This window comes from Amblyomma mixtum, chromosome 4 (genome assembly GCF_055824585.1).
Source record: "Amblyomma mixtum isolate Tamu chromosome 4, ASM5582458v1, whole genome shotgun sequence".
NCBI lineage: Eukaryota > Metazoa > Arthropoda > Arachnida > Ixodida > Ixodidae > Amblyomma > Amblyomma mixtum.
Window position 1 is genome coordinate 22,734,867 of NC_143015.1, and position 71,795 is coordinate 22,806,661.

Sequence of the window (71,795 nt, forward strand, 5' to 3'; positions counted from 1 at the left end):
ATTCATAGTAAGCCTCCCTATTCCTCCACCTGAAATTCATAGAAAATATAGGGTGGGGAACAAGCATTTAAAAAAATAGCAAAAGCTAAAAAATATGTATTTTTCAACAAGGCGTGGTTTAAGAACCTTAACCACAGGATGTTATCTTGCTCATAAGCACCATAACGTAATGTTTTTTACTGGACACAAAATCCGCTGCATGCATCGCAGAAGTGCGGCACCAGAACAGCCTCATTCAAATCTGACTGCGATCAACCTGTGACCAAAAACGAACGCAGTACGACACACAAAAAAAAACCAATAAGCTGGGGATCCAAGGGATGGAGGTTCGATTCCCTGGTAGACAAGGTTTATTAATTTATTTTTTAAATATCGATTCAATATGGTGATTGGGCATCCGGTCTCGACCAATCAGAGCCGCCGCAAAAGCGGGACAGATTTTGTTCACAACGATGAGGCATTAAACCTTAAAAATAAAAAGTAACAGCAAAGCCGCGTGACAGAAAGGCATCCGAATTACAACTTACAAGCTAGGAAGGAACGTACACTGAAAAAAAAAAAAATCAGCGGGCAAATGCTGAAAGCAGATAAGTAGGGGAATTGTAAGCAAACAAAACTGGCGAGTTCGTCTTCAGCACGTGGTTTACGCTTTCTAGGTGTGGGCGATGACTCGGGATATTAGGTGTAAGTAGATGTTGCCGAAAACCTTTGAAATGTTTTGTTTTTTCAATAGCCGCCGGCATGCGACATTATACTGTGATTGTAGTGCAATGACTGATCTTGTGAACACTTCCTTTGTAGCACGAGATGAGAGCTTAGTCTGGAATGACGACTGCAGGCAAGCACAACTGCTTCTGCATTATTCCGGACTTTACCAGTATGCCTTGGCCGAGTTTTCTCGATGTTCCTGAGCTAACTTTAAATAGACCACTTCCGAATGCAAAGGGCCTTCATAGTTCGACGAGCGCGACTGATTCACCTCCTATCTTACGATGTGAATGTGATCAACGAGAAAACGTACTGATTTCGCGGTGCATGGATGGCGCAACAGAATACCGGCAACTTCGAGCAGCAGCACAAAAAGTCGTGCAACACAATGTGACACCTGCATTAAAAGGTTGTGGTGCATTAAACACAACCATACTAGTAAAATACAACCACGAATTCATGCCCGTCTGCTCTGCCGCTTCATCTGAAGCCTGGCAAACGATGACATCGTTGATTTTGGCAGCATATCGCCCCCACCCCAAATAGATGGCGTTAATATTTGCAGCACCTCTCTCATTGATCTCCATCTAACACACATCGAACGAATCAAGTTTGAATGCACTCACCTTTACTCATGATCAACGCCTATCAACACTGTAGCGGTGCGACCAGCTGGGGAAACTAATCCGAGGTAAGTGTCCAAGACCGTCCCTCGGCGTCGACAAGCCGCCGCACACACAAGCTACGGTTGCTACGGTACTCACCAACTTGCGCTCACCGTGCACGTGTTTTGTTTCTTTTCATGCATAGTTTCAAGCCATCAAGCCTCTAGCTGGATTGGATTGGCCACCGGCACTACATGTTGCCAACGCAGCTCCGATTTTTCGCCAAATCTTTCCCGTCTAATCGGGCATTTTGGCACAGCATGGCGCAATTTTAACAAATTTCACACTTTTGGCGCAGCTTGGCGCAGAAATATGCAGCTGTATCAAAATGGCGCAACTGTTGCACCCCTGCGACAACGAACAAGCTGGCTGGAGTTTGCAGTGCCGTCCGAAACAGGAACAAGGCTGAAGACAACCGTGTCAAGGGCAGTGGCACAGTGGTGCACAGAATAAAAAACAGTTTCACTGAATTCTATACTGGAGTGGTTTACGGTGTCCCCCTCTAGTGTGGAAAAAAGATACGTAGGCCAGACTGGCCGGCGTACAATTGAGCGGATGGCCGAGCATCGAAGATCATTAGAAGGTGCGGCTTCATCTAATCTCGCCTTACACTGCAAAAAATGTAAAGGCTGCTTTCCACATTTGAACAGGGCAGGCGTCTTATTCAAACACAAAGATCAGACATGCAGAGAGGTATAAAGGTATGCACCTTTATAAGAAGGAAGAGGGCACGTGCGTCGCATCACCATCTGGCGGCCTGCTCGATCGGGAGATAGAATTTTTGCGCAAATATTTCAGTGTGAGTCGGCAATATGGAGGGTTGGCTTGATTTTTTATCATCTGACCTTTCTGTTTTTTCTTTGGCGCTATAGTGCGATTATGATATGACAGTGGCTCCGTAGCATGTGAAAAAGAAGACTGCGATATTGGTTTCGTTTTTGTTCTGTTAGTATTTTGTTAAGGCACGGGCTATGAAATAGCATATATAGGCACCTTTCTGTGAATAAAAATCAGTTAGTCTGCGCCTGTGTCGTGTATTTTCTCCGCTGTGTCCTCGTTTCTTCATGCAGTTTAAACCATGAATCCCCACCAACTCACCTAGTTCTCCATCCTTATTAGTTTTAAATGCATTTATTTTTTTTTGTTTCAGATGACGTCCATGGAAACATACGCCTACAGCCAGTGCTGTCAGAAGATCCACTCGTTGGCTGCCCTTTTCCACCACCTTGCACACGGCATGGCACTGAGTGCAACTTTCAGGGTTATGTGAAGACATTAAGGCTGTGCAGTTCCTTCCGGAAACATGTCAGCCGGTGCCACCAGCATCTGTTGCAATCACATCCCCAAAAACGTGTTCTTTCGAGCAGATCTTGATGATTCCCAGGGTTTGTTGCCGCCTTGTCGAGAGGAACCCATGCCTTCCTCCTGCCAAGCAAGCCCTCACATGCAAAAGGATGTAAGTGCATCCAATGAACATGACGCACCTGATAACATCCCAGTCAGCAAAGCTCCGGTGCCGGTTCATCTGCTCGTGACCAGTCTGCAGTGCATTTGGCATCTCCTGCTCAAGTGGCAGGAGGGCAGGCAGCTACCTGAGAGTACCGTTGATGAGGTTGCAAGAGACATCGTCAATTTTATCACCGAATTCATTCCAGATTCGAATGCTTCAATTGACATGTCACAGGTTGAAAAATTCACCACGAAAACTGGCAGAGAAAACTATTGGAATAACTTGTTTCCTTTTAAGCCTTCCCGGTCTGTGTCCTTAACAGAGGGAGATTTAAGTGAGGAATATAAGAATGCTGCTCTTCTTGGCATCATCACAGCTGTAGGAAAGGTTCAGAAACTTTTTGAGGAAAAAAAAAGCAGACAACCCTCCTGCAAGATGTTTGAAGGCAGTTGCTACTAGAAACAGCACATTTAAAAACACCGAAAATGAAAAGACATTGGCTATACAGTGGTATTTCGATGAATTTGAAATTTGTAACCCTCTTGGAAGCAAACGTGGTGACACAAGCTCTTGGCTGGCTATTTAACCTTTTTCAATTTCTTACCAAACTCTCGCTCCGAGCTAAAGGACAACTGTCTTGTCGTGCTAGTGAAATCTGCAGCTGTTGCAAAGTTTGGCCTGCATGAGATAATGCAGCCAATGCTAGCAGATCTACATCTGGAAACGAGTGGTGTAGACATCATCTGAGATGTGGTGAAAGGCTCCCTTCTCTTTGTGAGCTCTGACAGCCTCTCTAGCCACCAAATGAGTGGTTTTCGCGAATGCTTCTCTTCAGGCCTTATGTGCCGGTCTAGCTAAGCAGACCCGTCGGTATTAAATCACGAATAGCATGAAGATTAATTCACTTTACGAACAAGAGATGCATGCCCAGCATGTACATCTAACAAAAACCGGCACAAGGCTGTCAAACGTCTGTAGAATCACCGGTGAAAGCTGTTTCACCACACTGCATTCATTTGAAGTCGCTAGAGGTTTCCCACCCGATGTCATGTATGACAGGTTCTGAAGCATGTCATCCAACAAATCATCTGCAGTCATTTGATACTCTTGACGAGTTGAACCGATGGCTTGAGTCATTCCCTTTGGACGGAGAAGACACAGCTTTCCCATCAAGCAATATTTGGCAGCGCATCAATAAAAGGTTCTGCTTGAGACAGCCTATGTTTCTTCCATATTTTTGCTTTCTTTGTTGGTAACTGAGTCCCCAAGGAAAATGCAGCATACAATTATTACCTTTTAAGGTCTTTGGAACACAGAACCTCTCCAGAACCAGAAGGGGCCCGTGAAAGCCACTTTTATCGAAACCTCCAGCCATGTTTCCGTGAACAGCAGCATCGTTCCTCACGTTATGCTCCTGTTTTGTTTTTTTCTTTAGGCACCCACTAAGTCAACCCTCATGTTACAACCGTGGTCGCGTTACATTTGAGCAAATGTGGTGTAAATGGAGCAGTTGTCCCAAACTTTTATTAACATTCTCATCATTTCTTTCAGTCTCAAAAGCCAAACTCTGAGAAGGAATGGCGCTCTACTCTGTGCTGGATGGTGTAAGAGAACAAACAGACGGATCTCTCAACTGCATCCATCTGCTGACAATGCAAGATTTGTACAACATAATGAGGGACTATAAGATCGGCCACCCAGAGCACCTTCATTCGGATGACTACACCAATGCTCGCCTGTGGTTGGACAATATGGAAAAGAAAGAAGACAACCCTGTCCTCTTTTTCATGCACCAGAATGTTGATGACGTCCCCGATGCCTTGGACTGGCAAGAAGCTGACCTACTTGATGCGTCTGATTTCATGATGGTGCTTATGACGGAGCCACAGCAGCAGTTCCTGAGAAACATTATACCAGACCCTATCTGCATAGAAGGAACACATGATAGAACCGGTAAGGACTAGAAATTCTTTGTAAGTATGAGTAGAGAGCAAGACACTGTCTACGTACGTACTTGGAACATGGGCTAAAAAGAGAAGGCCACGCGTAATATTCTACAGTGTTGCAAAATAAAAACAAATGCATAAAGATGGGCAGGTGGCCACTAAAACAAATGAAATGAAAATTATAAAGAGAGTGTTTGTCCAACAAATCAGAGTTCATTTTTTCAACGATGGGATTTGATATATATGTGAATTCAATGTATAATAACGAAAGAATTTTACGAGGGAATTCATAAAAACATTATGCTTCCACGCAAGAAGTTTGCCCAAAATTGTGTATTTCAGCAAGACAAGTGACCCGAGTACTCCTCTAGACTTGTTCGAATTGCAAACCTTACGAAGTTGCTGCCAGATGAGCTCAGTCCAATTGAAACTCTGTGACAGGAGTTGGTGAGCCCTCTAAAAAACAGCTTTGGCATTGTCAGCTAGTGGCTGAAACAAAGGACTCCCCTTCGAAATATTGATATTGACTGTATTAAGTTTTTGTGCAAAGCCAATCTTGTGATCACTGGCCTTGCTGGTCCACATATTTTCGATAATAGCTGCATGCTGCCATCATCCCGAGTCCAGATTAATGAATCTATATAGTGCAGTGGAGTTAGCACATGGCATGAGATAAAGCAACGTTTTGGGCCAGAGAAGGGTGGGAAATTAAATGCTGTGAGAGAAACGTTGCAACTGCTGTCTTTTTACACGTATTAACACAATATCGTTAAAATCCGTTTGGCTGAAAACCCGGCCTCGTCTTGACTGAAAAAGTCCTGATTGGTCAGGAGGGTAGCGAAGCAGAGAAAGCAGTTTCGCTGGAAAGAAATAAGGTGGTCAAGTGTTCGAACCACTGTGCACTAAGGAACGTTCATTCAAGGGGATAAACGAAAGCCTTCTATGACCATCTCACAACACAGTAGGTGAATTGCAGTACAGGAACACTTAATTAGGGTAACTAATTAGAGTAAATGACTAATATGAATGATCTGTAATAAAGCAATATGTGATGGGAACGAGTGCGTCGATGCTTGCAAAAAAATGCGCCATGCACCATAGGATACCAAGGCACCATAGGGACCTCTTAACGCTATTGTATCACGCTCTTAAGGGGTTCCACGTTCTCTGCAGCGCACCACAGAGGAAGAACTCAGTGAGAACAGGAAAACAATAAGAAAGCGCTTGTGCGAGCACAGATGTACTCATAGTGATAAACGAAAAGCGGCAACTTTCTTTTTGGGCACAATTTAGAACGTGACTATACTAGGTGGCATTCTGTCAGGGCCCTACAGTAGGTGCACAGTGCAATGTGTTCTATAAAACTACCTGTCAAATAATAATAGTATAACTATCATTACACCTGCTCTGAAAGGAAAACTGACTTCATCGTTACTCTATTCCACAGGCTCTTACTTCCAACTCGTCATGTGTATCAATGAATTCGGGGCAAGGTGTCTAGTCTATTTCTGCGCAACTAACCCCGTCGACCGAAAAGCGATGAAGAAAAGCTCACGTATTCATGAGGGACGACGCACCTGCCTTCTATAACACTTGGAGAGCTGCCTGCTATGTGCCTGGCACATTCATAAGAACTGGAGGGTAGCCGTCAAGAAGCACATCGAAAGGAAGTGAGCTGCAAGTGTTCATGTGCAAAATCAGACAAATAAGTAGGACAAGTGTCAAATGCAAACATTAGAAAATCTGACGCAAATCGCTGACAACAGTGTTAACTTAAATACAAAACGAGCACCTTGTGATTACAGAAATGACCTGTAACTGGCTCTCTATGAGCTAGCTGTGATATTATAAAAATAGGCAGCAGCCAGTGATATGTGCATCAGCTAAGGAAACCCTGGAACAGGCAAGAGAACGGCAGTTCTGCTAGTAGCCTGTCAGGGAATTTTGAATTCACAGACAGGAGGATTCAAGCTGCCCACTAGCAGAGCTACATAACGCAGCGGAATCCTTGCCATTGATCATATTCTATGTTCAGGTAACATATTCAGCCATATTACAGGCAACATGGTTAGGCATAGGTGTTGCACCATTTACCCTGCCAAAAGTCGCCGCTATGTTTTGGCACCATTGGCCAGAAACAATACTTTGTTGAGCAGATGAAAACGTCAAATATTAGGACTTCCACAATCTCCTCAGTCGTTCAGACATCACAGTGTCCTTACTATGTGTACAAAGAATGAAATTTCATGCTTGATATGTGTTGAAGGGCCATTTAAGGAGGTGAAAAACCCTATTCAACTTAAACGACACTTGGGCACAGTCTCTTGACATTCTATTCAAGCACGCACAAAGTTGCAAGAGTTTCTGTGCTGCTTCTTGGAAAACACTAGATGAAGCACTTTGCTTTTCCTTTTCCTTGCACCGGCAATTTCCAGGTACTACACACAAACAGTGATGCAAGCACCAACCGAAGAAGACTGAAAGGCTCCTGGATGCTTTCATGATGTGGTGCGACCAAGAAGCAGACACTACCAATGGCCTTGAAAGGTTTAATTTCAGGGGTCATTATGGAGAGTGTCCATAAGTCTGGACAGCATACTTCCCGACAACGGCTAGGACAAACACGAACATGAGGCTCAAGGCACTCCACAGTCCTCAATTGTGTCCGCCTTGATGGGAAGCAAAACAGCAGAATCGACAGTTTTGTTTCTGTTCTGTTTATACTACTCTAGGCAAAATTTTCAACCGCCTTTTAAAGTTTGCATGGAATAAGGAGAGCAAATTCGAAAAGGAAACACGACAGCAGGGCAAAATTGGGCAATTCATTCCCCCAATCCATCTGACAAACCACAAAACACAAACGTCTTAAAAACGCCTTTCAACAGTTTGAAACATCTACCAACGTCTTACGCTAGATTGATACATTTTAGGAACCCCTCAAACTAGAAGTTTGACAAGAAAAATTTTACACAAGTCTCTCACATGACGATTTTTCGGAGTTGCTTCAGAGACGTCCCTATAAAGATGTTTTGTTCAGAAATGTCAGTGAATACGTTTGAGTCAGAATAATGTGAAGGAAACACCTTTGCATGTCCAGTTAGGTACTTCAAAAAGCATTTTTGATTCACGTTCTATTCCGGTCATTCCGTTAAAGTATATACTGCCGCAGATTACAACACCGCTTCAGTGCGGAAACTCTAAATTGACTGCAATTCTTAACCGCCTGGGGTGCGATACATATTGAAATGATTGCGCGCGGCCGTTAGGGCAACAGAAATGTCCGTAAAACAGTCACTGGAGGTGTCCTTCTTCCAGGCCTGCTCCATCTCGCAATTACGTTCACAGTGAAGCGGAAGATGCGCGAGCGTCAGCGAGGAAACGACTTCTGCAAATCTCTCATTCTCACAAGCCAACATCACAAGTCTGAAAGCCGTCGCCTCGTGCTCACAGCTTTCACTCTGTGTACTAGTGTGATGAAGTACAGCATTCACTTATACAGACGGCGTGTCTTCCGGAGTCCAGACATCAATAGCCAAGGTAGCTGCAATGATGCATTAAGTTCGTTTACCTCCATTCATCACCAAACTAGCCGAACAGCAAGTGACAGCTATGTCCTGACTTGGCGGCATATGGGCTGCTTAATCTTAGCATTTGTTTACAGCTACAAATTCTCATTCAGACATTGTAAGTTAATATTCTTACTCCTAATGTGTTTAAAATTTCTAAAAAAAGAAGGATGTTTATTTTTGGTCAAGTTTGACCCCTTTTTTTTAAAAAAAATTTTGTCATTTGCCCGCAAGGCACTGCTGCCGTCGCGCTGTCAGTTTTTGGAGGTTTGGCTGGTTGACACAGAACCAGTGCATGGCGGAATCTGAAACCACCGGTATTTTGCCCGCCTTTGTTCTTTTTTATTCGAGATATTTACCATTAGGCATAATGTAAAAGGGAAAGAAAGTTATAAGAAGGAGCGTAAACAAGCCTCGCCTTTGTTTCTTTGTCCCCTGCAAAAATTTTTTTTTCATTGCTTGCCATCGTGGAACTGCGAAACTATGACAATGGAAAGGAAGAATAAAGCCCTCCAATGCTGGGACACTGCTAAAAACACCGCTTTAGACTGTGATAGTAAGTTGTGCTGTAGATTCGTACTTCCACTTTGGAACTGCGGAGAGCATGAAGGGCATCATGTGTAAATTTTGTAACAGAGCATTACAACCCCAGAACACTGAGCTAATGTTCTTTGTTGACGGCCGTCCATTTGTAAAAGGCTTCCAGAGTCAGTTGTGGCCGATTCTTGCAAGAGCGGACAACATCCTGGGCACTGATTTTTTTCTTGTTGGGTGCAGCTGTCACGGCTACGAAAAACCTGCACCTTTAAATTATGCCCTACTTGCACTTTTCAATGAGTAGTCAAAGTTGGCAAAACATTATTTTCAATAACTATTAAGAGATTTGTGTGTGATGCATCAGCCCATGCTTTCATTTTAGCCAAGCTTCACTCCGGGTATTACGGACGTGCAAAATGCAAGCAGAAACGGGAGTATGTAAATGGGAGTATGGTGTTCCCAGAGGCGCAGGCGCCATTGCGTACTGCCACTGACTCTGCCCAGAAATCCCAGGAAGAAAACACCATGTTACGGATACTACCCCTCTCTGTGCACTGCCAATTGGTGTGTGTTTGTGTTTGTGTTTTGTTTTGTTTTATGGCGCATAAGCGACTAAGGCTATCATGCGCCAAGCTCAGGGTATAAAATTGTTTTATATAGGATGTTGTACAAAAGTCTAAATGAACGGCGGTGTAAAGGGCCTAAAAAGTTAATTCCTGCAACCTAGTAAAAATATGAGAAAATTGTAGAAGTGACTGATGGTAAAAGCTTTAAATAGGGTCGGTAACCTCAGCAGCCATCCTTGGCTGGACAAGGATCTCGAGGTTCCCACCCGATGGAATAGGGACCTCAGCCATCTTCTCAGGAATGAGACAGTGGCTGAGGTGTTTCAAAAACAAGTAAGGCAAGATGAGGTATGTCAATAAATTGTAAAGCACGGGGTTAAATGCATGTTTCTAGAATTTATGTGTTAGAGTTGTTGTAACCTATAGTTTGTTTAGAATATTTGCTTCTTGTAAAAAGTTAAATGTGCAAGACAAGTCGACAAGTGCATTCTCTCCCAAAACCAGTGATGGATGAAAAGGGATTTGTTCATTGTAAAACCGTGTGAAATGTTTCTTCCTCAGTGTTTCGAGCTTTCGACATGAGTATAGCAAATGGTTCACGGTGAGGTCGTCTCCGCATGCATCACATATAGGTTTGTCTTGTTTTGTTAGTATGAAGTTGTGTGTGAGGTGTGTGTGTCCTATGCGAAGACGGCATAAAATGACTTCCTTAATGCGTTCCTGGTGAGTACATGTTTCCCATTCGCCCAACACAGGCTTAACCAAGTGGAGTTTATTATTTATTGTATTATTCCATGTTGCCTGCCATTTATCCCTTAGTTTAAAATGTACTAATTTCATGTAATCCTTAAACGGTAAATCTACTTTCTCGATTTGTTTGTTCCGGGCTTGAGCTGCGCATACGTCTGCTCTTTCATTTCCTTTTATACCGACGTGGCTAGGGACCCAACAGAATTTGACGTTTAGTCCGTGGGCAGTGGCTGTTATTATGTTATATATGATGTCGCCGAGTAGTGGCGTGACTGCATTTCTGATGTGAAGCGCTGTGAGTACACTGAGCGAATCTGTGAAAATAACGCTGTTGCTTATGTTCTCATTTACTATTTTCTCTACCGCAACCCAGATGGCATAACATTCAGCAGTGAAGATGGATGCATACTGCGGAAGTCTTATTATTTTTTCCCATCTTCCTTGTACTACGGCACTTCCAACACAATCGGCTGTTTTTGAACCGTCAGTATAAAAAGTTTCAAAGCCACTGTACCTTTCCTCGAGTGCGAGGAATTCTTGGATGATGTGTTGTGAGGGAGTTTGTGTTTTTCGGAACTGTGTAAGCGTGAGATCGCAGTCGGTGTGAAAATTATTCCATGGGGCAAGTGGGTCCCGTCTTTGAGCCATGTTAGGTAATGTGTCAGCTATGCCAAGATTCTGGCATATCTCTTCGAACCTTAAAAACAGAGGCCTGATAGCTTGTGGTTTGTTCCTGAATATTATTCTAGAAGGGCACTTTGTTACGATGGAATAACAGATGTGTTTTGGCAAGGATCTCACTTTGAAAACATATGTACATGTAAGGGCGTTTCTTCTGACTTCTAGTGGGGGTTCATTTGTCTCGACGTAGAGACTGGTTATGGGCGATGTTCTGTAAGCGCCGCATGAAAGGCGAAGGCCTGAGTTATGCGTAGGGTCTAGTTTCTTCAGATAAGATGGCCGTGCTGATCCGTACACTACGCATCCGTAGTCTAAGATGGAACGTGTCAAGGAGCGATAGATGTGTAGGAGGCATGCTCTATCAGACCCCCAGTGTTTTCGAGACAGTACTTTCATTATGTTAAGTGATTTAGTGGCTTTCTTTTTTAGGTTATTTATGTGGGGTAGGAATGTAAGTTTTCTGTCAAATGTTACGCCCAAAAATTTATGCTCCTTTTTAATAGGCAGCACTGTTTCATTTAAGTGGAGTGTGGGGTCGGTCTGTAAGCCTCTCTTCAGTGAAAAAAGAACGGCGACTGTTTTTTGAGGGGAAAACTTGAAACCATTTTTTTCAGCCCAAATTGCCAGTTTGTTTAACGTCAGCTGTATTTGTCGTTCACATGTTGAGAGGTTCGTGGAGGTGTACGCTATTTGGAGATCATCAACGTATGTAGAATACATAATAGACTTTGGCATTATTTTCGCAAGAGAATTCATTTTCACAATAAAGAGAGTTGTACTCAGAATACACCCCTGGGGCACTCCATTTTCTTGACTAAAATTTTTCGAGAGTGTTGAGCCAAGGCGGACTTGGAATGAACGGTCAGAGAGGAAATCCTTTATGCAGTTTAGCATCCTGCCGCAGATGCCTAGATCTGCAAGGTCACGAAGAATACCGAACCTCCATGTGGTGTCGTAAGCTTTTTCCATGTCGAAAAAAACTGCCAGGCAGTGTTGTCCGTGAATAAACGCCTCTCGTACTGTATTTTCAAGGCGGACTAGATGATCGGCCGTTGAGCACGCTTTCCTAAAACCGCATTGATGTATATCAAGCAGTGTACGGGATTCAAGGACGAACATTAACCGGATATTAAGAACACTTTCAAAAGTTTTGGCAAGACAACTTGTGAGCGCTATGGGTCTATAACTACCGGGGGAACTTGGTGGCTTTCCGGGTTTAAGGAAAGGTACAATTACTGCTTTCTTCCATTCCTCAGGTAGCTTCCCGGAGACCCATATTTTATTAAAAAACTTTAAAAGTGCTTCTACGGCAGGTTCTGAAAGATGGGCTAACATCTCATAATGGACTTTATCAGGCCCGGGTGCTGTTTGCTTTCCGGTGCAGAGTACTCTATTGATTTCTTCAAACGTTATTAAACTGTTGTATGTCTCATTCAACCTGCTATTCGTGGGAAGTCTTTGTTTTTCAGCAGTGTTTTTGTATTTTAGAAATGAGTCGGTATAGTGGAGGGAACTAGAAACTTGAGAGAAGTGCTCTCCCAAAATGTCTGCCTGTTCTTTGATGTTTGTTTGTCTGTCGGGGTCTGTCAGAAAAGGGATTGTGAAAGCGGAGAAGCACCCATTTAATCTACGCACTTGTTCCCACATTTTTTTCGACGTAATTGAGCTCTTTATTGATGACACAAACTTTTGCCATGATTCTTTTTCAGCTATGCGGCGTATATACCGGGCATTAGCTTTCGCTTTTTTAAAATTTATAAAGTTTTCCTGCGTTGGGTATCGTCGGAAAATCCCCCAGGCTTTATTTTGTTTCTTTTTTGCTTCTCTACATGTTTGTGTGTACCAGGGTTTATGGCCTGGTCGTACCGTTCCCGAAGTCTGAGGAATGGCTAACTGTGCTGCAGCAATAATACATGAGGTAAATATTTCGTTGAGTTCATCTATACTAGAATACTCTGTGGATATTTTATCGAGGCTGGCCTCAGCTCGGAAAAGTTCCCAGTCGGCTAAATGAAGCTTCCAGCGGCGTGGTTTTGTCAGGGTTACTGATGGTGGTGATGACATGTTAATGATAACTGGTAGGTGGTCGCTTCCATACGGATTGTCTAAAACATCCCAGTTAAAATCATTAAAAATAGAAGGCGAACTAAAAGACAGGTCTAAACAGCTCATTTTTCTAGTGCTGGGACTGCAATACGTTTGTTTCCCTGTATTTAGTAAGCAGACATTGTTGCATAGAATAAAATCTTCTAAAATACGGCCTCTAGTATCTGTTTGTTCGCTGCCCCAATAAGAGGAATGCGCATTAAAATCACCGACTACCAGATACGGCTCTGGTAGCTGTTGTAAAAGTGTTTCTAAGTCATGCAGTGTTACTGATAGATGCGGCTGTAGATATACCGAGCATATGGTGATGGTTTTAAAATGGAGGACGGTGACTGCAACAGCTTCATACTTGGTTTTTATCTTGATTTCACGGGTTGCAACTCCACTCTGCACAATAATAGCAACACCTCCTGAGAGCCTATCAGCTTGCTCTCGGTCGCACCGAAAGACTTGATACTTCTTTAGGATATTCTGGTGTTTGGGACCTAAGTTTGTCTCCTGTAGGCATAAAGCCATAGGGGAAAATGTGTTTAGAAGTTCTTTTATATCAGAATAGTTATTTAATGCTCCACGACAGTTCCAATGTATAAGGAACGCCATGTTGGATGATTTTTGGGAGTGTCGTAAGGAAGTTACAGTAGAGGATTTGGGGGTGCCATTACTGGGCTCTTGTCTTTTCTTTTTCGCTCAAGCGAGCTGCGCCGCCGCTGAAGCGGGGGCGAGTTTGGCGTTGTGTCCATCGCCTCGCTAGAGGCTCTGGAGGTCCGCGGAGAACCCACGGGTGTGCGGTTTGTAGGCCTCTCCCGACTGGGGGAAGCCTTGCGGGCTGCCAACCCGGAGGCCGGCGGGCCCTTCTTCGAAAGTGGCAGAGCAGCTTTCACTGCATCTGCCCGGGGCGCGGATGGCCCTGCCCCAGGCTCACTGCGTGTGGCCTGGACAGGTGCCGAAGCCTGGTGTGATGCCCCGCCCCGTCGCACCACATCGGCGAAATTTGTTCTTGCTGTGAAGAGGAATGTGCCTTGTGTTTGACTGAATCGTTGACGTGCTTCTTTGAAAGTTATGTGTTCTTTTGTTTTGATGGTTATTATTTCCTTTTCTTTTTTCCAGGTCGGACACGACCTCGAGTACGCGGGGTGATCCCCTTCACAGTTAGGGCACTGCGGTGCAGCATTGCAATTTTCAGACTCATGATCGTGTGATGAACATTTAGCACAAGTTTGGCGGCCACGACAACTCTGGGATCCATGGCCAAATCTCTGGCACTTGAAACACCGGCGAGGATTTGGGATGTATGGTCTGACTGCTATTTTCATATAACCTACCTCTATGGTTTCGGGGAGTTGGCTGGACGCAAAAGAGAGAACTAAGTGCTTTGTTGGAATTTCTTTGTCATCTTTTCGGATTTTTATGCGCTGGACATTTGTGACATTCTGGTCTTTGAGACCTTCCAGCATTTCTTCTTCAGTCAGGGTGAGAAAGTCTTGTTCTGAGATGACACCTTTGACAGTGTTGAGGGATCTGTGGGCACTGACGGAAACAGGTATTTCTCCAAAGGTTGCTATGTTTGAGAGCTTGGAAAACTGTGTTTTGTCTTTGATTTGCAGTAGTAGGTCCCCACTGGCTAGCTTCGACACCTTGTAGCCAAGGCCCAGTGATTCTGTCAGAGACTTGGAAACTATGAAAGGAGAGATGATTCTTGCTTGCTTTTCTGTTACCTCACTATGTACAACATGGTATCTGGGGAAGACTTCTTTTTTTTGCAGGAACTGCGCAGTGACATCGGTCCGCCCTCGTTTCTGAGGGCGATCATTTGTTTGAGGAAAGGAATCCATAAAAGAAAATTGTTATTCAGCTGTGGTGGCAGCCACCCACCATCGAGCCCAACACGGGGACGGGACAGGAACTTGCACGCAAGTCCTGCCCACGCCAGCTGTACACCTCAACTATAACCTAATATGACTCAACTCAGGGTAGTTGGTCACACACGGTTAACCCTCGCCGCCAGGAAAAAGAGGAAAAAACGAAGAAAACAGGAGGAGACAGGAGAGTTGTAAGAAAGAGATAGGAAAGTGAAAGATAGAGGGGAGGAAAGGAAAAGGCGACTGCCGATTTCCCCCGGTCGGGTCAGGCCGGAGGTGCCGTCTACAGGAAGCTGGGGCCAAAGTGGTGTGTTGCCTCCGCCGAGGGGCCTTAAAGGTCCAAACGCTCGGCATCGGCTCAACCACCAGGATCCCCTTTTCCCCGGACACGGCGATGCCACGCACGGCTAAGCGCGGATGCTCGGGTCCGTGGTGACACATGCTCACCATCATCCCCCTGCGGGGATGTCCCTGCGGATGCTCGGGTTAACCCCGTGGTGTCGCCACTCACCAACGTCTGCATGCTGCAGACGCCTCCCTGCGGGGATGCAGCGAAATGTTCCCCTAGTATGTCTGCCTGTTCCTCTATGCTTGTTTGTGTGCCGGGTGTTGTTAAAAAAGGAATTGTGAAGGGTGAAAAGTTTCCATTTAATTTGCGAACCTGCTCCCACATTTTTTTAGATGTCATCTGACTGTTAATGGATGAAACATAACTCTGCCATGATGCTTTCTCGGCACCCCGACGGACGTAGCGAGCTTTGGCTCTTGCCTTCTTAAAATTAACGAGATTTTCATGTGTCGGATACCGGCGAAATTTACTCCAAGCTCTGTTTTGTAGTTTTTTTGCTTCCTTGCACTCTTTTGTCCACCATATTTTATGATTTTGTTGCACCACTCCTGACGACTGTGGAATAGCTGTGAGTGCAGCAGTTATGATACAATTAGTGAACTTTTCATTTATCTGGTCGATGGAGAGATTATCTAAAAGTATATTTTCTAAATTTGCCTTTGCTCTAAAAAGTGACCAGTCGGCGAGGTGAAGCTTCCAGCGCCGTGGCCTTGTAGGGATTATTTCCGGTGGGGATGTTAAAGTGATTAGTACAGGGAGGTGATCGCTGCCATATGGGTTGTCAATGACATCCCATTTAAAATCATTAAAAACAGAAGGTGAGCTAAAAGACAAATCTAAAAAGGTCATTTTCCCCGAGGCAGGGGAGCAGTAGGTGGCTTTTCCTGTATTTAAAAGACATACATTGTTTGTGAGGATAAAATCTTCGATTATTTGACCCCTAGAGTCACAGCGCTCACTTCCCCAAAAAGGGGAGTGAGCGTTAAAATCTCCGACTACTTGATATGGTTCTGGAAGTTCATCAATGAGGCCTTGTAGATCGTGGACTGTTACTGTGAGATGTGGAGGAATATATACAGAGCAGATTGTAATTGTTTTGTAGCTGACAATGCTGACTGCAACTGCCTCAAGTTTTGTTTTCAGCCTGATCTCTTGAGCAGGGACGCCGCTTTGTATGACAACCGCGACGCCTCCCGAGAGTCTATTTGCCTGCTCACGATCGCGTCTAAAAGTTTTATAATGCTTCAGGATGTTCATATGTTGTGGACCTAGATTGGTTTCCTGGTGGGTGACACTGACCCTAAAATATTTTTTATGTCATCGTAATTTCTCAATATTCCTCGGCAGTTCCACTGAACTATAAAAGCCATGTTTATGTTTGGGGTATGAACGATTGGGGGTTTACTTATGTTCTGGGGCCGTTATGGTGGCCCTGCTTTTTTTCCGCTCAAGAGAGCTGTTCCGCCGCTGCAAAGCGGGCGGATCGGGAGTTACCTCCATCACCTCACTGGAGGTGCTGGAAGACCGCGGGGAAGCCGCGGATGTGTTGGTGTCAGGCCTCCCCCGACGGGGGGAAGTCCTGCGGGATGTCGACCCATGGGCCGGCACTCCCTGGCTTGGAGTTGGCAGAGCAGCTTTCGCTGTCCCTGCCTGGGGCGTGGGTGGCCCTGCTACAGGCGCAGTAGAACTGGCCGCGGCAGGTGCCGGAGTGCTGTGCGGTGCTACGCCCCTGCGCACCACATCAGCGAAGTTTGGTTTCGCTGTGAAGGAGAATGTGTTGTTAAGTGCAAAACGCCTTCTGGCTTCTTTGAATGAAATGTTTTCTTTGGTCTTAATGGTGATGATTTCTTTTTCCTTTTTCCAGGACGGACACGCCCTGGAGTACGCAGCGTGGTCTCCGTCACAATTAGCGCAGCGTAGAGCTGCGTCGCATTCCTCAGAATGGTGGTCCTTTGACGCGCATTTCGCGCAAGTTTTGCGGTCGCGGCAACTCTGTGATCCGTGGCCAAACCGTTGACAATTAAAGCACCTTCGGGGGTTAGGGATGTAGTGTCTTACATTTACTTTGAGGTATCCAACGTCGATGGTTTCGGGCAATGTGCATGTGTTAAAAGTCAGGACTAGGTGTTTGGTATCTATTTCTTTATTGTCCTTGCGGATTTTGATGCGGTATACATCTATGACATTTTGATCTGAGAGTCCTTCCAGCATTTCTTTCTCTGTGAGATGTAGAAAATCATTTTCTGAGATGACGCCACGGACAGTGTTGAGTGATCGGTGTGCAGTGATGGAGACAGGTGTGTCCCCAATAGACACTATGTTACAGAGTTTGGTGGTTTGGACATTTTCTCGGAGTTCCAGTAATAAATCGCCACTGGTCATTTTTGATACTTTGTAGCCGGGGCCCAAAGCTTCTGTTAAGCATTTCGATACCATGAATGGAGAAAGAATTCTGGCCTGTTTATCTTGAACTTCACTGTGGATGACATGGAATTTGGCAAATGTTGCTTTCTTTTTCGAAAAAAAGTTCTCTGCTTCGTTCCGCACTCTTTTTAGAGAGCGATCAAGTTTGGAAAGGGGGGGAGCCATAAAAAATTGATGTTTTTCGGTCATGGTGCCAGCCACCCACCATGGAGTCCAACAAGGGGACGCGACAGGAACTTGAAAGAAAGTCCTGCCCACGCCAGCTGTACACCTTAACTATAACCTAATATGACTCAACACAGGGTAGTTGGTCACACACGGTTAACCCTCGCCGCCAGGAAAAAGAGGAAAAAACCAAGAAGGGAGGAGGATACAGGAGAGTTGTAAGAAAGGAGATAGGAAAGTGAAAGATGGAGAGGAGAACAGGAAAAGGCGACTGCCGATTTCCCCCGGTCGGGTCAGGCCGGAGGTGCCGTCTACAGGAAGCTGGGGCCAAAGTGGCGTGTTGCCTCCGCCGAGGGGCCTTAAAGGTCCAAACGCTCGGCATCGGCTCAACCACCAGGATCCCCTTTTCCCCGGACACGGCGATGCCACGCACGGCTAAGCGCGGATGCTCGGGTCCGTGGTGACGCATTGTTCACCATCATCCCCCTGTGGGGATGTCCCTGCGGATGCTCGGGTTAACCCCGTGCTGTCGCCACTCACCAACGTCTGCATGCTGCAGACGCCTCCCTGCGGGGAAGAAGGCTTGGATGATTAAATTGAAAATGGGGAAGCAACCGTAAGTGTCGGCTCTTGTGTGCAGCAAGCATTTCAAAGAGGAAGACTTTGTGTACCTGGTTTACAAGGTACTAGGTGAGTCCTCTACCGAGCTTTTCCGGGCTGGTTGTCAGCGATTCTCTTTATAATTATCAGGTTACAAATACAGGAAGCTGGTGTCGGAAGCTATTCCATCCGTCAATCTTCCTGCGCGTCCAAGTGATGCAAGCCAATCGCACCTGGGATTGACAAGGCGGCAGCGTTAGTCATATCTTCTTCTAGCTGTCCTTCGCTCTATTTTTCGTCATTAAATGTTCAGGCGTTTATTTCAACCACGCGAAGTGGCAGAAATTGGCTTCTGCCGCTGCGGTGGCTCAGTGGTTATGGTGCTTGGCTGCTGACCCAAAAGACGCGGGTTCGATCCCGGCCGCGGCGGCTGGAATTTCTTTGGAGGAGAAATTCTAGAGGCCCGTGTACTGTGCGATGTCAGTGCATGTTAAAGAACCACAGGTGGTCGAAATTTCTGGAGCCCTTCACTATGGCGTCTCTCATAGCCTGAGTCGCTTTGGGACGTTAAACCCCATAAACCAAACCAACCAGAAATTGGCTTCTGCGGTAGCCAAACGACTGAGGTGGTTCAGCCGTGGCAATTCTTCTAGTCAAACTACTCACGAAAGAGCTGTTCTCGTGCTCGATCATGCAGGAAGATTTGATATAACATGCAAAGCGCCGTTTACGTGTCTGTAAACTACGCCAGTTCTACCAGGCACCGCATAGATAGATATTTCTCGGGGTGCGGCGTGCGAGTCTTGGGACGAGCCCCGTGGGGCCCTGCCTTGGCTGCGCACCCGATTTGTACTATGCTATGCTTTAAGAGTACCCTCGAATGTGCACCTGGTCAGCGCTATTTTCTTCTGAGAGAATGCCTGGAATGTGTTAACTAGACCTTAACTGTTGCAGCGGTGTTTATTTAGGCAATTGCCCGTACCACTTTGATTAAAATTCCAGGCGACAGAGGTGTTCCCGCAAGATCGTATCAGCTCTGCACACGCATTGACAACCCACGAAAACGGGACCAGCAGTGAAAGTTGGACCGCCGTTCCAATGGAATCTGTTGCACGATCAGACGAGGAGGTGGTACACATGGAGTGTGACAGTAAGTTTACAGTCGTGATCATCCACCCATGTGAAGATTTATGTTGCTATGGCTGAGCTTGCTGTAGGGCGTATACAATGTACAGGACGCTCCTTTTCATAAAAAAACTGCATTGTGCTTAGAGCTATCCATGAAACAGTACTGCACGAAAATACCTAGGCGCAAAGCCGCAAAGCATTATAAATGGTCAGCTTTAGCTCCTCATCATTGGTGTTGATCAAAGCAACGTGATGCTACCCTGAAGTAATCTTATACCCCTGTCAAGCGGGCAAGTTAAGTGCACTTACGGGGAGTGCGCTTTGGCATCCCGAGTGACACTTTGGGCTAGGCGGTGCTAAACGGGAAAGCAAATTGCACTCGTAGTAAAGGCGATAAAAGGTCACTTCGATATACTGTTGCGTGTACGGATGCCACAACAGTTACGCCAATACTGCAAGGAAGCTTCCAAGTGTGGAGTTTTATCCATTCCCGTGGAGGTCATATGAGGACGAACGGAGAGAATGCTGGATCAGAGCGGTGCAGCGTGCAAGGTAAACAACGCCTTTGTTTGTTTCAGAGGGTTGCGATTCTTTGCATTTGCGGTAAAAATTGCAAAGTAGTTGCATTTTTTTTTTGTCATCGACAGCCCCGATGGAGAATTGTGGCAACCGGTGCAGGGCCAAACATGCATCTGCAGTGCCCATTTCGGGGGAAATCGCAAAAGCACCATCGCCAATCACCCTGCTTACGTGCCAAGCATATTTCCGTCGTGCTACGGAAGGGGTGACAGCGCCTTACCAGAATCAAAACTGGACAGATTCGACAGGTGAGCACTGCATAAGGGCTAGTGATGTGCCGTTTAAGTTTTCATGCGGGACTAAGAGCTCTGTTCTCTGTTTTTGCACAACACTCGAGCGCATGTGTCGTTCTTGCTCCCCCTCTTGGTTGGCAATCGCGGTGAATAAAGAGTTGGAAGTTGGCCTGTCCCATCTCGCTTACTGTGTGTTGTCCTTTTTGGTGCTACAACTTTTTTCGGAGCTCTGTTTTTGTTGCCTAACGCTGCTAAGCTTGTTTTTCTGTTTTGGCTGGGTTGCGCACGGCTCACACAGTTTAGGTTCTGTTGTGCACCAACGTGCTTGCGCGCCCAAATTTTCTGGAGCTCAGCAAAGAAGCCAGTCACTTCCAGCGGAGGCAGTGGAAAGCAATTGTCACCCTCGGGCTCTCAGTGCAGTTGTGGAGATGAACCTCAGGCACCAATGGCATCCTGTAGTGCATCTGTGGTGAGCGAAATTTTATTACAACTCACTGTAGTGGTTTTATTAATGTAACTAGTTTTGCATGTTATTCATTAGTGATGCAAGAGAATGGTGTATTTTACTGTATCCAGAGAGAGAGCAAAGATAAACTTTTATATTGCTCCGTAATTTTGGTCGCACATGGCTCCAGACTTGCTGGACAGCGCTGCCTCCCATTGCTCTGATTTAGCGCTGTGTATTTTGGAAGGTAGCCTTATGTTTTGGCAACCTCATCTAGTATGATGCACAGTTGGTTTGTCCCCGCATCAGGGGCATTTGCTGTCATAATGTGTGGGATGAATTTTGTTTTAAATGTGGACGGCTTGTTTTGCTTACCTCTGGCGTGTTTTCATTGGTGCCTATTAGTCAATGCCCATTCTTGATTTATCACGCCACTAAGGGTGGCCTTCTACATCTTTCTTTCCAGGTGACTCAGACTGATGAAGACTTTTTTGGAGGCTTTCTGTCTCTGACGTCACAGGGCTCAGCTTCAACACAGGTCGCCCAAAGTGATGCCATCGACTGTGGTACACAATAAGACATGTTGACGGGCTAGTTGGTTTTTCATCTTGAAAGTTGGGAAAAACCCACCTAGGAGCAAATAATTTCACAGGGACACAAAAAAAACGAGAAGACAACGGACAGGCGCCATGGCGCCTGTCCGTTGTCTTCTCGTTTGTTTTTGTGTCCCTGTGAAATTATTTGCTTCACAAACGAGAAGACAACAACAACGAGAAGACAAAACAACAACAACGAGAAGACAACGGACAGGCGCCATGGCGCCTGTCCGTTGTCTGCTCGTTTTTTTTTATGTCCCTGTGAAATTATTTGCTCCTAGGTGGGTTTTTCCCAAGTTTCAAGATGTGGTACACAAGCTGACTCCTGCAAAAGGTCTTCCTCCACTGGGCCAGACGAGCAAACATGCACATTTCTTGGCCGCCACTCCCTTGTCGAAAAGCAGGGTGCCTTCAGAGAATTGTGCGGGGTGAACACCAATGTACTCGCTCTTTTAATGTCGGTGCTCTCACCTATTGCTGTGAGAGAAGTTGATGCGCCAGTTTTGCAAAAGCTGGCAAATTTCTTAATGAAAATGAAACTTGCAGTGTCTTGTGCCAGTATCGCAGTGCTTTTTGGGCTTCATCGTACTACAATAAACCGGATATTTTTTTGTTTTAAGTAACCAGCTAAGCACAATGCAGAGGCGGATACCCTGCCCATCACTCGAAACTGTTCAGGCAACAATGCCTGCTTGTTTTAGGCTCGACTACCCACGCTGCCAATACATCATTGACTGCACTGAGCGAAGAACGGAAGAGCCAGCCACTGTGGAGCAAAGGCGTGCTCTTTTTCCTCATTACAAAGGTGGCTATATTTTAAAATTTTTGATTGGTGTATTGCCAAATGGTACAGTTAGCTTTATATCGCAAGCCTATGGAGGCCATGCTTCAGATACTCACATTACTATAGATTCAGGCTTCCTGGACCGGATAGAGCCTGGAGATGTCTTAGCTGATAAAGGCTTTCCTGGCATAAAGGCACCGCTACATAGTCAAAGCGGTATTGTGGTTCTGCCTCCCCTTTCAAAGGGAAATGCACAGATTACCTTGAAGAGTGATCCAGAGAGTTAGGTTGTTCAATATTCTGAATTCAAGGGAGCCAACTGACCTGCTTGGTTGCACCTATTTTAATTCAGCATGTGGTGATTTTGCTTGCTTTGATACTGGCAATACAGAACACAAGTTCTTTATTGCACCAAAACTGGCTTTATAGCAGGATACAATGTAGTGACCACATTTGGAGATAACGCTAGAGCCCTTGTGCTATATGATGTCAGTGCACGGTAAAGAACTCCAGGCGGCTGAAATTATCTGGAGCCCTGCACTATGGCATCCCTCATAGCCCTAGTTGCTTTGGGATGTGAAACCCCATAGACCAAGCCAAGCCTTCAAAAACAAGAGTTGGTAATAATGGGCCATGATCCATTTGGTCCTTCATTACTGCACTGGCCAACCGCAGCAGCACACTAATTCAACCAAGCAGAAGGGATACAATTTCTTGAACTTAACCCTTTATTGACGAGTGTTGCCCACAGGCAACACACCAGAAAATATTTTTTCTTGTACAGTTTCGGTTTCAAAAGCTTCCTATTCACTCCAAGCTCTGCCCATGTTACTCCTACATGCATATGCGGTGCCATCTTATGTATAATAAGGAAACTGAGGAAGAAAAAAAAGAAGATTGGCGCGCAAATCTCTGCAGAGCAATCGACTGCACGACTTCAGTTTGTGAGTGCCAATTTCCTGGTAAGCACTCTTTTTCTTTGTGGCTTTTTGCAGTTGTTTAGAAGAATGCCTGTGTTTGCTCTTTGTTGAGTTGAGTTTGAGTGAGCTTAATATCCTCAGCAAGTTAACAATTCATACCTACTATTTCTTTACGAAACGTGCCCCCTATGTGCTCCGACTAGGGCTTTATTCATCACAAATTGGTTGCCGACTAGAAAGCTGACAGATGTGCCAAGTGTACTGTTCAGAAAAGCACGGTAGTACTTGCAGTGCATAAAGGGTGTGCTTAAAAAATTACAGGAGATGGTAATTGGCAGCACTAGCTAGCATCGAGTAAAATGGCATTAGCAGACATTAAAAATACCTCCAGGTTCCCTTCCATATCAGCTGCCAATTTACTTTAAATGCACGATAGGAAATGCAGTGCATATGTATACATCTGTCATGCAAAGCAACACACTGAGTGCATCTTGAATTAAAGAAACTGCTATAACAGTTTATCGTTACTTTCGTTTATAATAATTAAATTGCTTCAAATACCATATTTACCTTTGAAACCATGGGGTCAGTGGCGCCTCTCCCAGTCACATCATTGCTACTTAGTTCTTCCGTTTGTCTGACAAATGTGTTGAGGAAGAGAGTCATATCAGGATGCACCTGACCATACCACAAAGCGGACAGGAGCACATTTTTTTGCTGCATACGTGGTGGAAGCTCGTTTATGGTCAACTGTATTGGCCAGAAGGAGTATTTTGAAGATTTGAAGACTGAGCTGCCATCGGCATTGAAGGTAAGGCTCAGGTCATCTGAGGACAAGTTTCGCTTAAATTCCTTGTACACTGACCCGTCTGTAATATCAGACATCTCGTCTGTGTCTAGTTCGTGCCTCAGGTTGATCGTTTGGAGCCTATCGTGAAGTATGTTGGCAACTGAAGCATCCTTGAGGAGTGATGACAGCTGTTGTCGAACAGGCAAAGTTATAAAAAAATGTGCGTCGAGCGACACTCGCCTGCCACTGCAGTGGCGTCCGCACATGGAGCAGCTTTCCTGCACTGCACACAATTTCTCCCAGCAAGATCTCCTGGAACTTCTGCAACAAGCTTCATGCACGGCGAGCTGTAAAAATGGAACTTCGCCTTATCAATTCCAACTCCAACGCTTTTCTTAAAACGATACTTCATCGATGGAACATCATGTCTACCAAGAATATATAATATGTCTTTGAAGTGCTTTGATTGCTTTCCATGACAATCCATGCTCAATGGCAAAATTCGCAGTCAGTGTAAGTCCTCAACAGTTATATCGCTGCACTGCGTCTGAACTGACGTCTCACGGGCTTCGCAAAAATCACGCTACTGCTTGTGATCGCTTGACGATGTTGGAGTCTCCGCAGGACCTGGCCAATTGTAGCTGCCGTCAATAATCGTCCCCATCATGATGGGTGGCCTGTGGTGATGCCTGCACTGGCGATGGTGGCCGGGGAGATCCTCGCGCTGTTGACGTTGGGTGCGTATCTCTTGTACTGGCGACGACTGCCGCGTAGGCCCTTAAGCTGGAGACGGTGGGCGCACAGACATCCGTAGATAACTTCTGGTGGAACACGGAAGGCCAGCATCGCTGCTTGGGTCACGGGTACCACCGGTACCGCTTATTCCTGCGACCCATTTTCTCACCTCACTGTGACAATAATGCTACGGCCATCATCCAAACAGCACTTGAACGTCGACCAAAGATAATCCCTAGGCCTATTACCTAAAGAAAGGGATTGCTGTTGATGCTAGGATTTGGATATGTGGCTTTCCCTTTGTAATGGGCGGCCCTTACGAAAAAAAAAAAAAGAAAATTCCGCAAGTTTCCTAGCCTATTTTGCAGGAGGCCCTACAGTTACAGAAAATAATTCACTGCACTACAATCGCCTAGTTCGACAAGCCGGACTGATGATAATGCCGATGTGGCCATCCCTGAGCAACTCATGGTGCTGATTCAGGAGTAAATGAGCACAACCAGTTATTAAAACTTAATAAATAACTGTGCACAAATTGTTTTGTTGTCTAACAATTCTGCAAAACTTGCTCACTGGTCGACTTCCTTTTTTTGTCCGAAGTTGTTTGCATGGACTCCTGGAGATAGCAACATTGGGTACTTGTGTATGCTTTTTCTTCCTGCCTTTCTTCGGTTTGTGCTTGACTTGGATAAAAAATTGAACGTGATTCCTGCAAAGGACAGCACTAACTTCAACCCGGTACACAACACCGACTTCAGTACGGGGGCTGTGTATATAGCGTTTTGGCAAGACCCAGTGGACGGTAAGGACAGTGGTTTCTACAGCGCCCAAAAGACCTGATGCTAGGAGTTCGGCCATGCGAACTGGGTTAATTATTGTACTGGGTTAATGTACGATGCCTCGCTTTGATTTTACTTTGACAGTTTACTACTTCAGTGCTTTTCATTATTGTATTTTCAAAAATATGGAATTTATTTTAATGCAGTGGACACAAAACTAGATGGAACTAAGCAAGTGGATGGCAAGAGTGCAGCAGATTTGTTACATTTTCAGCCTACTTTAATGATTTATCAGTCAGCTTATCATGGCCTCATATAAGCCTTTTATGGAAATTGCGGCTAGCTTTACAAGGGCTTGGTTATGTTGGAAATCCACTGTTCTGTGTATTCCCTTTCCCTTCTGTCATCTCCTTTGCACTGTTGTTAACAGTATGTTTCCCCAACAAGCCCAAGATTTCATGCAAGTACTTGCTGCGAATTTTTTTGCATTGAGAAAACATGAAATGTTTTAATATATTCTGTCATTTCGAGGCTAAGCCTGCTCAATGTTTTTTTTCCAGAACTTCCTTGCAGTCCCACGTTTCCATCTTTAGAGCAGGCCACAGCTGTTTGTATACGTAAGTATGTACAGTCTTTGTCAAAAGTAACCAGGCTGCATGGTTTGCATCTCATTCGTATAGTAGATTCCTCACGTCTTCCCAACAGATAAAAAAAACTTCTTTGAAGGTGAGGGCAGGGGTTCTCCTCACCATACAGAGATTTAGATCTTGAGGGCTCGCATAATAGCTTTACTATAGGAATCAGAAGTAAACCGTGCAGCCTCGTTACTTTTGACAAAGACTGTACCTCATGCTTGCATGAGTCGGGAAAGCTAACGTTTCAAATACAGCAGGCTTATATTAACTGCAATCTGGTCCAACTGCAGAACCTACGGCCACCCCGAATCGTTTATGGGAACAAGAGAAGGCTGCATGCTGTATGTTTTCCATACGCTGCAATTTCCACCACAGAAAGCGACCTTTTATAATGACACAGTCCTATCGATTGCAGTGCCACGCTCAGCAGAATCTGTATAGCTGCCTCGTTTACGTAAGTTTACTGCTTCATATAGCACTTCATGGCTCAACACCTCAAAAAACAATGTTTCAAAAATCATTTTTAATTACAGCAGCACAGAAGAACTTCACATATTTGGACGAGGGATCTGTGAGTAGCAGTACTTTTTGTTTTGACTTCCACAGATCATGCCTAGTAGCGATAGCATCATTGCAAACGACATGAATAGGTTATCATAAAGCATGCATTTGCCTTTTCCTTTGTTGTTCTCTCTTCCTTTTGTTATAGTTTTTATGAGCACTCACTTTTTTTTACACACAAGTTGTGTACGGTGAACACTACAGTATGTGCACTTTTTATTTTCACCTGCATTGCATGTTGCATGGTGAAAGCTTGTTTGTCGTGTGGTTACTTTTGCCTTCATATTTTTGTGCTAAAGGCGCAATGTAAACTGTACAGCATGTTATGTTTCTTCTCAGTTTCACCTGTCAAAAGGTATTATCATAAGTGCAGCTTGAGCAGCAAACATCTTCCAGAATAAGAAAGGCACATTGGTGTGTAAAGATACCGCCCATGCCATATGGGGTCCTGACACACTAGCAGTCCGCAGCGTGATGGGAGTTCATAACCGGTTACATCAAGCAAATCAGTTCAATACCCAAACAAGCAAACCAGTCGAAGTGTGGCCAAAAAACTACCGCATTCTCAAAATGTGTAACTTTGCCATGAGCTCTTGTATCAGACTTTCAAGTAATGAAGCACACAAAGTTATTCAGGAACATTTGCAGTGTTTAGTTCTGTATTAAGTTTTCTGATTATATTCATTGAAAAAAAAAAGCATTTTCTATGGCCTTTTTTCTCTACAATTTGTAGGTCCATTATCTGTCTATTACCAGGAAACATCGGAGCACGAAAGCAGTGCCAACAAGGTCACAGAATGTACAAGGGAAGATGACACTGTTGCGGCCCTTCTTTCTGCTTGATGCCCAAGGCGTGGAGAGTGCTGCTGTCGAGAGACCCTCCAGCAGTTCAACCAGAGCCAGACTGCTTCTGTACACAAGGCTGCAGCAGGTTGATCCACGCATAGCACCTAGCACCAGTACCACTCTCATTGACATGTTTCATAGTGATACTTGCGTTAAAGCCTTCACAGGTGTAGAGAATATGAGGCTTCTGATGTGTATTGCTGATGCTGTGGCTGAAATTGACAAACTGAAAACAGAAAGAAGTGTACTAGAAAGGGTGACAATAGTGCTTGTTCGCTTGAAAACCTTTCTCTCTTTTAGGTGCTTAGCCACATTATTTGTAGTGTCAGAGGAGACAGTGCACCGGTATTTTTATGGCACCATCCGCTCCCTGGCAGCTGTCCTGGAAGCGGCTATCCCATGGCCAAGCAAGGCAGAAGTGCAACACAATCAGCCTCAATGCTTTGTGGCATACAAGGATGTCAGAATCGTGCTTGAGTGCACACAAGCTGAGGTGGAAAAATCCCACTCTGTGTCCTGCCGCATTCTGACATATTCACACTATAAAGTTGTTCACACAATGAAGGTTTTGATTGATGTATCACGAGGTGCACTCATCAGATTTTTGAGTGACTGTTTTGGAGGCTGTGCCTCTTATAAAGCGAGTGCAGAGGATACAAATATCTTGGACAGACTAGAGCATTTTAAGGATGATGTGACGGTGAACAAGTGGTTCAATGTCAACAGTAGACGTGCTGCCTTGAAAATTGGTGTTGTGCAGCCTCCATTTCTGCGGAAGAAGGCACAGTTTTCACCAGAAAAAGCAGCAAAAACTCTTCAAATTGCACGGGCTTGTCTACATGTTGAACGGGCGATTCAGCGCTTGAAGCTGTTTACATTGCTGAAAGGCCCATTGCCCTGAGAAATTGCGGCCATTGTTGATGAGGCAATGATCATCATAGTGGGAATTGTTAATTTGTTTGCACCTTTGCTCACAGACAAAAGATTTCAGGGGTTCTTGTTATTCAGATGAGCATGCAGGCAGTGACGTGTGGGGGTTTATGGCTCAATAATTTCAGCTAATTGCTCACGTCTGAACAATAAATGCATGGAATATTTTGTATATTTTTGTGTAAGTGACCACAAGTACATTGCGTATTACCTATCACAGTTTGGTATGCACACGCACAGAGTTATACCCCGGTCACACGGTATATGTAATGTCATTCGAAACGAATGACATTACGTGTTAATGGCGTTTTTTTTTTTGCTGCTACATGAGCATAGCAAATGACATTTACAGGTAATCCCATTCGCCCAGTGAATGTGCTGTCCAAACTCATTCACTGGCGATTTGCATACTTTTGACGCCAGCGGCTTGCCAATATTTCGCAAAAATCAGTAAGCAAGAACAATGTATAATTGAAGTAAACGTTGTAAACAATTGGTAAAATAATTATTTGATTATATTTTCACATAAAGCACGACATCTGAAGCAATTTACGCAACTATACTCTTCTTCCCAGTCGCCGACGGCTGCTGTCAGCCATGTGGCCACGTTTGTATGTCGTTGCCGTCGTCGGCGAAGCGTGGGTGGCGTAGCAGCGTGCTCTTGCATCATATCCTACCCTCCAGCAGTGTTTTTCGCCATGGAAGAAGGCTGTTCAGGTTCCGCTTCGACAGCACAGTGCGAAAAACAAGGCGCACTGCAGCGACGAAGAAACACACGCTCTTATCAAGGTTTGGGAGGATCACCTGAGTGATTTACGGCGGGCTAAGTGCAACATGCGCGTATACGTAGCGATCGAAGAGTGCTTTTATGCTCAAGGTATTGAAAAAACAGTGGAGGAGGTGAAGTCGAAGATCAAGAACCTCGGGGACAGGTACTGGTAAGTGAAAACTTTCATTTTGCTTTGCAAGGCGCCTCTCATTCACTGCATGCTGCCGGTCACCGCATTCAGCCACGAAGGTGCCCACCCGCAGCGTCACACGCTGTTTAGCGGAGTATATACTGGTAGACACATACGTCGATTGAATTTTTTTGCGCATGCCGATCCTCCTCGCGTACTGAGCAGCTCATGCGAGTACCACGCTTGACAACAGTACCGAAAACAATGGTCCTCCATTTTGCCGTGTGCCCGGCGCTAATTAGAAATAATGTGGCGTCAGTCTGTAAATGCCCTTAGTCGCAGTCAAACATACGCTGCTACATTGCAATGATATGTGCATGTACTATAGCTTAGATTGTAAATGCTGCTTGGTGCATTTGCGCGTAATTTTTATCACACGACCTCAGTGTTTATTTTGACTTCGTGCTGTCGGCACTACATAGCTCTTTTCGCAAGGAATCTTGCTTCTACCTTGCGTTTCTCATGTCAAACCATTCCCCATGGCCACTGCCTGGTGCATGAAACACGGGAAAATTTATTCCTTTTGTGCAAAAGCACAGAGTTTCCAAAGTGTTCGTTATAGCTTTGCTCCCCTTATTGAGTCGTACTATAAGCGGTGAAAGTAGGATAAATGCAATACATTGCTGGGCAGATATCACTGCCAGACTGAATTTCGACGAGTCGCTACTTTCCTAGTAGCGCTGACGTAGTGGAGATCTCGAAAGATTTAATGCCACTGCAACATTGGCATATGTTTCTTGCAGGATGCTCAGCCGAAAAACTACTGGGCAAGGTGCCATTACATGGTGCTTTTATAAAGACATAGCGAGGTTTCTTGGCAACCTGCCCGTCAATAATACCAGCCTCGTTGATGAGACGACTTGTGACTATGGTGCTACTGTTGCAATGGTAAGTGCATTTATATATAAAACAACACGCGATTCCTGTGAACCAAGAGCGAGAAATACTTTTTCCGTTTTCTATCACTTTTCAGGAAGGAGACGCATTGATTCTCTGTTGCATGACACATGGGGAGCATCGTATTTATTCATTTCCTACTATCGACAATATTAGTTTACACAGAGTAGAATCCCAGAAACAACCAGTAGATTCCATACATGCAAGAAGTCTCAGTCACTGATAGGTGTATTTACGGCTCTGTGGAGGAGGTTATGCGTTTTACTCTAGAGAACAATTGCAATTTTCATTTCACTGCACGAATGGCAAAAGTTGATCCCCTTTCAATAAACCTTGCTGTTTTAACATCACAAGGACGTTTGAGAAATTCATTTTTGTGTGAATGCATATTGAGAAGAAGCCATGCTGATGCTGCAGAAAGCATGCATATAAGCAAATATCATCTTGCGCTTTTATAGTGTGTACACACAACCACCGCTTTACTCTGATTTCACCCTTTCACTAACAGCAATGAAAATGCCATTAAAACATCTTTAGTTGCAGATGGTCTGAGTGCGTGTTATGACATTTTTTTATTCTTCTGTTTGGCAGGCTAGCTGTCTTCCGATGCAAATCACCCAGATTATGTTCCTTCTGTGTTTCCTTACCGAATGCAGGGAAACTCAAAGCAGAAGATCGCCAGATTCCAACGTGCTCAAAAGAAACTGCCTTCTGAACAAGCACGTAGCACTGCTGTGCCCTACCTTTCAACGTGCCCAGGTGCCTGTACCAACCCTGGCAACAGTCCTAGAAATACTTGTGATGCTGGAATAAAAAACAACCCTCACAACAAAGGACATTGAAGCTCTGCTGGAAGAAAATAAGTTGATGAAAAAAAAGACTCATCAAAATGAAGCAAAACCTTGAAACTGCTGAAAACAGATGTGCTGCGAAGGAGAATAATACCCCTGTCACACGGCAAATTTAATGTCATTCCCATCGAATTACATTCGTTCAAGATGACATTAGTTTGCTTCCACACGAGACAATATAATGTCATTCGATGAAAACGACATTCCCCATCTAATGAGCTTAGGGAACTCATTCGCATTCGCTTCCCGGTCGAATGCGTAGCCTCAGCACCAGCAACCTAGTGGAGGGCAGCGTTGGTAAACAAAATGCAGTGCATTATAAATGTGTAAAAGTAATTTATTTTATTTTTCATAAGTACGTGTTATGTTTACAATGTCGAAAGGACAACAGCACGTAAACGCAGAGAACTACCCTCGTTTCAGGCTGCCCCAGCGGTCATGTGACCATGTTTGATGATGGTTTGTTGTGCTAGTGTTGTAGCACGTGTAGCTGCGCTACGGTCGGCTGCCCAGCGATAGAGAGCGATGCGGCCACAGCCACTTCTGAAATCGAACCGAAAAACCGTGCGCAGTGGACGAAGGAAGAAACCTACGCTCTCATAAAGGTCTGGGAGGAACACTTGGGAGACCTGAGGCGCATGAAGAGAAAGGTGTACGCTGCGATTGCCGACGCGCTCCATGCCTCCGACATTGACAAACCGCTTAAGGCGGTGAGAAGCAAAATAGAAAATTTGGGCAACAAACAGAAGTGAGCACAATTCTTCTCAATTGTGATGTAACCGTGCAGCGATTGTTCGGGTGATGCTGGCAATCGTTTCTCTCTGAAAGGGCTGTACTGCTGCATTGCAGTGGCCCCGTCTTAGTGGCGTTATACAAGGTGTATTTATGCAATCACAGGCGATCACTTCTTGAAGCGGACGCTTCGGCATATAAGTAGAGCTTATTTTGTTACTATTGGCTTGCACATAGTTTTTTTTCTACCCGTGGCCTTGTTATGCGTGTGCATCGCATGCTCGGCATGTTGGCGGGAAAATGATGTAGATCGTCCGTATTCCGCATCCTGGCTGTAGATGCCGATTCACTTCTGCAATTGGTTTCCCAGGCGCGGCAGAAACGTGCTATGTCGAGGGACATGTTCAGCGCACGATATGAAAACATTGTGCATTTTGTAGTCTGCGTTTTCGGTAGTGTTGTACGTGCTGCCGCGGTTTTACGTTTTGTAATTCCAAAAGCTAAAATGAGCCGGCCTCTTCATGCACTAGCTTCACGGCATAGGCCGAGTTCGGCCATTACCTGGTCATTGTCCGGTCAGTGTTGTTACAACTTTCAAAGGGTCGAAGCAGGTACGGGTCAAGCACCGATAGCACTTGCCAGCTGTACTCAAAACCTGCGTTTGCACTTTGAGTGCAGATTACATTGTGACGGCAAGTTTATATAAGCACGTCCATCGTTTACAAAGCCGCTTTACCTCAGAAAATCTTGCTATGCAACAATTGGAAGAGTAATCACGGTCACGATATGCACTCACCTAACATACGACACACAACGGATAAATATGACACACACTTGTGCTCACGGCAATGGCGGCTGCACTAGGAGCGATTTTCTGCTGGTGATGCAAATGCCTTGTGAGCAGCGCCCTCGATCGGCGACTGTTGGCCGTCAATGAAAACGGGTCTTCCCTCTTCCCGTGGCGAGCTGCCGGTGCACAGTACACTAGACAGCTTCTTCGCCTGCACCAGCACTACACATATCACGATGATGATGATGCAGAAGTGTGCCCTGCTTTTAACAATACATTGTTTTATACATTTATCTTTATCTCGGATGTCGCTTGGCTTGTCAGGACAACTATGAACAGTGAACGCCTCATATCCGCAGTGGAGGTGCGCCCCTCTCTGTGGCTTGCGTGACACAAGCTGCACAAAAATAAATACCGTATTTTCCGGTTTATAAGACGCGGGTTTTTTTTTTCAAAAATCTTGCTGGTGCGTCCTATACAAGGGTGCGTCTTATATGCGAATTTTCTGTTTTTTTTTTGCGAGTTCAGAAATTACTCAGGTTCATGTTCAAGCTTTTTTCACCTAAAAAATATTACTACCAACAACGCGGTTGTCACATGGTTAATACTTCAATATGGCGACCGCCGTGCGCAACTTTTTTAGGCGAACTTTAATGAAACGGCGGGGTTTGACCACTTCCGGGATCTTAAACACGCGGCCATTTCGGAGAGCCCAAGCAAAGGTAATGTGAAATGCCAAAAGATGGCGACAGTCGCGCTTCTCGCCATTGTCAAGACAAGCCAAGAGAAGCCGGTGTTTTTTTTTAGTCACCCTTTGCAAGTACGTAGTGCGAAGAGAATGCTTTAGACGCGTTGCCTTTTCGATAGCGCATCCGAAGATGAAGACTTTGAAGGTTTTATGTAAAAATAAATTGTTATGGACATAGAGTTCTTTCGCTTTTTTTTCTTTTGTGCTAAAACGTCGGCTGGTATGGCGTGAGAGTTGCCTTTTTCGATCACTTAGCGTTGCTTAAGAACTCATACGTACGGTGTTGCGATGGTCGCATAAGCATGTTTAATTAAGCCTCACTAGCCTAACTGGGTAAATTGGGGTGCGTCTTATACACGGGTGCGTCTTATACACGGGTGCGTCTTATATACCAATTTTTTCAATGACAGCCTGCATATATGGTGGGTGCGTCTTATACAAGGGTGCGTCTTGTACACCGGAAAATATGGTACGTGAAGGCCGCGCTCTGGCAGGAGGTGCCGGCTGAAGTACTGCCGGGAGTGCCTTTTGAAGGTAAGCCGACGCATTGTGTTATGACTGGCACTGGACAACTGAAATCTGCGTTTCCTCGTCTTTCAATCATGCAGACAGTACAGACCAAGTACAGGGGCGCTGGAAGTCTCTGCGGGACTAATTCCGCCGCCTATTCACCGCCGAAAGGAACGGAAAGAAAAGCAGCGTAGGCAGAGAGTTGGTAGAGGCCTTTGAGGTAGTGTGGCCACACAATGAGCAGCTGCTCTTCTTGAGGGATGCCATGAACACCAGGCCGTAAGTTAACAGATATAAAACTTCTTGCTGTAATGAACTTTTCTACAAGAGGCATGCATGCAATGCCGCGATCTCGCCGTGGTAGCGATCCATGTGCGCGCAAAAAATGCTGTTTGACGTATCGCGCTTTTTAGTTATTTAGAAAAAGTAAGCGTGACGGTATTGTGAATTTACCTGCACATACTAAATGCCTGTTCCTTTCATGTGACCAAGTGACAGTTTCGCTTGCTGTTGTTGACTACTTGTTATAAATTCGATACAGATCATGTGTTACACGATCATTAGGGCAGCATGTAACCTGGGAAAGCCAATTTAATGACTAATAAGAAGGGTTTCATTGCAAGCCGCTGAACCACAGCTATGAGACAATGAGATGTCTATGAAAATCAAGAACTGTAAATGCACGTGGAGTTCAGGTGCCTCGTTAACTGCTGGTTACTTCGTAGGTAACTGTAGACCAAATAGGTGGCAAAATTATCTGCTATGGGCAACCTGTGCTGCCTAGGTGGCGCTGCTAAATTAAAGCCCCTTGGACATGCCGCGTCATCTCGTGAACAAATCATAAAACCCTAGTAGGACGGCGCGAGGGGTCCTGTGTAGCGTGGTCGGCGAGCTTAGCATGGCCTTCGGCTTGTAACATCTTTTTCGCTTTGTCTGTGTTGTGAACCACAGCTTACTGAATGACGCTTCATTAAGATTCAAACAGTGACTTGATTGCCGTAGCCCTCAGCGAACTGAAGTGTCATACACACTGCAGCGGCTGTCATCATGCGCCAGTGATACTGCAGTATGGTTTTCGGAAAATAGTTTCCGATCTCAGTGATATCTTTTACGGCGGCGCACTTGAGAAGGGCCGGAAGCTTTGTACTGCGAAATATGTGTACGCAGTAGAGGAAACTATCCCGGCTGTTGGCGGACCGTCGTACTGCGTGCGAAGTGCCACTCGCAAGTGAAGAAGCCTCATACGATATAAAGATTCAAGTAAGTGAATTTTCACGTATTAACTTTACAAGTTAAGCATGGTAAACATGTGCACATTGCCACATGTTTCGCGCTTTTCTTGAACTATATTTATGCCGCGTCCTTCCGTTTCGATCGATGCGCACCGCTCCGCAGTTTAGTGTGTACGGCCGGCGCTCATGATATTTATGGCCTCTGTTTATTTTTTTAAGCTGATTGCAGGGCGCGAGATCCACGGCGTGCCATGCACGTGCAAAGCAGGGGCTGTTGGCACGTGTAAACATGCTGCGGCTGTGATGCTTTACGTGAACGACGGTGATGAACCGTCGTCAACTGACAAGCTGCAGGTTTGGGGCCGCCCTGCTTCTAAACCGGACACCTCGAAAAAAGGAGCCCATCGAGGATCTTTTTGGAGGTAAAATAAATGAAAGGCATAAAATGACTGCAGCATTTTATGTTGCCACTACGTATTGTTTATTTATGCTGAAAGCTGCCCTGCACACAGCTTCATTAGTTTTAAACTTGTTATAGAATCATTCCAGCCACTAGCATCTGCTTTGCATTGCTGATTTTCATGTGCTTTCTTCGCTCCACCCCTAAAGTCCTTTCATGAACCGCCAAACCGACTCGTTGAGATCATAGCCACTGAGTTCGGTTTTCTTTTTTTTATGTAAGTCAGCCCAGCATTCTGAACCAGCTCGTTTGTTTTTTACGGTTGTATTACCATCATGCAAGAATATTTAATTATGAAATAATGCTCGGTGTATATTCATATTTTTTTGCAGGGTACTCAGCTATAGTTACAATAAAAGCCTCACATTTTCGTGAATCTGATGTTGGTTTTATGCGTCCTAGTTGATTTTTTTTTCCAGAGTACAAGCCTGTATATGTAGGAGCCAAGGCTCCGAAGGAAGAGCCACCATCATATGTTCTATCGCACTTCCCAGACATTAACAGCAGCATGCATGCTGCCCTGCACATTCAGCAGGTTGGCAACAGGCTGCGGCAGCGGTAGCCCATATAGTATTAATGATCACTAAAATTTTTCCATATGAAGTTGAATCATGCTTAGTGCTGCTTTTAAAAAGAGCACTGGCAGCTAGGACATCAATGAGATGTTAGGTGTCAGTGCAGGCTGAGGAGTAGAAGAGCCTGTGCTGTACCCAAGTGCCCCACAATGACAGCAAAAGGGGAAGCATGAGGGTGAAGCATGAGAGGCCAGCTCAGTGTTAGAAGGGCATCGTGACATGCCTTGAGAAGGGCATCTGGTTGATATAGAAATTTTGTGACCATTCCACTGTTACAAGAGGCACCATATCGTGTGAAGCACAAACAGCACGGCTTTTTTTGTGGGCTGTTCTTATTTTTTAGCATTTGTTACTGTGCGCACATACTAATTGGCTAAGTCCAGCAAGGTAGAGCCATTTTTCTGAAATTATTTGCCCATCGCACTGTTAATGTCCACGCTTAAGTTCTGCAGTTATGTTCAAGTTTTAAATGATTTTGACCTTGGTGCTGTGGCAAGTGCTAACACTGAGTTTTAAGTCAGAATGCACTCGGTAAACAATGATAATTTGTACATTATGTACGTTCCTTTCAGTTCGGCATGCCATTTTTCTTTTTCCTGCAGGTACACCTGGCCAATGGCCACGAAATATCGAAAGAGGCGTACGATACTCCCATGGCGCTGCCAAAAGATTCACTGTTTGTCAAAAGAGCGGCAACCACATTGTGGTCAACAGAAGTGCTGGCTCAGCGCAGCTTCACAGGAACGCTGTCAAACAGACTCCTGGCGGAGGGTGGGGACAAGGCCCTGCAGAAGCCACTGACGCTGCTGAAGGTGGAGACGATAAGGGGTAATTATTGTATTCTACTGGGGTTAGCACATGTGCATATTGTCATATTGCATTAAAATATGAAAGGAGGCTATCTAGACCTTGGCAATAGCTCATGAGAGGGTAATAATTATAAAACACTATTTGACTCATATTAGAATGTTAGTTATATGGGGTTTTATGGCGCATAAGCAACTAGGGCTATCATGCGCCAAACACAAGGTTTGATGATGTTATGTCAAGTGTACAGAGGTTACATTATAATAGATTTAAAACATTGGCTTTCTTTAGAAACGTACAAACAAGTGAAAACTCGACTAGTGTTTGCTCGCCTAAAAGCAATGCGGGATGAAATGGAATGTGTTCATTGTAAAATACCGTAAAAAATTTTTTTCTAAGTTCTTCGAGATGCGAACAAGAAATAAAAATGTGATTTACTGTGAGCTCCTCACCACACATTTCACACACAGGTTTGTCTTTTTTTGTTAATAAGAAGTTATGGGTGATGTGTGTGTGACCTATCCGTAAACGACATAAAATTACTTCGATAAAACGCTCTTTATGGCGGCATGATTTCCATTCTTTTAAAATGGGCTTTATGGTATGCAGCTTGTTGTGTCCTTCATTTTCCCAAGAAGCTTGCCACTTGGCTCTTAGTCTGCTATGCACTAACTTCATGTAATCCCTAGGAGGCAAATTCACATGTTTTATTTCCATGGTTCTGGTTTGTGCAGCACATGTCGGCTCTCTCACTGTCCCTAATGCCAATGTGACTGGGAACCCAGCAGAATTTTATAACATGTTTTTGTGCTGTGACCTTTACTATATTGTGCATGATGCTTCCAATCAGTGGCTCCGTGGCATTTTTGGAGTTTAATGCTGTAAGGACGCTCAGTGAATCTGTATAAATGATGCTGTTTTTGATGTTTTCATTTGTTATTTTCTGTATCGCAACACTAATAGCATAACACTCCGCGGTGAAAACTGTAGCACATGAGGGCAGTCGTACTGCCCTCATGTGCTACAGTTGGATTAGAATGGATCAGTTCATTGCATAGCTTCTGGTTGTGCACGAGAATTCATGTGCAGTCAACTACTTGACAGGCACAATGAGAAGCATTTGGTAAAGATAAAAACTTCCTACAGAGCTGAGCTGCAAGATGAGTGTATATGACATAAGCACTCTACATCTGTGGCTCTAATATTCAATGCAAATTGCGACTCTTTGCGGATGATTGTGTCATCTATAATGCAATAAGTAGCCCAACCGATAACCTCACTTTGCAACAGGACCTTGACATTATTGCATCATGGTGTGAAAAATGGCAGATGCCTTTAAATCTTACTAAGTGCAAATCGTTGTCCTTCACTCACAAACACACCTTGACGAATCACACTTACAGCATTTCATCAGTCCCTATAACCGTTGCAAAATCTTATAAATATCTAGGTGTACATCTCACATCAACACTTTCTTGGGTCACCCACATTAGAACCATTTGCTCCGACACTTCACGCACACTTGGCTACCTGAGAAGAAATCTGAAATCTGCATCACCTAACATAAAACAACTCGCGTATGAAACATTTGTGCGGCCAAAATTAGAGTATGCATCATCCATCTGGCACCCATGGCAATCGTATCTCACCATCGAATTGGAATCAATCCAAAATCGTGCAGCTCGGTTCATAACTTCATGTTACTCAAGAGAAGCCAGTGTCACCGCCCTCAAACAGTCCCTCCGTCTCTCAACACTAGAATCACGCCGCGTCGTTTCCCGCCTATGCTTACTTCATACATTTTATCATAACACAAGATCACGGCACGCTCTATTAGCCGCCCCACTACGAACGTCCTCCCGGCTTAGTCACGGTAACCCGATAGCACGCATCAGTGGCCACACGTCTGCTTACAACAACTCATTTTTCCCCAACGCAATAGCACTATGGCATTCATTGCCTAATGACATCGCTGCATGCACTGATCACAAAACATTCCGCGAGAAAATAAAAATTCACCTCACATAGATCTTGATCACTTCTGCGCTCTTTGTAGCGAGTATTCCTTGACATATCTTTAATAAATGATGTATAACCTGCTGAGAAACCCTGATATGACTACAACCCCTTTTATGTTTGTTTGTATGTTTGTTCTTTTATTGTTATGCATGTTCCCATCATCACCGTTGTAAACAAATATGCCCCCCCCTTATGTAATGCCTTCGGGCCTTTAAGGGATCAATAAATGAAATGAAATGAAATGAAACAACCAACGAACGTAACTTGTTTTGTGATGCTAAAATAGGCTGTTGTCACATGACAATGTTGAGCTGGAAAGTTAGGTTCTTAAGAGCTGTGCATTTATAAAACCTTTAAAGATGCACTGAAGAGGAATCTGAACCCGTCTTTTTGCCACAGGAACTCGATCTACACATTCCGAGCATTCATATAAACTTTGAATTATTGCCCTGTGCGGCTGATTTCCCTCATTTAAATCTGATTAGTGTCTGGCTCCCGCCTTTTTTTTTAATTCCCTGCATACAGTGGGAAGAGTCAGCCAACGCATGGAGTGCCTTGCAGGCAGTCACATGGCAGCTTCGCTTTCGCTTTTATTTTGTTCTTTACATTTCCATGGATAAATAAATCTATTCAGAGACTACATAGCTGCATATTAGGCCCATAGAAATAAAACTACGCATGGACTCTGCTTTCGCCGATCGCTACGTACCACTCCGCTGATGGCAGAGCGGCAAGCTGCCACAGGACTGGTTGAAAGGTTGGTCATTTGCACAGAGCATAGTTTCGAATACGGATTACAAGGCCACCATGTTTTTCAGTACGCGCAGAGCATAGTTTCGCAAACGGCTTTCACTGGCAACCATGGGTCGGCGACCTCTGAAGCACAAGACAGTGTGTGCTTATGGCACCCATAAGCCAAGATCGCCGATGGTGAAGAACTCGTCTCCTTCAAGTGCTACTGATCACTGACGAAGTTACGGGCATGCAGGCGAGTACTTCGTGTGTGGCTGCGAGTGTTGGTGGCGCCGTTCAAGAGCTGCTGCCGAGCACTTCACACACGGACGAAACATCACGTGCGAGCACAGGAGGCACTTCTGAACTTTATGTGCCGCACTCTGCATCGCCGGAAGCATCAGGTGATCAAAATGTCGCGGGTTCTCTCGGCATTTCATGCGATGACGCCACGCCGTCCATGAGCACCGGCGCATCATTCAGGAGCATCTGGAGCCGCGTTTTGTGTCGCCAGAAACATCAGGAAGTCGTCGCGAAAGTGCAAGCGAAGCTGAGTTCCGTGTCCATGACGGCGAGGCGCTTGCTAGTACAGAACCAACGGATGAGTTTATTGTATAAGTCATGGCCCCAAACGCACTTTTCACGAATGCCAAGTGCAAGCAGTGCTCGCAACCAGGACTTTCTGTCCAGCTAGGAACAAGCGGTGCCGTCGCAAAGGAGTCATCACCGCAGAAAGAAAGCTGTAGAATTATTGATGTGAAATTGAGTGCTATACAAGGTGTAAAAGGCATTGGCAAAAGAGCAACAGTTTTGAACGATTTCTGGTCGATAATGAATGTGTCTCACAGTGGGTTACACCATAAGACATTTCAAGAACATCTGAGATCTGAAGTCTGACCGGCCAGTGAGACAACTCTTACCAATATTTTTTCTGATGCTGTGGCAGCCTTGCGCACTGTTTACAGCGAGATCGATGCTAACTTTAATAATAATATTACAGTTGTCTATGATGGGACATGGCTGAAAAGTGGCCACACATCTCACGTAGGTGTTGGCACTGTCATTGAGTTCTACACCGGACTGGTACTCGACTGTGTCGTACTTTCAAATCGGTGCCACGGATGCACGGTGGGCCCCAAAGAAGGAGATGACGGTTATCATGACTGGAAAGCATCCCACCTCTGCCAAAAAAAACACGGACGTTAAATCTGGCAGAATGGAAGTTGAAGCTGCCTTACTCCTATTTAGAAGGTCCTTTCAAAAGCACGGTTTGCGATACACAAACATTGTTTGTCATGGGGACAGTAGAACCTTCTTGGCACTCTGCGAAGGTGAGACATACGGTTTTATCCCCTTCACAAAGGAGGATTGTGTGAACCATGTCAAGAAAAGGATGGGTACAGCCCTGCGTGCTCTCGTCACAAAAAGCAAAAAGGGTCGGCCTATCGGTGGAAAAAGTCGCCTCACTCAGGATTTAATTAAAAGTGGACCAATTACTATGGCAAGGCGCTGCACGATCACGGCAATGTTGAGGAGATACAGAAAGCTGTGATGGCAACTTTTTACCACATAACATCCACCAATGAAGACCCACATCACGAACTTGGCCCCCAAGGACCACAGAGTTGGTGTCAACACCAGGCTTCAGAAGCAGAGGCCGTCATGTTCCTTCCTAGGGCAGCCAAGCCACGCTCGTAGTGAGCCCTTCCACAGGGGAGGAGACGGCCCTTCCGGACTGCACGGAGGACTCCAGGCTGCCGCACTGGCGCCGTGGGTCCCTCGTGGCCGCGAGAAAACCGAACGCAGAGGGGATGTGCCCTCCCACAAGTACCAGCTTGTAAGGCATGTCGCAAATGCATTGCTGCCTGCCTACCAGCGGCTTTCTGATGTTCAGCTCCTCAGCCGATGTCTCGGGAAAAAAACACAAAATGGTGCTGAAAGCCTGCATTCAGTGATTTGGTCACTGCTGCCAAAAGATAAAAATGCATCTTTGATTGCAACAGAGACGGCTGTCAAAGAGGCAGTTTGCAAGTACAATGCAGGGAACCGCTGTACTTGCACAGAGTACTGTCCTACACTTGGGCTGCAAACTAGCCAACATGCTCTTCACAGAGCAGCGGAAAAGAAAGGCAGCACAAGCACTTCAATCTCAAGGCAAGGCATCCAAAAAGCCTCGTGTTGAAAAGGACACAAAAGACTTTATAACCCCGGCGCCTTTTGATGAGTGAAATAAAAGGTGCAACTTCGGAAGCCATTTTCTCAAAACTGCTTTTTTTTTGTCATCTGCTCTGATTGTTCCGCTGATTTCCTCATGACCGCTGGGGCTATGTTGATAAGGTTTTTTTCGCTGCATTACTTGAGAAATGGTTCAGGTCGTGACATTCTTGGTCTTCCGGCACATCATCTGCTGAATTACTGATTCGACTAGGTGCTCACTGTCCAGATGCCTGTTGCATGCATGCCTGTTGTTGATGCATGCACTGGAGATTGCACACCTCAATATGATGCGCCTCAACCGTGCACTGATCTATGCAGCAGATATATGCAGGTAAAACATGAAACAGATGCATAAATTCCCTGTGCGGTACAAATAGCCTGCATTTACATATATTTGTTTTCTGTCGCCTGTTCTTTGCGGGAGGTACAGGAACACCGCATACTACCAGTCTGCCATTTGGATATGGCATAGGCTGGGCAAGAGGAACAGAAGACCGCTACCAAGTTGTATGGTGCTCAAAATTCAAAGTTCATTCCCATCACAGCACTATACAGGCTTCAGATATACTGAATACTAAAGAGAATAACGCCAGTCACAAACTCAGAAGTAGTGATTGGTAGCATGCATATATTGTGACAAGGTAGCAGGTATTAAGCATTTCACGTGGAGTGATACCGTGAAAGCAAACTATGAACAATATTTCTTAGGAGGATACAAAACGTTCCATAATAAGACCATAACTGCCAGACTGCCAGAAAAAACACAAAAATTTAGCAATTCACTGATAGCAAACTCCACAAATCAGATGTCACACATGCAACATCACTACAAGTGCGAGCGTAAAGGTTATAACACCGCAAGAGGTCACTATTGAGTGAATCGGCACGTGATAAAAGTCATCCCTCCACAGTACACACAATCACTGTGAGTAAAATGTGCAGTCCTGTTTACAACATGGATGGATGATGGATTTTTATGACGCAAGAGCATCTGGGGCCAAAGAGCGCCAAGGCACAAGGTATTTTCGTCTTCTCAAAGAGGGGTCAATGACCCATTTTCCAAGCATTTCACCCTATACATGGCTTGCACTGACATCGCAGCTAGGAACCCTGGAATACTGTTCCACAATGTTGGCGCAGTTGCAACAGCCATAGTGCAGTTCTTGCAATTCGCGCGTACTGTGTACTTTCAATGGCATCGCGATGGTTATCTGCGGTGCTGTTGGATGCTCCAACCGCACTTGTGGGGCGAAATCAACAAACACAAACTTTTTTAGCCTCCCAAAGATCATTGAGCATCAAGGTGACCGTACGAAAGCTTTATGCGCGAAGTGACGGGATGTGTGGCCGGTTCGGATAAAAAGCGCCAATCTCAACACCGAAAGGATGGGCATACGTGTTTGCGGTGCCCACTTTGTAAAAGATAAACCCGTTGCATGATGTACGAGCGTAGCAAAACATCTCATTTTAAACAAATTTCTCTTGCATTTGTAGGCAGACCATCAAAACTGTGGGAGGAGGCGGACCCAGACTAGGTCCGTACGCTTTTGCTCAGCTACAGCGCAAAACATGGTGATCCCAGACCCCACGCTCGTGCAGCAAGACAACGGACCCATAAACGTGCGGCTCAAGCAGAGCGTCAGGCTGAGGCATTGGGAACAATGGAGGTAATGATTTTGGATTTGGATATGTGGCTTTCCCTTTGTATTGGGCGGTCCTTATGGAGAAACCTCCGAAAGTATCCTAGCCTATTTTTTAGTCTTCCTCGTCTTCATGGAGATTTCTCTCCACAATGCCAATCGACGTTTGGTTGTTTCCACCGCATCTTCCACGGCATCTGCCCCTCCGATATCCGCTGTTTCAATGGCAGCCGAACTGCCATCCAGTGGCCGGAGTGGCGGGAAACCAAGGGCCTGCGCAAACAGGGTTCCCACCGGATGTTGTGGCTGAAGCACCGGACAGGTCAGAACTACGTGTCCGGCCGTCTCTTCCCCTTGTTGGCACACCACACACGTCACCTCCGCTTCGGTTGAGTCTTGCCTCTTGCATTCGGCCCACCAAAGTTGTGTCCATAGCACCCCAGCACGTGCCTCGAAAAGCAGTAAACGTCCTGCAGAGTTATCGTAGAATTTCTCCTGCTTGATCTCAGTCTTCCGAGCGCAACACGTACTGAGGGCTGACTTATTCTCCATGGTCATCTTCCAACGCTGCGTCTCGGCTGATGTAAAGGACATGTGGGGAGCGGAAAGGAGGCGGTATCGGAGTCGTGTTTCCACCAAAGCAAGGATGGGTAGAGTGAGACCCGAGTGCAGAGAACATCTGTGGGTAACCGGCAGATTGGGTGCAAAGTTGCGGTAAGTGTGGTCTACATGTGGACAGGATCAGCTGCCAAAACACATAATGGTACCCTTTGGGCGTGTTGACAGGGGCTGTTAAGTGTGGCCGAGGACTTTGACCTGGTCGTTGGGAACTTGCACAGGTGTGAAGGGCAGTGGACATCAAGGAACCGGTCATCAACTATCGACTATGCAGTTACGTCCAAGCGATTGACGGAGTATCTCTCGAGGATGACGATTGACGAAGAGGGTGTAGCTTGGGCAGCGACCACAACCAGATTCTGGTAGAGTTTGGTGGTCTAGTCAAGGAAGTAGGGGAAGATTCGGAGAGGAAGTGCTTCCTATCGGAGAGGGAAATAAATCAAATGACGGGGTATTTGGAAGAGACGCCAGCAGAAACCTGCCAGGAAATGGTGGAAGCGGTACGAGCTGCCCTTCGGAAGAAGAAACGGGCGGGAAGGAAGAGAAGAAAGCATACGCCTAAGAGATGTTGGGACGACGAAATTCAAAATGCTGTCGCAGTGAGGAAGGAAGCCTGCCGTAACCACAGAAGGGCAGTTAAATCTGAACAACCAGAGCAGACCTGCAGTGACTTACGGGAAATATATAAGAAAAAGAAGCAGATTGCAGCTGAACGGATCCAGCAGGAAATTCGAATGATGGACAGAGGTTTTCGGAGGGCTTAAGGAAAAGTGGCCAAAATGCCCCAAAGAAATTCTGGCGTTTTCTAAGGAGAACATATGGTAGGGCACCACCACAACCCCAGTTGTTACACCCAGAGACCCACAAAATCTTGTCAGCGCCAGAGGGACTGGCAGTTATGACACAACGGGTCGTGCAACAGTTCACCAAACGGGAGAAGGGGGATGAGACAATTGGCGAAGACCACAAGACAGGACCCGAAGGAGACTTGCGCAAATGGCGGGGCCCCATTGGGAAGCTGGAATTCAAACGTGTGATCGCTGGCATCCAGGGGAATACAGCGGCGGGCTTGGACAACTTCCCTGCGACTCTCCTCAACAAAATGGGGCCAAGAAAGGGTGAAGCACTGCGAGAGGCCCTCAGTGAGGTCCTCCACTCAAGAGACATACGTACCCAAGGGCTGGCTAGTAGGCCGAATGTTTTTCTTGTACAAAGGAGCTGGCGACCGAAGTGACTGTGCTTCCTACAGGCCAATCACGGTGACCCCTGTACTGTACAGGGTTTTTGCCCAAGTCCTGCGTCGTCGGAACGAAGCTTGGGCGGAAAGGTCATCCATCTTGGGTGAGCTGCAGAACGGCTTTCGCACAGGACGTCGACTGGACGACAATCTGTTCGTGCTCACACAATGCATTGAAACTGCAGGGACACAAGGAAGACCACAATGGGCAGCTTTTCTCGATATAGAGAAGGCGTACGATGGAGTGGACCATGCCAGGCTTTGGCAGATACTTAGTGAGAGAGGTCTGCCCATGACGGTAGTCGATAGGGTCAGGGTGCTGTACACAGCGGCATCGTTGGTGGTGGAGTGGCAGGGCCTTCAATCGGAACCAATTGCTATAGAACGTAGTTTGAAGCAGAGATGCCCTCTGTCCCCGCTTCTATTCATGCTAATGCTGAGTGACCTGGAGTGTGACCTGGGGACGTGCGGAGCAGGTTCCGACCTGTCATACATGGTTGAAGGCGAGGTCCAGTCTCAAAAGCTCCCTGTCATGCTGGTGGCAGACTCAAGGGAGGAACTCCAAAGGCACCTAGACGTGTGCAGCTTGCGAGCCGGACAGCTGGGACTCCAGTTCAGCGCTCACAAGAGTGCAGTAATGACCTGGGGATCTCCCGAGACGTGGGACGTTGGGCAAGCATTTACACTGCTGGTCAGGGTGATCCCATCAGTGTCGTCGTACCGCTACCTTGGCGTGCAGCTCACCGCTGGCGGAGATTACCTCGTCGCCCATGAAAAAGGGTACATGAGAAGGCTCCAAGAGGCCAGCATGTACTCAAAGCACGTGCGTTGTGGGCTTTCAGCCGCATGGAGGTGGTTAGAGGCCTATGGAAGGCGGTAATGGTAGCTGGGCTCACTTTTGGCAATGCGGTGCTGTGTCTGTCGCCTGCTACCCGAGAGTTTTCAGAGCGATGGCAATGAGGTGGGCAGACAAGCACTGGGTACAGGGTGAAGTTGGGTGGTCTGTGTTCGAGGCACGAGAGGCAGTGGCAAAGCTGGGTTTTGAAATCCGGTCGTGGGTCCTGGGTCAAAAGTGCTCGGTGAATCGGGTCCAACACTACCTTCTATACTCGGGACTGTCCACAAGATGGGTGAAAAAGAGTCTGGGGTTTAGCGATCGAGTTCGAGGTCCCCCTCCCAGCTCTGTGCGACCTGATCCAGACGTTGTTGCCGCTTCTTGGTTGTTTTCGCCGCAAGTGGAGCAGGACATTGGCGTAGAAGACTGCGAAACAGGTAAGCGTCTTTTTTATTTTGTGCATTTGGGGCTGTGTGCGGCAAAACAAAAAATTGGGGAGGGGAGGAGGTACTGAGTTTTTTTTTTTTTTAAGGGGGGGGGGGGGGGGGCACCCCTGATGCCACCCTCTTGCTTCTTTGCCAGCCTCCTATCCCTCAAGCCCTACTACAATGCTTCCCCCCTCCCCATCCCAACATCTCAAGTTCATTTTTTTTTGCAGCACATGATGAACTACAGAGCAAAATTTATTTTTTTTGCAGGGATTTCAGTCCAGACAGACATTAAAATGGGCGACATCGAAGCATTGGAGAAGGAATGTGTGGCACTCAATGAGCGCCTTTACACTTCACGGAATGAAAACAAGCTGCTGGAACTGACAGAAAATGCCCTCAAATGTGGTGACACTAAGGTTGTGTACTACACTAGCATGGCAACTTCACAATTCTGTATGCAGTGTTTAATGTCCTAGAGAGGTGTGTATCACACAATGCAAATAACTGTTTGGTTAAGTTCCAGGAGTTCCTGTTCTTCATGACGAAGTTGAAACTGAATTTGCACATTACTGACCTCGCCTTCGGGTTTAATGTGTCGGATGCCACAGTGTCGCGCATATTTGACAAATGGCTGCATGCTGCCTAGTTCCATCTAAAGTCCCAAATATTTTGGCCGCAACAAAGCGCTCTCCACCAGACAATGCCACAAGCATTTTATGATTCTTTTGGGGAAAATGTTGCCGTCATAATCGAATTCTTTGAGATAAATATAGAGACCATCTTCGTATTTACCAAGAAGTGAGACATGGTCTCAAATAAAGGCAGCAATACGGCAAAGTATTTAATTGGCATTGCACCACAAGGAATTGTCAACTTCATCTCTGAAGTTTGGGGCTGGGAAGGGCGCTGTAGTGACGGGCACATAACTGAGCACTGTGGACTTTTATACCTCTGTTACATGGGCACTTTAACGGCCGTTACTTATCAACGGCCGCTAAAGTGCCCGTTATTTACTTATCAACTTGTGGCAGGATCACCTTGCCGAACTGCGAGCGCAGAAACACAATGCGCCCGTGTATGCAAGGATGACGGCCTGTGCAACCAGCTCGCAAGCGAGGAATTTAGGCACACTGTGTGCGTCACAGTCAAGCAGATAAAGCACAAGATGGAAAACTTAGCCCAGGCTCACAAGTAAGGTACCATGAATTTATTAGTGATTTTTAAGCCGACATAGTGCCTTGTCAGGCATGTTCAATAAAATCTGGTGCCCCGCAGTGCCCTGACGTTTTTCAATGCCATAGGCAACGCCGAATTATTGCTTGACATGGGCTCGAATGTGACTTTCTCGACGCTTCGGGCTCATTGTAACGCTCATGCAGCAATGCGGAAATAGCAATCACATCTTAGCGTAGTACAATTAGCTGCGATATCTAGCCATTTGCCGTAATCTAGGCATGGCCGGCGTAGCCTGACAGAACGTATTTGCACCGAGAAGTCTGTTCGATCGGCTATTCGAAATAAGATCTTGAAGTAGCTTTCCTGTAGCTTGCGATGCAGTGCAGCTAGCAATCGCTAAAGTCGCATTATGAAAGCAGTAGCGTTCGCATTAAATGCAAACAATACTGCTTTCTTGTTTCATTTGCAAATTCTATTAGCCACAAAACAATAATACACTAATACAATTAATTCCATGCATTATTTTTTTGAGCCGGACTGGAGAGGTACATTTTAGGTCATTGTCAACACATAAAACACTATTCTACTGATCGAGAATCCACCTAGTTTTAATTTACTACAACACTTAAACCAGGCTGCTTCAAGAGCTGGGATAAGTAATATTGCCATTTCTTTCGCACCTCACGTGACCTGGATCTTATTGTTAGTGTTTTTTGTTTCACAACCAAATGATGGCAGTAACATGTAGTTGACCTTCAGGGCAACTACATGTTACTGCCATCATTTGGTTGTGAAAGCAAAACACCAACAATAAGAAATTCAGTTATATTGTAGGCGAATATCACGTGGTGATTATGTATATTAAAGGGATACTGAGGCGGTTTTCGAATCAACTAACCTTCTAGGGTTTTGAAGTAGTGTCATTGCTGATCACGTCTGTGAAATTATTTTTTCGATTTTGGCTAAAACAGCGGCGCAATCACCAATTAAAAACGCGATGTTCAAATTTCCCGCGCCCCGCGCGAGCGCAGGAGAGGGGAACAGCGGAGAGGGAAACCTCGTCCATGTCGGCCAGCGTGACGTCATGTTGAGGAGACGGGGATGCTTCGGCGCACCCGAGCGCGCTTTCAGCGCGCGTTGTTTCTCGTGCTGCATGCGTTGTTCCTCGTACTGCGTGCGTTGCGACGTACAAAACGTGTCAGCCGATCTTGAGAATCAGATTCAACAGGTACTACTCTGCGTTCGTGTCCACGAACAACTACAGCCGCGACTGTGTCATCTTCCACTGTTTTCCGCAATACCACAAGCTCGCAGCACAACCGCTCGCTGCTGTGACGAAGAATTCAAGCCGACTAAAGCAAGCTTACTCTGCTCGAAACACTTTCGTAAGAGCGGCTACAGGCAGAGCTTGTCCTAGTGTGATCTCTGGAGATTTCTGTCGAAAAGGCGCGGCTGAACCATGACACAGTTCCATCGATTTCCTCGCGCATAAGAGGCGTGTCACCATTCCGAAGAAGCGCCTCTTTTAAAAGTAGAAACATGCTCACTTAGCCCCTGAAGAAACCTTATAGAGGCTTAAGCATGTGTTGCTCTCCTCAGCTTAGGTGCGGCCAGACCACCTGAGACGTGCTCAGCAAGGCTCGGTTAGTGATTTTATACTCGGTTCGACGTGTCCAAGCAAGCAAGCAGAGCAAAGCACAATAAAGCAAAGCAAGCAAGCATCGAAGCTCTTCATATGCGGCATCTCGTTTAATCCTAGCTAAGCAATTAAAATGAAAGCGTTCGACGTTGATTTCGGATGCAAATTTATGAGAGAAATGAATGCCAACCGAGTTTTTGCAAAAAAACACCGCAACCTTACTCGGTTTCTTCATCAAGTTGTGGCAGCGGGCGAGTTGCAGCTAGCTTGGCTTTTAAACACACATATAGTTGGCAACTACTTCACTGAACCTAAACTGCAAATCTAGGAAGGGCGAACGTTTCCGAGGCAGCGATTAATATTTTCTGGCACCTGCTGAACACGCCAGGAGTGAAGCGTATTTAAGCGCGTATTTGGCTTGGTTTCCAGCGCACCATGATTGCGTCACTATCTTGTGGTCACATGCCTGGCAGTACTTGGCCACTGCGCTTCGCTAATTTTGACACCAACTTTGTGCTCCTTCATCGTTCACTTGAAATACTTTCTTGCCCCAACCTGCAACGCCGGGTACTGAGAACAGGATTTACACTGTGCTTTGGGCCTTTTCTTTAGGATGACGCTCTTCCGGGCGAGCCAGGAGGCGTCCGGTGGTGGTAATTGACTTGAGTATTGTTCGCACCCCTTCCTTTCCGAGAATACGAGCCGATGTTGTGCTGGCACCTTTTACGCATGGTCTGTATCGCGTCTTTGACGCTGGCGTATGCTTGTGCTAGGCATAGAATTTTTTGCTTGTGTCTTTTTTGGTTTCAGGCGATACATCGAATGAGCAAACTGTAGTAAGTATCCTTTACTTCGGTGGTCAGTAAAAAAAAAAATAGTCGCCGTATTCGCTTTTACAACGACACGGAAAGCTGCGATCTGCCCTCAACGCAGCGCCGGATCCGGATCGGCAGCTGCTCCAGTCCTCAAAGTGACGTCACGACCTCTCTTGACCAATCACGGGCGGCGGCGCGCCGCGCGGCGTGCTCCGCGGCACAGGCCGCATATTTCGGCTAAAAAAGGCAATTCGCGCTTGTTTTTGCCTTATTTGGATGCAATATTCCAGTATACAGCATGAAAAACTATAGGATGCCGCTGCCAGCCCGATTTTCAGAAAAAGTGCTTCAGTCTCCCTTTAATGTCTCGGGCATCATTGGAAAGAGGAAAACACGCAAGCAATACTTTGGTGTCTATAGTCCTTTAATTGGTGTAGCAGAGCTGTGCCTAAATGGAGCATGCATGCATTTCAACAGTGTGAACATAGAAAAATCTATGCATATAACCCTTCTTGTGGTTGATGCACACAGCAGTGAGCACAATGTACTTGAACTTCATGTACAACCTTCTCTCTCTTCCCAGGCCGCTTATTTTACACTGAAAAAGGCATGGAAGCTAAACATACTGTGCAAAGGATTTTGAAGACGGTTGTGAGCAAAACTGTTGCCCTGCAATGCAGCTGGGCAGGTTCGAGGGGCCTAAAGCACAGCTTCAAGAGCCTTAGCAACATCCTAAGCCTGCATCTTGGTGAGTGTTGCCATCCATAAACTGGAATAGTACTCAGTAGTGGGACAGTACAACCTAACTTTTGTTTTACACGATGGAATAGTATGCAATGGTGGGAGCGTGCAGCCTAGAAACCACTGGGTACTACCACCCCAAGAACTGTTTGTGTAACCTGTTTGGCCTAGCCACTCATCCACGTTGAGTGTAGGTAGAGAAAAGGCGCAAGGGAAGGCGTGCGTGGAGAGAGGGTCAGGACTGTACAAGTGTGAGCCTTTCAGTCTCTAGTAATGGGGAAACCCTTCAGTGGCTGCTTTGGCTCCACGCTAATTGCAGACCCTGTTGACATATGGGCCTTTGGGCAGGCATGACCTGAGCCTCTTCAGTGCAGTTCACACTTTATCACATAAAAGAGTTTCTCCTGTGTAGTGGTGTCCAGCCTGTTGACTATGTTGCAATAGACGATGTTGTCGTTGCTGGCCTGGTGATGACAACTATTACCAAAGTGCTCGACGGGACGAAGTCAGTGTTCCGATGAGGACAATCTTGACTAGAGAATTCTGTGTGGAGTCTCGCGAGAGTGAGCGTGTGCCACCACATGATGGGTTGAAAAAAACCGTTCTGGCGCAAATTCCAGTGACGTGGCAAACTAAAAGAATGCAGTTTTTTATGCAATAAAGGTATGTTTGTGACGAGTGCATTTTTGTTGTCGTTTTCATGGTTAAATCGATAATCCAGATTTCGGTTAGCCCTTGAGATCCGGATTAACGAGCTTTTACTGTAATTCAAAACTCGTGCCATCATTCTTTCCGATACCTTTGCTCTATCCATGAATCAAACATGTTTCCTGACACTAGATCAGTATTCAGATGCCATGCTTCTGCATTCTCGTCTCCCAAACATTTTTTTGCGACCAGACTCTCTTTGGCTATCATTTCTTTTCTTCACTCACAGTAAAGTAACAGCCTGTTGAATATTCCTTTAGTGTGACGCCAAGCTAGGTTTCTGTTAAAAACTGTCTGTGAGGACACAAATGAGAAATCTTTGCATGCTTCTGTCTCTCCAGTACTGCAAGAAAAAGCCGATACGGTAGCACCAATCAGGAGCCCAGAGTGCCTGCCAGGGCCCTGCATTGTCCAGCAGAGTTGCATTCAACTCCAAAAACTCCCAGCAAGCCATGCAGTGAACCCTCTGGGCCTGTAGTCTCACCCAGCCTACCCGTCCGGCAAGCTGTCCGGCCATCGGTGCGTCAGATGCAGTGTGAAATCATGCCAGAGTGCACTGTCCGGTTCATAAGTGCCTTCTTCCAAAGCTGCCTGAAAAGGCATACCTTTCAGGAAAAAGGTGGAGCAAAATGATGCGAGAGCCGTGTTCATTCAAGAGCAGCTGGCTTTTTTGGGCCCATCAAAGCGCCGCTGGCAGGAAGAAGCTATACGCCAGTGTGTACTCTGGCATGCCAAATCTCCGTCGTGTTACCAGCTGCTGAGAGAGTCTGGCATGCTGAAATTACCATGCAGGTCAACACTGAAGAGATACATCGGTGCTTGCACTGGAGAGGTAGTCTCTTGACTGATAAAGCAGCGGCTCCATGTAGAAGCAAGACTGCACTCCGGACAGGTAAAATACTCTGTTGCGCATCAATAAATTATTTATGTATGTTTTTACATTAATCTCTGTAGGCACGATGTGGTTCCCTCATCATGGACGAGATGTCTATTAAACAGGCTACTATATACCACAAGCAATCAGATGCTGTGCGTGGTCTCGTCAACTTGGGAGGTGCTGAAGCTATTACAACCTAGAAGATGAATTGGCAACACACCTTCTATGTTTTGTTTTTGTTGGTCTCTACACTGATTACAGGTATGTTGAGCTTTTGGCTGTGTCAGAAGATAGCACGAAAATTATATCTGTCAAATCTGCAACTATTATATTCTTTTGCAGGATACCGGTTGGGTATTATTTTTCGAAGGCCTTAACTGGAGGACAACTGGAGATTCTTGCTCTTAAATTAATGGCATCTGTCGAAGAGGCAGGCTTTCAGGTGGTGAGGATAGTTGCAGGCAATCATCAGGCAAACTGCAAATTTTTTTCAAGCTTGTCGGGTGGCCCTATCAAGCCTGCCGTAATGTGAGTAGTCATTCAGTGTTGCCTCACATAACACATGTGTTGCTGTGAATATATCTGTGCTAAATCTGCTGTCATGTTTGCATTCTGGCTGTTGTGTATGGAATTTATAATGGTGCTTTAAACGGACATAATAATCAGTATTGAACTTGGTTTTTCTAGACACCCTCTAGATGAAAGTCGGCAGCTCTTCATTTGACTACTGCCATATCCTAAAAAATATCAGGTCGCAGTTTCTTGATGAAAAGAGAATTTTCAGGAACAAAGGGAAGCTGATCCTGCCAGACTACTTAAGGTAACAAACAATGCTTTTTGCTTTGTAAATTTTGTAGTGTCATGCTAACCCTTATTTATTTTTGTAGGGTGCTTTTAAAATGGTGCGGTGCCTGACAAAGAAGCACCTCTGGCCAAGTAACTTCGAGAAAATGAATGTCAGTAGAGCTGTTGACATTTTCTCACCGCAGGTAAAATATGCATTGATGACCTTTCTTGTGCGAACGTTGTACATAAGTATAAATGCTAGTCACAGTCTCTAGTACTGCTTAAAAGCTATAAATACTGTTATAACTATTATAAACTAAGCTATAAACCTACAGCTGAAGTCAGCTTAGATGCTCACTGCTGTTTTTTTTTAAGGTCACTTCAGTCCTGAGGTTTTTGCAGCAGCACGGACATCGTCTTGGTGCTCCTGGATTCGAGGAGTGCTTGCCCACAGTCGAATTCATGGAGATAGTGTACAAGTGGTTTTCAGCGCACAACATCAAGAGCACTACATTTCATACCATCAGCAGGGATGCTTGGAGGATGCCCTTCTATAGTGCAAGTGATGAAAGGTATAATCGTCATGGTTGAAATATGTAAAAGCACTTATCTTTCAGAAGTCTTAATTTGCGAGAATGCAAGTATACTTGAAAAAAGCATCCATTAAAAAAGTGCATGTACTCATGCACTCCTTTTGAAATCATTTTTCTTTTTTTTTCATACTGCAAAAAAAAAAAAAAGCTCTGTGCCATTTTCTTGTAGGCTTCTATGGCTGGAGGTGGAATGTCTGGATCCACAAGCTGGAATTTCTCACTCAAGAGACTCACGAGGCACTGACTGTAACAACCGCATCCACCGTTATGTGCACAAAGCACTTGCTAACTGCAGGATTTCACTTTGTGCTGACAGGAAAATTTTCCAGTGATGACGTAGAGTCATTGTTCTCGGCTATTAGGCAGCTAAATGGCAGCAATGGCCAAACAGATGCCTACCCAGCGTTGTTCGCGCTTCAGAAGATTCTGATCACTGGGATCATTCATTCTTCCTCTAGTGGCAATGTCGGAAGTGTGGTGGCAAATCTAGGGGCAGCATCACGTCTGCCTGTTCAAAGAGTGAGTAAGGCCACTGCAGGAAAGGATGTTCGAAAGCTTCTGCTCCCCTACCTATCTGCATTGGAGCGGTACCCAAGTATGCATTTTCTCCTAATTAAGGCATTGTGGATTGAGTGCTGAAAACAGCTAAGAATTTACTTCTAACAGTCTGCACGTTTGTAAAAGAGCATGATAACAATGATGCATATTTTTTTTTCGAAATTACTAGAGTGCACGATGTGCTATTAGGCATTTTCTGTAAAATGTCTCATGCGGCTTTTATTTAACTATATGCTGGCCTGCACTCGATGTCAAGGTCTCTGTAGCAAACACTCTTATTCAAAGAAACCACTAACCAGTTTACTGTTTCTTGTGACTGCTCTTAAGCCTGTTATTACCTATTTCTCACAGCATACCACACTTTATTTCCAGGTCTGCCACAACAGAGCCTGAGGTCGAGTACGCTAGCTCTGATTGCTGGCTTCCTGGTGAGGGCAGTTCAAGATAATACTGACTGCTTGGGATGCATTGATAAGTTACGTGCACCAACTTCAACTACCACTGCCCTGATTGCAGGAATTGACAGAAGAGGGCTCTCCTACCCCACTTTGGCTTTTGTGGGCTTTGTTTCTCTCCTGGAGGGTGCTGCCTCTAAAGAGGCTACAGTGCTGGTGAAAGGGCCAGAGCCTTTAAAGAAGTTTTGAGAAGTTGTATTCCCTTCAATTGTCAGGAACCCATTGTTTATGTGCAACAAAAACCACTCGGAGGCCCATAGAATGGAACTTGTGAGAATTATTGTGAAAAAGTTCATGAGGCCCTTTTTGACAAATTTCGCTGGGCTGCTCACTGAGGGCAATGCAAAAAGAAAAATGCTGAACAAGAAGCCCAACTCTAGAAAAGTGCTTAAAGTGTAGGGACTACCTCTGTGATGGCACAATAAAGTGCCCTTGGCATTTTTCAGGCTCAGACTTTCGTCATCATTTGTCAAAGCGGCGTAGATAAATGTGTCAATAACAACACATTTTTACGATTGTGGCATGCGCTGCAATTAAATCTACTCGTGTTCTACCGCGTTCTCAACGGCAGGTCACTTCAGTGAACGTGCCGAATGCACCAAAGGGACGCGTGAGCCCTGCAACTCGGTACGCAGTGCATTCACTGCGTCCAGCTCGGGACTAGCGAAACCTACGGGAGATGGAAGTGCGGGCATGCTCAAGCCTCGGCTCGCACAGAAAGTGCGCAGTAGACCGTATTGGCAGCACAGCACTAATCAACTTTTCAGCAGACAATGAGGAAAAAAAAAAAAAACTCTGAGGGATTATACCATTTCAATCTTAGCAGCCGCGTGACCACGTCATCAAATTAGTTTTAAATTTCATTGCACTGCACAGCGAAGATACCAAATATCTGGGGTTTTGTGCCTCTCGCATGTATCACCGCGCATTTTTTTTAGCCGCACCCTGTCTATAATGTGGAATGGCCAGTTTACTGCAGCTCCTGTGAGAATTTGGCAATCATCACCGTACTCCTGAAGGCAGGGCCGGAGCATTTTGGGCGTTGCTGTGAGGGTGAGCACTGGCGGCCTCTACCGGCACGCTTGGTCCCTACTCAATGATCACGTGGTATTTCTTCGGCCGCGCACTGCCGTAGGCAACCGCAGGATGCGCAGGTCGCCCATTATACAGTAGGTCATGGTTCGAAGCTGCCATGGAACTACTAGACTCTGACAGCGACGACGATTTCGACAACCCTTATACCGACAGCGACGAGAAGTTCGACGATGTCTGCGTTTCAGTTGTTTGCGCGTTGATGCATGAAGATGCCTATTGGGTGCATGGCTACGAGGACGTTGTCAACAGGTACCACGAGTACGAGTTTAAAAGGCTCTTCAGGTTATCCAGAGAGACGTTTGACTGGATCAGTGGTAAATACAGGGTTTCGGCCTTCTATCCAAGCGCAGTGCAAGGCCGTCAACAAATATCTGCCGAGAAAACTTGCCTCGTTGCACTGGTGTACATCGGGTCACAAATGTCAATGTATGTCATCGGCGACAAGTTTGATGTTACCAAGTCATCCGTGCATGCTTGCGTGACACGGATCATCCACTTCCTGCACGCTCTTAGCGGTGAAGTTATATGCTGGCCCAGTAGCAAGTGACCATTCATCACAGGGAATATGTGACGACAGGAACAAGTTCCTGAATGTTTTCATCATTATTCTGGGATCAGTGCGCAACGCCGCGTATTAAGGGAAAGCCCGTTTTTCGCACGTGCATCCCTGGAATGCGGTGAAAACTACATTCTCGGGGACAGTGCGTACCCCTTGATGCCTTGGTTAATGACACCGTTCAGGGACAATGAGGGCTGCTTTCATTCATGGAAAAGAAACTTTAATACGCGACACAGTCAACAAAGAGTGTCAGTTTAAAACACTTTTGGGATGCTGAAGCAGCGATTCATGAGATTGTATCAGGTGGATGCCAAAAGTGTTGCGCAGAGCTGCTATATTGTCATGGCCACATGTGTCTTTGTTTGCGTGGTATTTTTCTTTCAAAATGTGTGCTGCACAACCTATGCAACGACGAGAGGGACTTCCTCCTGGAGATGACGACATTGCCACAGAAAGAAAATATGGGCAATGACAACTCTGTTGTTTGTGTCTTCACTGCTCTCCCCGTTTTTTGCACTGCATATACTTCCCTGAAGAGGACTTTGACTGCAGCATGCCTGACCACAGCCGGTCTCTCCGAGAGTTCATTGCTCGACTGATATCTTAAGCTCAGTGACGGGTCATCGTACATGTGTTTTTCGTAATATATTGCCCCATATATGAGCAATGTTTTTGAAATGAAAGATTGAGTGTGCAGTGCTATTGTAACAACTTTATTGTTGACGAGATGTACCTTGCTGCTTAGCAAATAAATCTGCTAGGCGGTCAAACCGAGCCATGCGTTTTCTTCATGCCGCTTGGCCTCGGCATCTTTGCACCTCTTTCGAGCTTCGAATTGCTCAGCTCTCGCCCGCTCTTGTTTGTTTTTGTTTTTTTTAAGCTAGATGGCATAGTTATTGAGTAATTACAATTAACAGCTTTGTAAAGTCATCCCAGGGTGTTAAATATTTCAGAATAAAGTTCACAAGTATTTTATGTCGGCATGTTAGCAGAGCCCAGTTGCGTGCAATAAGGCTTTGTTTTTTCTTTAGATTCCCAGTGCTCATGGAGAAGTTGAATTCCAGCATGCATATTTACATTTCTTACAAAAATAACTTTTGAAAAACTATTGCATTTGTTCACAGAAAAATCAAGAGGATTATTGCCCTAAGGATTCAGGGTTCACACATAAAAAGCAGTAATTTTACTGCTATTTATTATGAAATAACGAAAGGATAAGAGACAGCAATGGCAAAAAACGTGAAAGCTGGGAAAGCCAACCATAAAGTTTGCCTGTCTGGCTCATTGACCGCCTCATATGTGTCTGCTTTTCATCAGAAATTTGTGATAGCAACCAATTGAAGTTTGATCTCTCCTCTCCACGGTACAAATAACATGAATATGTATTATATGGATTCTTCCTTTTCGCACTTTATTGCCCTGTTATCTAAACTGCTACAAGTTGCTGTTAACACCAAAATGCTGCCAAACATGTCTCGTTCCAATGTGCTATATATGTGCCTTTCCCACAATAATCCCAGATGGTACTGGCAGTATCTGTAAATAAATACATAGATAAGATAGTGGTGCTCCATCATTGGAAACCCGCGGAATTTGCGAAGCACTAGGACCATCAGAAGCGCGATTCACTCACGATTTTCGGTAACCATAATTAAAGAAAACCTCATTTTCCAACTTTACACTGCATATTTCACTATAATGTTTCATCATGAGACAGAAGAAGACCTGGGGGCTACAAAAAATAAACTGAGATTGAAAATTCTGACTAAGCTACCAGCACAGCAGCGCACTGTTTTTCAGTTCTCCTGCCAGACGCCACACCAGACAAGGACACTGTTAAGACTATGAAACGGTCCCTCTGTATAAAAATAGAAGCACCACAGCTGGCATCCACAGCGCCGAGGCTCTGAGGCACTCCGAGAGCGCCCCCGTTGTTGGGTTACCAGTCCAGAGACCTCGCGCTTGGATGCAGCACAGGTCTTAACCAGAGCCAAAAAAACAATGAATGGAACTAGCATCAGTTATTTGTGCATTTGTGCTTTGGTTCCGATGTGTAGTTGCACATCCAAACAAAAACACCGCCGACAATGATACAGCGAAACTAGCAGTGCTACGGTTTGACGCTTTTCCTGTTCACCTCTCATATTCTGTACATCAGTTTGGTTTCAATAAACCAATGTTATTTCGCTGTTACATTTTCTGTCTACTGAGGTGTTTCGCCTGTTCTTGTGTGACGGCATGGGCAACAGCTAAAGGCTGGTTTGGTTTAGTTTATGGGGGTTTAACATCCTGAGGCGATTCAGGCTATGAGGGACGCGGCTAAAGGCTGAGAAAAGGCGAGGCGGAAGCTGTGTGAGGCGTTCAGCATTGATTAAGGCTCACGTAATGATATTGTCAATGGACAACGACGAAGAAAGTGCTGGGCTCGTGCACAGAGCGCGGAGAGGACGAAGTGTGTTGTGTGCGCTGTTGGCCTGCAGTGGTTCCACTGAGCTGCTGTCAGCTATCTCTCTGACTACGCCTACTCCTTGTGTGCGTACATTTACGCTATATTATTGGTGGAGGTGCGGGGTAGCCTACAGCAAGCACGGAGCTCCACAGTGGTCTTCACCTCCCCTGCTCTTCAGCCATGCTCAGCACCGGGGCTGCACCATTGGCATCCGCCACCCCGGCGATCATCATTGCCCACCCGTGTGATCCCGGAACCTTCAGTGGAATGGACGGTGCTGATGTGGAGGACTGGCTCGCCATGTACGAGCACACACAACAGGTGGGGCCCGACGATGAAGTTGGCCAACGTCATTTTCTACTTGACGGGCACTGCAAGAATCTGGTTCGAGACCCACGAGGAAGAACTCACCAGTTGGAAGCTAGAAGCTGATTACTTTGAATTCAGCGAACGCTGGTCAAAATGCCTCAATAAGCACCATGGCCTTTTTTTCCGCCCCACAGCCGGTGAAAGTGCCATGGCAAGAAGAGGTGTGTGCACTGAGTGGCAGCAGCAGAAGCTCTAGACGTTCTTGCAAATTATAAGCCGAACGACTTCAACGTGGATCAAATGGTGCTTTTTGTAAGCTTCTTCCCAACAAGCCTCTGAGCTTTAAAGGTGAGAAGTGCACAGGAAGGAAAGCACAGCAAAGACCATCTCAATCTTTTGGTGGAAGCCAACAAGGATGGGTCTGAAAAGTTGAAGCTTCTCTTTATTGGGAAAGCAAAGAGACTGTGAGCTTTTAAAGGTGTCAAAGGACTGCAGGTGTTGTATAAAGCAAACACCGAGGCCTGGATGACGCAGAGCGTTTTAGAAACCTGGCCGAGGCAGAGGGATGCCGATTTCCCAGCGCATGGCAAAATGTGAGAGCTGAATTCCATTCACCTGGAGTTCCGCCCTGCGAATACGACAGCCCTACTCCATCCATTGGATCAATGTGTTGTAGCGCCCTCTTTTGGCTGTGCCTACAGCACGGCCAACACGCCCTCCCACGAGATAGAAAATTAAGACGGCGCCTGGCTATGTGAAGCCACGGCTGGCAGTTCTGTTCTGACCTACAGGGTCTTGAATATTTGGGGGCTGGGTTTTAAAAAATTCCTATGTAAAATATACTACCCCATTCGAGCTGAAATAACGTTCACAAAGTAGCAAAATGTGGTCTACGTTATCTGATAAGTGATTCAACATCGGTACTTGCCTAGATTTTCCGGAATGGACGGAAAACTGCTCTCAGCGGCGTGCACAATTTTCGCAGAAGCGAGTCGAGAAGCTGCGTTGACATGGTGCACCATCTGTCGAGCGGCGAGGCAACCGCCATCTCCGGCAAGGCCGTTGGCACGCTTGCTTCGAAGGTGCAGATTGTCTGTTCATTGAAAATAGTGCCACAAGGAAGAGTCACCGCTTCTCTTACTAAAACCCGTAGTGGAAATGCTACATCAGCAGCATTAGAAACAATAATAAATGTTAACTCGTCGCTTGCTCTTCCGCTATGATTCCGGTGCCATCTGCTTTCGACTGTTGGTCCGTTCTGACGACTCTTGTTCTGTCGTCATCCCGAGGGAAGATCGAACTTTTTTGTGTGTTCACCCTATAACGCAGTGTGTGCTGCAGAGATATGCGTTCATTTTCAGCGATAGAAAAGGCGGCAGCTGTGTCGTGGCTTGTTGAATCTGGGTCAGTTCGCTGCGCGTGCGCACGAAATTCAAGGTAAAATTTCGCCGTCGTCCTCCCTCTGAAAAGTCACAGCTAAAATGGAAGAAAATGTTCGAAGAAAGAGGCTGTCTCAAAAAGAAAGAAAGAAGTGATAAAGGGGGAACACATCGCAGGCTTTGCAGATGCCCTTGAGGGTGCATTTTCGTCGGACCCGCAGATGTCCTGTACGCGCGCTGCGCTGTTGTTCAGAGTGAGCCTGTCAACGGTATGTCGCACGATGAAACGCAAGGGCTTCTATCCGTACAAAATGCAAACTGTGCAAGCGCTCTCAGAAGACAACAGAGACCGTCGGCTTGAATTCTGCCACTCGGAACAGCAAAGAATGACTCAAGACCGGGGACATCTGAACTTTTTATTATTCACTGATGAAGCCATTTTTCACCTGGATGGAAAAATCAACAAATGGAACACACGGTTTTGGGCAAAAAACAATCCTCGTTTTTTTTCCATGAACGACTAGACCTCACATATCATGGTTTGGTGTGGATTGTGGTGCGAGGGGCTCGTTGGGCCTTTTTATTTTGAGGACACCGTCACTGCTGGAAGAAATACATATGCAGAAGGAGATCTGCATATTTCAGCAGGACGGAGCTCCTGCTCATTACGCCAGAAGTGTCCGCAATGGCTGGATGCAACATTCCCTAACATATGGATGGGTCGAGGCTCTTCCAACATGCCATGGCCGCCCCATTCACCTGACTTAATTCTATGCGATTTTTTTTTTATGGGGCTATCTAAAAAGCCGCGTGTACAGCTGAGGCCGACTTCACAGTTGTTCTGAGCTGACGCAGCGAATTGAGGCTGCTTGTGCAGAAATCACGGAGCGCATGAGGGTATCTGTCTTCAAAGAATATGAAGAAAGATTGCAAAGATGTATTGAGGCCACCGGAGGACTAACAGCAAGCACTTCGACATCAACGCCTGAGTACTGTTCGATGTAAGTGCGCGTTACAGTCTCGGATGTTTCCACTACGATCTCTTTCCCATGAGCAGCTTGCGGACGTTGAACCACAGAAACTGACCGCACCGGAATCATAGCAGAAGAGCAAGCGACGAGTTAACATTTATTATTGTTTCTAATGCTGTTGATGTAGCATTTCCACTACGGTTTTTAGTAAGGGAAGCGGTGACTCTTCCTTGTGGCATTATTTTCAATGAGCAGACGATCTGCACCTTCGAACCAAGCGTGCCGACAGCGTTGCAGAAGATGGCTGTTGCCTCGCCACTCGACAGATTGCACACCATATCAACACAGCTTCTTGACTCCCTTCTGCGAAAATTGTGCATGCCGCCGAGAGCAGTTTTCCGTGCATTCCGGAAAATCTAGGCAAGTGCCGATGTTGAATCACTTATCAGATAACGTAGACCACATTTTGCTACTTTGTGAACGTTATTTCAGCTCGAATGGAGTAGTAGATTTTACATAGGAAGTTTTTAAAACCCGGTCCCCAAATATTCAAGACCCTGTAGATCTGATTCACCTGTGTCATTCCTGAGGCATATGCCTAAAAGGGGTGACCTAGGACTAATACCCCTGTCACACTAGCAAATTTATTGTAATTCGAATCGGATGACATTCGATGCATCAAATGTCATTCGGTTCCTTCCCGTGCTACACAGTAAAAAATAATGGCATTCGCAAGTGTAGCAATGACGATCAAGTAAGAAAATATTGCAGAAATAAGAAAAGTCAAAGCAAATAAAAAGTGTTTGTAATGCTTGTTCAGTACATATAAAGAAAACAAAAACATTTTCAAGTTCTCAAATAATTATCCTCTACTTGGCTGTAGCAAATTGGTCATTGCAAGCCAAAACAAGATCGAAATTAACCGCAAATCCAAAAATGGTAAACAAGAAATATGGCTGACATGGCGAAGCAAGGTGGAGACGCTCTGTATGCAGATGAAAGAGAAAATAGTTTTGATTGCAATGTATATGTATCTCCGAGCAAAAAGAGAGAATGAAGAGAGGAGAATACAAATGGCGATAGAGGCTCAATCGAAAGCCATCAGGAACTTGCAGCTACAGTTTCTGGCAAACTCTTGTATGATTGCGGTTGTGGTGGCTAACGAAGCCACAATTCATCGAGAACGCTGGGCGTTCCAAAGGAATGAAAGCTGGTTTGAAGATACACTGCCACATCTAGGGGAGAGCAACTCCAAACAAGTCTTCCAAGTGTCACGAACGACATTCACGTATATCGTCGAGTCCTGCAAAGTCTCCTTGCAGAAAGAAATGACGAGGATGAGGGAGCCGCTCTCTGTGCAGAAGAGAGTTGCCACTGGGCTTTACCGGTTGTGCTCCTCTGCAGAAGACAGGACTATTGCACATCTTTTCAGCGTTGGTCGTTCCACAGTGAACGTGGTGTTCAGAGAGTTTTGCCAAGCTGTGCTCAACCATCTCGAAGGCGAGTGGCTGCGAATGGTTCGCAGCAGTGAACTAAAGGAGCACATAAAGGAATTCTTCGCCTTCACCGGCTTTGCGCAAGGGATTGGCGCTCTTGATGGATGTCGCTTCCCGGTGTCACCACCAGAACACAACGCAATTGACTATCATAACTACAAGGGCTGGTAAGTGCTTTTGTGACGTGCTTTTATATTTAAGACGACATAACCCATAAAAGCGACTTTTCATTGCGAGCAGTATTATACAAATATCATGTGCCTCGCCTTCGATCGTTATAAAAGGATCCCTACCAATAGTCATAGTCAGATGCAGCACTTTCATACCAAAGATGCAAAGAGCTGTGTGCCGTCAGTTTTTCAAGTTCATTTGCCTTTTAATGGGAGCTCTGACTGGCTATACCTGAGACCTCCATATGTATTTGTTCTCTGGCTGCCACCTGTAATGAAGTGGAAATAATCACTCAGCTGCGATGCGTGGCCATTTATGGCCGAACAAAGAAGTTTTGAGACTTGCAAGTGAAAGCCCATTGCGGATGACTCACACGCTTCATGAGGGTTTTGTTCTTAGTAGCTGCTTATGTGTTTATCTCACTACCAGTTTTTCAGCTTATGTGTTCTCTTTATCTCTTTACCAGTAGTTTGAAAGACACACAGTTTACCAACATGACTGTGTGTTGTGTTAACTTGGTGGACGAAAACACCACCATGAGGACTACCTGCAGTCGAAAACTGGACTAGTGACATACAATTGTGCTTTTCTTTCCTTCTCTGCAGGTACAGCATAATACTGTTGGCCTTGGTGGACCACCAGTACCGTTTCCGGTACATTAATATTGGCGCTCCAGGCCGCTGACACGACGGCAATGTGTACGGACAGTCAAAGCTGTGCACCTTGATTGAAGGCGGTCACTTGAAATCACCTGTGGCAATGATTGGAGGTTCCGCGGCGACACCAGTAATACTGTGTGATCAGGCGTTCCCTTTGACATCAGCATTGCTCAAACCATTCTCAAATGCATCTCCAGGGACCCGCAAAGGTACCTTCAACTATAACCTTTCCAAAACAAGGCGCATAGTGGAAAATGCGTTCGGAAGACTGAAAGCTCGTTTCCGGTTTATTATGAAGCGGATGGAATGCAAGTTGCCCAATGCCAAGAAAGCAATCAGGGCATCATGTGTTCTCCATAACATTTACAAATTGTTCAGAGACACTGTGGAACAGCAATGGCCCTAGTGCCCTTGGTCTAAAGTGCACAGTCTGTGCAATTGCTCAATCACTTCATTGCTTAATCTGTGTAGCACAGTCTTGTCATTCCTTTTTCACATTCCTGCCAGATTACTGCAAGTTTCTCTAGCCTTCAAATTAACCGGAGAGAAAGTTTCCAAAATATAGAATTTGCAAAAAATGTTTGTTCAGGCTATGAGTTTGGTTTGGTTTTGGTTTTATGGGGTTTAACGTCCCAAAGGGACTAAGGCTATGAGAGACGCCGTAGTGGAGGGCTCCGGAAATTTCGACCACCTGGGGTTCTTTAACGTGCACTGACATCGCACAGTACACGGGCCTCTAGAATTTCTCCTCCAAAGAAATTCTAGCCGCCGCGGCCGGGATCGAACCCGCGTCTTTTGGGTCAGCAGCCGAGCACCATAGCCACTGAGCCACCGCGGCGGCGATGTTCAGGCTATGAGGGCTGGTGAAACAAAGTAGATGATTCAAGCTTGCTACAGGGCAGCTTTACAAGTGGCATTTTATGTTTTTTCCCACAGGTGCCTGTATTCTTGCTAGAAGATGGAAAATGTACTTGCAAGGCAGGACAGAGAGGACGCTGTAAACATACTGCAGCTGCGGTGCAATATGTGAACTCAAAACAGCACAGCTCACAAACAAATGACCCGAGGAAATGGGGAAAACCTTCTGTAAAAAGCCTCGGAATTTACCACAAGGGAGCATGCCTGGAAAGCTTCAATGGGAAGCAAGTGGAAGAGGTGGTTGCACTGCCACCAGCAGCCCCCCCCTGTTCAAGATGCGACAACAGTGGCTGCTCTCCTTGACGGCCTTTGGGGCGAAAACTGCTCACTTCTCACCGCAGTCAGCAACGAGCTCTCCCCTCAAATCTTAGCAGAAGGAGATGAAGTGGCCCAGCACCCTTGTAGAGGGAAACATGCGCACTTCAGCACTTTACTGGTCAGTTGAGATCTGGGCGAACACAGACTCTGAAATGGAATTTTATATGTCAAAGGTTGTGGCTACTCCTCATGACATACTTCATACTGAAGCAACAACAAGGGAACCACGCAGAGATTTTGCTCATTGGAGAAGTATGCGAACCATTCGCATATCTGCAAGTAGCCGGCTGCACACAATACTAAAATCGAGACGGAATCCCATTGCAGTAGCCGAAGGGTCTCTAAAAGAAAAGAGAAACGATCGAACGCTGAAGCAAACATCGCGCGGTTTCTCAGCTTCTGCGTCGAACAGCCGCGATCCATCGCCGCCATCACTCTTGCTCGTGAGGCAGGACCGGAAACTTATAGAAGTGCGTTCCTGGCGAGTTTTTGTAGGTATTCGAGCAGCCAACTAAGCAGCAGTTGTTTCTCAACATCGCTGAAGGCTGACAGCAGCGTTAATTACAATCAAGAACACTAGCACAACTGCACGCGCGTGCACATGCATAGATGCTGGTGGGAACAGCGCCCAACCGAGCCCGCCTGCACTTCGCGATGTTGGCAACAGGTGGCGTTACCGGCGTTTTGCTCACGGTGTATACAAACTCTCAAAAAAGATTGCAGAATGCTACCCTGAAGATCAGGATACATCACGCTACAAAAGAAATAAATCTAGCACATTGTATAGAGAGAGTGCGGCCAATGCTCTCCAGACTAATATTATTCAAAAACCAGTGATTGAGTGCGTTTTTTGTTGTTCATATTCTCTTTTTTTCTTTTGTATTATTAGTGAATGCTTTGTAATTGATTTTTATTCTATCATCTGCTGATGCACATACAATATTACGGGTGCCAAATAAATCTTTTGGCTGTTAACCTGTCTCAAATTCTTTTCTGTAGTGCCTTGTGCTGTTAAGCTTAAAAAGGTACAAGAAGTTCTAGGTTACATATTTTAGTCAAAATACTCCGGAGGACGTGCATTGTTTGATGAGAGTGTTATATAAGCAAGTTCACATTGTATAAACAGCTACGATGAGGAGTGTAGAGAAGGTGTAGTGCATCTAGTAGTAATCCTTTGAGTCATAAAAGAGAGAAACGTCGCGTGTTTTCAGCTATCAATCGGCTAATTTTCTGCAGTGTCATACTAAAGAATGCGCATATTACAAGGGAGGCTTTCCTTGCATGGATTTTTCTTCTTCCTTCTGGAAGTAATTATTGTACTAACACATATTTCGACCCTTGCATAGCATGCATGTCAACATAAGTCATTCATCTGCTGATTCTTTAACTTGCAGCAAACCGAAAGCATCCGCGTTTTCCGTACAGACGAACCAACGCGGCCTGCTTTTGCCACCCCCCCCCCCCCCCTCTGAATATGGCCGCCGACCGGTTCTCCCAGCGTCAGCGGCTTTTATAGGTGGCTGTGGGGACCTGCCACTCCAGAAGTTTTTATATATATAACCTCCTTGGTTTAACCTCTATCGCATCTCCTCAGAAATGATGAGCTACTACCCGGTTCTCTCCATGCTCCCTCCTAATGTTGCCAGCGAGCGCTCGGATTTCCTCTCTGAGCCCAGGCGAGATGCATCAATATCAGCACATCAAGGCCAAGGTGCCGGAGAGGTTCATGCCATCGGAATGTGCCCGCCTCCAGCAGCTCCTGGCTGAGGAGGACCTTGGCGACTGGCGTCCCTCCCAACTGCTGTGCCGGATGCGGCAGCTTCTCGGGGAGCGTGACATCCCCCTGGTGACGCGTTGCTTCGAGATCTCTTCCTGCAATGCCTTCCTCAGCTCATTTGCCTTGTCCTTCCTCGCAGTGGCCGGCGACATCACCCTCGACCGCCTGGTGAAGCTTGCTCAAACTCAAGTTCATAAAGTGGCTTCCCTGCTCACCACTGTTGTCTTGCCGCGTGCCGACCCAGAGATTTCGAGCCTTCAGGTCCACATCGATGAGCTCACCACCTCAGTCACCATACTCTGGTGCCCACCCGAGGTGAAATGTTCGCCTCGTCCCAGCCATTGCCCTCCTTCGCACGCACGTCAAGCACGGAGCCCCAGCCCTCCGTTTCTGGCACCATGCCTCGAAGTGCACATCTCCCTGTTTGTGTTTCAGAAACGCTCGCCAAGATCACTGACAGTGGCGTGTGGGCTCGCTTCTCGTCCCGGCTGTCTTTTTATGGTAAACGACAAGCTCTCTGGCCCCCAGTTCTTCACACACATGGGCGTGGAGATAAGCGTGATTCCTCCTACTAAGGCTCACTGTTCCAAATCAATGGGGCAGTCGCTCCGTACTGCCAACGCATCGTCTATGTCGACGTACGGACTTGGCTCCCTAACCCTCCACTTAAGACTTCGCCATGCTTTTCAACTGGTCTTCGTCATCGCTGACTGTCACGAGCGAAAAAAAAAAGAGGGATGAGTAAAACACTGGACCTAAAGAAATGCATGTTAATTGGCACGTGGCACAGGAGAGAAAGAGAAGAGGGATGAAAAGAGAGTGCAGTGGTATTTTTGGAAGAGGTGGAGAAGACGACGATGAAACCGAAAACGAGGCAGGAGAAGGAAATGAAGTGGACGTATAAAAGGAGGGGTGGCAACGTGGACAGGAGGAGGAACATTCTAGGTGCCGATTTTGGCGCACGGCCGTCAGCTGTTGCAAGAGGTGTTCGACCGTGAGGCCTACTGACCAGGCGTGGTACCCACCAGCTGATGCCCCGGTCCTGTCGATCACAACACTGGCCCTGTCTTGGGAAGACAGGCCCTGTGTCAGCGCCTCCGCAACGATGACTTAGCCAGCGGCTGTTGTTACCTCCCAGACCTTGTAACCATTACAAGGCCGCTCCAACGCAGACATCCAGCTAAGGGGACGTGGCCGCATCGACTCCCATCACCTGATCCTCCTTGACACTCCTCTCGTAGAACAGCGGTGTCTTTTGAAACATGGTACCACCTGGGTTTCTGTCCATACTCCGTGTCCGAGATAGCGTGCGAACCACCAGCGTTTAGTAGCAAGCCTGTATGAGTTTGTGGTTTACGTGTGAGGACCATTAGTGTGGTAGGACTCCTGTGTTTTCTGCAGTGTTATTTTGGTGTATGTGTAGTGTGCTGTCTTGTTTGTTGTTCAGTCATGTATAAAGTGTGGCGTCTTCAGTTTCCCCTCCGAAGCATTTTCTCTGCTTTATAGGCTTGCACGCACACCGAGCTCTTACCATTCAACACCTTATGCACACTTGACGAAAATCATGATGAGGTCATGATGAAATTATGGGAGAATTCTCTGTAGGAAAACTGTGACCACCCGATTTTATTTCATTTGTGCGGAGCTGCCCTGAGCTATATTTCTTCTGCTATGTTGCCTTTTATATGGCTAGCTGCTAAAGCTTGTGCAAGCTCTGTGATCAGCCTGAGGCCTACGGTTGGTTATTCATCTATAGGAAAAAAAAGGAACTGAGAGAATCTTGACAATCCAGGTGTGGTACTGCATTCACTTGTCAAGCTTTTGTTTCATTACGATTGAGAGCCCCGGCACGGAGGTAGTCTACTCAGTGGTGCTGCTCTGTATGCGTGCAGGCTGTCTCACAGTGCAATTTTTTTGTAGGGTCTTTGCAAGCATGGCTGCTTGTATTTTTTGGTAAACCATTGCACCGTGCACAGCTGGCATTGTCCCTGCTTCACTTTGTGTACATTTCTTTTTGGGTACAGGCTGTTCAACAGTGGTCTTCAAAGGACCTCCTTGCCTGCTCAACTTCTCAAGTTTTGGTCAGACGCTTTGCAGCTGATACACTTTTTCTTTCACTTCATGCTTTCTTGTATAGGTGTAGGCTGTTTGCTAATGTTCATTCCACAAGCCCCATTATTTGTTTGACCTTTAGAACTTCAACTGTTGGCGAGATTGTTCCAACACTGAGGTGTGTATCTGGACTTCTAGTGCAGCAGTGTAAGTAATCTCTTGCCCGTAGTGTCATCATTTGAGCTTCATCGTACAAATTAGAAAGGACCTCGTTGGTAATGCAGTGTCAGGAACTTTATGTACACGCAGTTGTATTTGTCTTATCTTTCTGATGTGCCCCTGTGTGGCCCTCAAGGTAAGGTCCAAGATTTAACCCATCTCTGGAACATATTGAAGTGATGCAGGTATTACCAAGACAGGAGCATCTCTGCTATGTTTTCCTGCGATGGCGCAAAATGTCAACCATCAACCACTTTGATTCAGCCATATCATGCATATCATGCATTTCTGCGGACTGCCAAACAGAGCTGGACTTGACTTCCCCATGTTACCGTCTAGTTCGCATTCTCGTTACAAGAAAAATGATTTTGAGAACACGTAGCGAGCTCTTGATTGCCATTCACATCAGAGCAACTTTCTCATCAGCGTATCCATTTAAACAAGGCCCGGGGCCGAAAAAATTTTTGTTTCACACAACTGGTTGTTCCACGAAACTTTCCCGCAATCCAACTGCATACCGTTTTAATGTAAGCCAAACCAGTGGACCTACCTCCTCCGTGGCTACTATCATTAAGTTCCTGGTCTTAAATTTATTTTTTTATATTTGCAAGATACAGCTCAGCAGGTTCTGTGAGTACAGTCTGCATCACAGTAAAGCAGAGCACTTTCTACTGATTTATTCAAGAAAACTTTGCGCAGAATAACACAAGATGGAGGGAGAAGCACGTACACACACACGAGCGTAGACTTGCAACTGTATTTTTCGGAAACGATACATCGCCTTAAAAGCAGAAAGGGCGCAAGCATCTGATAGCCAGTGCAACACGTGTAGGAGCACATTGGTACAGCAAAAATAGCATCAGTGATAGGCACAAGACAATTCAAACTCAGCGGAAATGCCCAGAAAGCAGGAACATGAAAGCGGGTTATCGGTCACGAAGAAAATCAAGTTCTTTTTTGAGAAGGGCTATCGATGCTTTACTCACGCAGCCTGCCGAACTAGATATCTCACGGGCCTGCACAATTTCCCAGGCCACCCAATCGGAAGCTCTCCCGATAACCACCGTAGAACGGAGGAGAGGGCGGCACTGCTGTTATGTAGTGTTTGCATTTAAGGCAATGCAATGACAGGTTCGGGCCTCCATTTGAGCCCGAGGAATTGGCATGCTCTCTAATCCTGTCACATTGAGACAGCGCCCTGTCTGGCCTATGTACACAGACCCACAGATGAGTGGAACCTTATATACCACTCCAACAGTGCAGGGCACAAACTGTGTTTGGTGTTTCGTGACACATTTGTTCTTCAATGCGCTCTTCCCTGACACCTGCTGGTCATGGCGCACAGGCGGGACAATTTCAAAGGAGCTGTAAAAACAACATCAACTCCGAACTTGTTGGCCACCCTTTTGACATTGTGCGATAGCTTGTGCACATATGGGAGGACTTGAAAAGGCCTTTTTTTCTCTTGGCAGCGTGAGGTGAGGCACATCGACGGCCCTCTCAAGCCTTCTAAATTGTCTAAGGAATGACTGGGCTACAGAAACTAATACTGAACTCGGGAATACTGAACTCAGGAATTTAAGAAAAAAAAAGGCCTTTTCAAGTTCTCCCATATGTGCACAAGCTATCACACAATGTCAAAAGGGTGGCCAACAAGTTCGGAGTTGATGTTGTTTTTACAGCTTCTTTGAATTGCCGACGATGTCTGCCATCTTCTACTATGCCGGGACTGCTCTACGGTTGACTCCGTTCTGCAGGTGCGTCAACGCTTCGAGCAGGCCAAGCACCGGCGCATTGCACACCGCTTTGACCGCCTGCCAAACACAGCTGCCAGTTTCACGTGCGAGGATCTGCCGACACTGAGGCAGCCTTCAAACCCAGACAACGTGACTCGCATCGTGCGCCGTGAACTGGAGGCCGTGGCTCCCGTTATGACCAACGCACCCTTGTCGGACAACACCCTCGCCACAATATCACTCATCCAAGCTGTCGTTCGCCAGGAGGTCGTCTCAAAAAGTATGTGTTGATGAACAAATGGTTCCTTTCAAAGGCCGCAGCTCATTGAAGCAGTACTTGCCAAACAAGCCAAAAAAGTGGGGTTATAAACTATTCCTTATATGCGACAAGTGTGACATAATGTACAACTTTGAAGTCTACACAGACTAAATTTTTCCGCAGCCGGGTTTTCCACACTTCGGCACCAGCGGCAACATCGTTCTGAGAATGGCGAGCGATGTGCCTCGCAGTCTAGACTACATCCTGTATTTTGACAACTGATTTTGCAGTGTGGACTTACAGGTAATCCTCAGAAAGGTTGGGATCAGTTCTGTAGGCACAGTACGTGAAGGTCGCCTGAAAGGATGCAAACTTCCATCCGACAAAGAGCTGAAAAAGAAACGGCATGGCTCTTACGTCGAGATGGAGACCACATTTGAAGGAGTGAGTCTGAGGG

At 45.9% G+C, this 71,795-nt stretch overlaps 2 protein-coding genes and 6 pseudogenes across 2 annotated transcripts; 7 read left to right on the forward strand and 1 right to left on the reverse strand.

Annotated features, from left to right (window-relative positions):
- Positions 1–10,912: 10,912 nt before the first annotated feature.
- Positions 10,913–15,388, reverse strand: LOC149345867 (uncharacterized). The gene has a single exon (XM_089586261.1). It carries the CDS (start codon positions 14,805–14,807, stop codon positions 13,608–13,610), a length of 1,200 nt encoding a protein of 399 aa, XP_089442387.1. The 5' UTR covers positions 14,808–15,388; the 3' UTR covers positions 10,913–13,607.
- A 6,420-nt stretch (positions 15,389–21,808) lies between these two features.
- On the forward strand, positions 21,809–22,590 carry LOC149345868 (uncharacterized; annotated as a pseudogene).
- A 1,047-nt stretch (positions 22,591–23,637) lies between these two features.
- LOC149345869 (uncharacterized) lies at positions 23,638–28,415 on the forward strand (annotated as a pseudogene).
- Positions 28,416–40,266: 11,851 nt separating this feature from the next.
- LOC149345870 (uncharacterized) lies at positions 40,267–41,343 on the forward strand (annotated as a pseudogene).
- Positions 41,344–47,788: 6,445 nt separating this feature from the next.
- On the forward strand, positions 47,789–53,756 carry LOC149345871 (uncharacterized; annotated as a pseudogene).
- Positions 53,757–53,897: 141 nt separating this feature from the next.
- On the forward strand, positions 53,898–55,391 carry LOC149345872 (uncharacterized; annotated as a pseudogene).
- Positions 55,392–63,070: 7,679 nt separating this feature from the next.
- LOC149345873 (uncharacterized) lies at positions 63,071–64,084 on the forward strand. The gene is made up of 2 exons (XM_089541211.1): positions 63,071–63,396; positions 64,006–64,084. The coding sequence occupies exons 1-2, from the start codon at positions 63,071–63,073 to the stop codon at positions 64,082–64,084; spliced, it is 405 nt and encodes a 134-aa protein (XP_089397337.1).
- A 2,892-nt stretch (positions 64,085–66,976) lies between these two features.
- LOC149345874 (uncharacterized) overlaps positions 66,977–71,795 on the forward strand; it is a 20,652-nt pseudogene continuing 15,833 nt past the window's right edge.

What these genes read in the sequence shown, in the direction of transcription:
- LOC149345867 (XM_089586261.1), bottom strand. Translation starts at nt 14,807, where the DNA reads ATGGATTCCTTTCCTCAAACAAATGATCGCCCTCAGAAACGAGGGCGG.
- LOC149345873 (XM_089541211.1), top strand. Translation starts at nt 63,071, where the DNA reads ATGAGGGAGCCGCTCTCTGTGCAGAAGAGAGTTGCCACTGGGCTTTAC. An exon ending in TATCATAACTACAAGGGCTG is followed by an intron (nt 63,397 to 64,005) that starts GTAAGTGCTTTT and finishes CCTTCTCTGCAG; the next exon opens with GTACAGCATAATACTGTTGG.